Source organism: Monodelphis domestica, chromosome 1 (genome assembly GCF_027887165.1).
Source record: "Monodelphis domestica isolate mMonDom1 chromosome 1, mMonDom1.pri, whole genome shotgun sequence".
Lineage (NCBI taxonomy): Eukaryota > Metazoa > Chordata > Mammalia > Didelphimorphia > Didelphidae > Monodelphis > Monodelphis domestica.
The window spans coordinates 114,411,531-114,482,200 of record NC_077227.1 but is presented as its reverse complement, the minus strand read 5'-3'; the positions used below and the strand labels follow the sequence as shown (position 1 = coordinate 114,482,200).

At 44.1% G+C, this 70,670-nt stretch overlaps 2 protein-coding genes across 8 annotated transcripts; one reads left to right on the top strand and one right to left on the bottom strand.

Annotated features, from left to right (window-relative positions):
- Nucleotides 1–12,131: 12,131 nt before the first annotated feature.
- Nucleotides 12,132–25,661, bottom strand: LDB1 (LIM domain binding 1). 3 transcript variants are annotated; one of them, XM_007479125.3, is made up of 11 exons: nucleotides 25,238–25,661; nucleotides 17,144–17,246; nucleotides 16,917–16,961; nucleotides 16,739–16,814; nucleotides 16,375–16,477; nucleotides 16,084–16,256; nucleotides 15,659–15,781; nucleotides 15,482–15,565; nucleotides 15,230–15,353; nucleotides 14,514–14,656; nucleotides 12,132–13,879 (listed from the first exon to the last, which is right to left on the bottom strand). In XM_007479125.3, the coding sequence occupies exons 1-11, from the start codon at nucleotides 25,260–25,262 to the stop codon at nucleotides 13,649–13,651; spliced, it is 1,230 nt and encodes a 409-aa protein (XP_007479187.1). In that variant the 5' UTR covers nucleotides 25,263–25,661; the 3' UTR covers nucleotides 12,132–13,648. The 3 variants fall into 3 exon arrangements, with proteins under 3 accessions (XP_007479187.1, XP_001369415.2, XP_007479188.1); XM_001369378.5 differs by having other exon boundaries at nucleotides 14,508–14,656; nucleotides 25,238–25,660; XM_007479126.3 differs by lacking the exon at nucleotides 25,238–25,661 and adding an exon at nucleotides 19,776–20,569 and having other exon boundaries at nucleotides 14,508–14,656.
- A 14,493-nt stretch (nucleotides 25,662–40,154) lies between these two features.
- PPRC1 (PPARG related coactivator 1) lies at nucleotides 40,155–56,584 on the top strand. Of its 5 annotated transcripts, none has more exons than XM_056804986.1 (14): nucleotides 40,159–40,361; nucleotides 44,074–44,262; nucleotides 45,305–45,454; nucleotides 46,011–46,109; nucleotides 46,528–49,063; nucleotides 49,311–49,364; nucleotides 51,661–51,718; nucleotides 52,273–52,343; nucleotides 52,475–53,195; nucleotides 54,837–55,010; nucleotides 55,163–55,229; nucleotides 55,377–55,498; nucleotides 55,703–55,854; nucleotides 56,148–56,584. In XM_056804986.1, exons 1-14 carry the CDS (start codon nucleotides 40,203–40,205, stop codon nucleotides 56,249–56,251), a joined length of 4,656 nt encoding a protein of 1,551 aa, XP_056660964.1. In that variant the 5' UTR covers nucleotides 40,159–40,202; the 3' UTR covers nucleotides 56,252–56,584. The 5 variants fall into 5 exon arrangements, with proteins under 5 accessions (XP_056660975.1, XP_056660964.1, XP_056660969.1 ...); XM_056804991.1 differs by having other exon boundaries at nucleotides 40,160–40,361; nucleotides 52,276–52,343; XM_056804975.1 differs by having other exon boundaries at nucleotides 40,161–40,361; nucleotides 52,276–52,343; nucleotides 54,795–55,010.
- Nucleotides 56,585–70,670: the final 14,086 nt, after the last annotated feature.

Below are 70,670 nucleotides of genomic sequence, written 5' to 3'. Positions count from 1 at the left end.
GTCATCCAGTTAACTCCAGGACAATTCAATAAACTATAATTTCTGAGATTAAACAAACTACTCAGTTTGGTGATTTAAAAGTCCTCAGAGCTCCATCTCCCACACTCTTTGCAAAGAGTGAGAACTATGGGTGTGGAATCATGTATATTTGGGGGTTGGGGGGTTGGGCAGGGGTTATGTGTGGTTTAGTTTGAACATTTTTTTCCTCTTTAAAAATTGTTTTGTTATAAGAGATTGCTTTCTGGGAAAGAGAGGGAGAAAAAAATGTAGGAATGTAAAAGCAAAAGGTAGCAATAAACATGTTATTTTTTAAAAAGTCAGTCAAATTATAGACTCCAAACTCTCTAAAAAAGGAAGGAAGGAAAAGGAGGGGGCCCAGGAGAAAGAAAAGATAGAGAGCTGTTGAATTTCTGCAAAGACTAAATAGGTGTTGTCTGGTTACATTCAGTCTAGACTATGCTTATTTAATTAATGCCAGACTGGTTAGCCATGGGATAACCCCAATTCCCACCCCTTACCCAGGTCATGGAAGGCCTCTTAAACAGCCTCTTTTCTGATCTTACCAACCACAACTATCTGATCAGTTGCCTGAGCTGAGCTTTCCTCCTGGCTAGACCTCAGTTTCTTCCTAAGTTTTTTAACAACCCCAACTTCAGTTGATGAAGGGTGGGAGGAAGGGAGGGCAGGAGAAGGAAAAAAGAATATTTGAACAACAAGATCTGGCTTGTAAACAGTGTCAGCAAGGCAATACCACATTTGGGGGGGGGGCTCACCCTTGATCAGTTAAGAGGCATCTTCCAGATTGGCACACAAATGCACTGATGGTGGATCTATGACTGCCCAAACATTTTGGAAAATAGGAATTAATAATAATAACAATAATCAATCCATTGATATGGATATGGTTGGTTGGTTGTTGATCTTCATACTTAAAAACCAAAATGACATCAAGTGATCATTTTTTGATGCTTGCATGAATTGGATTTTTGTGAGGCAAAATTGCACAAAGTCATCAGCCTCCTTTGTTCCAGTCAAAAAAAATCAAGACCACTGGTGATGGTATGGGATGCAATTGATGACCTTGGCTTCTTTAATGTTTAGTCAACTCTAAGTAGTCCCTAACACATACTTCCACCACACCTCCCTAACTCACCTAAGGGTTTGAGGCCTGTAAGCCACTCTCAACTTGGGTTAACCCATCTGCTATGATGGTTTACCATCACAATAGCCTAAGCACAGGTTACAGTTTCTTAAGAGTCACAGGTGAGAGCTAGGTGGAAGCTAGCTCTTCCCCAAGAGGGGAAAGCAGTTCTAAAAAGGCTCAGTAAGCCTTCATGTCAGAAGTACTCATCTTCCCTGAGTATTATCTCCTCTCCCAACACCCTACCATTTATATAGCACATTTACCAAATGCTTTACAGGGGCAGCTAAGTAGCACAATGGATAGACCGCCAGGCCTAGAATCAGGAGGATTTGGGTTCACATTTGGTCTCAAATACTTCCTAACTGTGTGACCCTGGACAAGTCACTTAATTCCATTGCCTAGCTCTTGCTGTTTTTCTGTCTTAGAATTAAAAAAAAATTTTTTTAAGATTTAATTTAAAATTTTAAAAATATTTTTTCTCTAAAAGTGCTTTACAGTTATTTCATTTTTTATCCTCACAAAAACCCTGGAAGGTAGGTACTATTATTTTCCTCCTTTTACATATGAGGTAACTGAGGACAGCAGAGGTTAAGTGACTTGATCAGTCATACAGCTAGTAAGTATCTGAGGCACAACTTGAAGTCAGATCTTCCTGCCTCCAACACCAGTATTCTATCTACTGCACCATCTAGAAAATGTCCTTACCCTCTGACACAGAGATTCTACTATTGGGCATATACCCCAAGGAGATGTGTGGAGTGGAAATCGTGGGGACCTTGAAAATTTCAAAGTACACCCACTTTAACCATTATTAAATAAATGTGACCAGGGAAATCCACCACTTAAAATCTAATGCTTTATTGAAAGAGAGAAATGTGGGGGTACTGCCTCAAATCATTGACCCAAAACAGATGCCTCAAAGGTTTACAGAGAGAGAAAAATGATCATGCTTACCTCAGACTCACCAGAGACAGCCTCACAGAAAGATTTACAGAAAAAACTCTGACAATGTTCCATATTCCCCTAGTTTACAGAGACACTACCAACTTATAAGAAAATACAATAGAATTAAGATTTCTAGAGACTGGAGGCAGGACATTGAATAGCTTTACAATGACTTTACAATGGACACATTCAAGTAAATTAACATCTTCAGGAAATTGGAGGTATATTCAAGCAAATTAATATTTTAAAGAAATGATCAGGAAGTTGTAGATACAAAGAGGGGAGTAGTTCAGGACTAGATTATCTAGGAGGGGTTGATGTGAGGATCAGTCCTACCATTGGACTAGACTTCCTGGAACAAGGTTCTATAGATACAATACAATACAAAGCATGGGTATTTCAGGGTCAGAGAACAGTCCAGCCTGGGACTCCTGCCTCAGGCAAATTCCCAAACAAACTCAAAAGTCTCAATTCAACACACTGTCCTACAAGGAGAAGGGTGGAATAATCTTATCTTAAAGGGAGCTTAGACAGAAATGGATGGGTGGGAAAATGGTTTTTACTAACTTTTTGAAGATATTATTAACCATTGATAACTTAAGAATACTAATTTCTTACTCCACACAAAGGTTTGTCAAATGGGTTTTGGGGAGCCCCAAGTTTGCCTTTGCCCTTTGAGACCTTGCCTTTAGGGGAAGTCCCAAACTGACCTTATCTTGGACTAAACCAGGAATCAACAAGTCCATTAAGTGTACTGAATAGGAGTTTTAGAAATGCTCAAATACTAAAACTGTGGGGGTAGAAATACTGAAGAAAAACAACTGCTTGATTACATGGGTCAAGGGGATATGATTGGGAATGTAGACCCTAAATGAACATCCTAGTGCAAACATCAACAACATGGAAATGGGTTCTGATCAAGGTCACATGTAATACCCAGTGGAATTTTTGTAACCAAGAAATAATGTTTGAAATTGACCAAATTAAACAATTTTTAAAAAAATTCTGAAATGCTCAAATCCTCAATCACCCTTTTTGTCTTAGAAGTTTCCCCCATTGTATCAGAAATCTGGTCCCCAGAACACCTGCAACTGGCAGGAACCCTTCTTTTGTATCCACTGTAGTTTAGACCACTCCCTGATACCCCATCCTCTAGCTACAGTCTCTGTATATACTGAGGATGGTTCCAGCCAGGTGTTAGTCTTTTGGGGAATGGATCTTTGATACAATGGGGGAAACTTCTGAGACAAAAAGGATGATTGAGGATTTGAGCATTTCTATCTCTCCTATTCAGTACACTTAATGAACTCTTGGTGATCCCAGGTTCAGTCCAAGACTAGGTCAGTTTGGTACTTCCCCTAAAGGCAAGTTCCCAAGGGACAAAGGCAAACTTGAGGCTCCCCCAAACCCAGTAGACAGGTTATTGATATGAAGGCCCAAACATATACTAAAATATTTATAGCAGTGATTCTATTGGTATCAAAGAACTAGTTCTCAATTCTATTGGTATCAAAGAAATAGTTCTCAATTAGACTGTCAGCTCCTTGAGAGCAAGGGCATTGTATCTCCAGAGCTTAGCTGACTGCCTGGCATAGAGGAGTTTCATAAATGTTTATCGACTGCTCAAAACAAAGTAAACAAAGTAGAGGGCCAGAATGGCAAGCAAATTATGGTACATAAACATAATGGGATATTACTGTGTAGTAAGAACTGATAAATATGATGAATATAGAGAAGCATGGAAAGATATGTCATAAACAGCCAAGAAAAGAAATGCAATGACTAAAACAACATAAATAGAAAGAACAACCATGAAAAACAAAAAGTAACTGTTGCAAAATTACAAAGAGAAAGCATAGAAGATTAAGAATACACCTGATCCACTCCTTTGCAGAGATCAAATATGTATGAAGCTGAGGATTATGTTGTTTTCCTGGGTAAAGGGGAAGGTGTTGGGAAGCTCTGGAGAGAGAGGGTCATGGAGGAGGAGCAAAGGGAACCAGCTTGGTAATGCCCTGTAGGAGAAAACTCCCTGAAGAACCTGGGGTGGGAAAAGCTGCCATCTTGGCTCAGAGATCTCTAGGGTTTTACAAGTCTGAAGTCCCCAGGAAAGTCCCCTGTGGGCTAGAGTTGAAGAAGAGTAACAAACAAAGCATAGTGAAGATAAACAACTTTTGACAGATTTTAAAAGTCTAATTAGTCATGGTCAGCCATGAATCCAGAAAACTGATGATGAAATATGATACTCCTCTCCTGACAGGGGTGGTGAACTTGATACAGAAAGACACTTACTTAGAACAGGACCAATGTATAAATTTGATTTGCCTAACTACTGAATTTCTTACAAAGTTTTGTTTTACTCCCTCCCCTCCCCCAATAAGGAGGTAGGCAGAGGAAGGAGATCGGAAGAAGGAAAAAATAAATGCTTGTTAATTTTAAAATAAAGCATAATGTTTCTTTTCTAAAGAAGAACCACTGAAACTTTGATAGAACTAAGGTCATGAATCAAAGCATAGGACACGAGTCTATACCATGAATGGAGCCTGGGCAGAGGTGGGTAGCTATGTGGAGGGTGAGGTATAGGGAGATGCTTCTTGTGAAAAACAGGATGAGAAGCAGACTTCTGGGGCTAAGATGACTCCTAGGAGCAGGCCCTAGGTAGGTGTAGTTATACATTGTTAGCTTGGAAAAAAACTATTAAATAGTTAGAAAAAAACAGTCTTTAATTAAGGAAAGGGGTTCAGTGCTTTCCTCAAGGACTCCACACAGAGCTGCATGCTACACATTCATGCAGAGTCCCAAGACCCTGGTTGCTCTGGTCACTGACCCCTGGGTGAACCAACCTCTCTAGATTGACAACTCTGAGAAACAAAAGAATTTGGGAGACCTATATACCATTTGGGGGATCCAGGGGCAGGGAAAGATAGCTACCAGGAAATGGGAGTGTTGGAACTATATAATCAAGCTTGGGAAAGGAATCATAGCTAGAGGCTAGGGTGTAAGGGAAGGGGCTACTTACTAGGGATACTAAAAGGATGGTCCCTGCCCTGATGTGGGTCTTACTGGGAAAGGGTGTGGATTCTCTTGGGAACAGGGAATAAGTACAAGCTTTGGGGTCTCCAACTTACCAGCTAGTTCTAAAATTTGGGGTTCATCAGATCTTACTAGGCTACAAGTTGAGGGTTCTAGATTCCATGTTGACAACATATAAGGGAGAGGCACAATCACAAGCAGAAGCCCCATGGTATGAGGATGGAAGATAATATAGATGTTGAGCAGCCAGAATCAGGGTCTGAAGCCCAATTGGATCAGGCCTTCCTGGATTTGGGGGTTGCAGGGTCCATCTGACAGTTCCAGAAGTGACAAAAAGCAGGTTCAGTCATGCTTGCAGGAAGTATAACCAGGGCTGGGTTCTTATACATTCAACCCCCCAAATTCATCTGTTGAAACCAGCAGAAACCAAGTATCAGATTCAGTGTTATAATTAAAATGGTTGATGTTCTTAAACTGTAACAGTTAAAAGAGTGATGTTGTAAACTGTAGTGAGTTAAAATGGTGGAATATATAAATTGTGATAGATATAAGAGAGGGTGAGTAAATTTGACTGCAGAAAATATGTTTCACTACAGTGTCTTGGTTTTTAAATCAAATATAAGGTGGTCGCCAGGGAAATATTCCCAATTATTCAAATACCCAAGTCAACTGGGTTTTATAGAGATTTTAATTAATACAAATGTGGAATTAAAGAAAAGAGAGAAAGAGAGAAAAAGGAAATAAGTATGAAGGGCCTTAAGCCAACATGGCCTAGACCTGAGTCTTAAGAGAGAAAGATCAGTCAGTCATCCTTTTAACACTCACCACAAGGTCTGTCTAAGCAAGGATTCTAGTGACACCAGGCCAGCTCCATCTCAGCTGACTTCACCAGAGAGAGTTCCAGCCAGAGTCCTCCTTAAAGAGCCTTCCAGCCAGAGACTATTCCAAAGGGCCTCTCTCCAGAGCCTCCAGTGGGACAGAGTCCCCTCAGAGGAGCTCCAGCAAGACCTCCTTAGAGATTGTCCTCCAAGAGCTTCCCTTCTCCAGAGCCTCTCTCAAGAGATTCTTCCCAAGTGATCCTCATCAGAGATCCTCCAAAAGGATTTGTCAAGAGATTCTGCTTTTTCTTATATAGGGGTTTTTCTCCTATGTCACCTCCCCTAAGTCCTTACATCTACCAATCACTGTAGACGTTTTCCAAAGGGCTGCCCATCTGAATTCCTGCTAAGTCGACTAATCTCCTCAGAAAAAATGCTGCTGTGTTGACTAATCTCCTCAGTAAGTCTGAACCAGTGAAAATACAGCTGAGTCAACTAATCTCATTAAGAGAAAAATTACCCGACCCTTTTAGGTACCTAGCATCTCATTGTATCAATTCTAAAAAACAGGCATGGCTCAAAGAACTCCTTGCCTTATTATAAGCATGGGTCCGAGTACTTTCATTGTTTAGCAAGGAGTTTTCTCCCCTAAAGCAGTCTTAAGTACTGGTGGAGTAGAGGTCCTCCCATAGCAAGGAGTTTTCTCCCCTAAAGCAGTCTTAAGTACAGGTGGAGTCGAGGTCCTCCCATTTCTGATTCTGGTGAGTTCTCACATCAAAATGGGGAATGTTTCCCAGTAGGGAATTTGTTCCAATGGAGGATTCCTCAATGTAGAAATTTTTAACATTCACAAGTCTGAAAAGAATATCTACCCTTTGATCCAGCCATAGCACTGCTGGGTCTGTACCCCAAAGAGATAATGGACAAAAAGACTTGTACAAAAATATTCATAGCTGCGCTCTTTGTGGTGGCCAAAAACTGGAAAACGAGGGGATGCCCATCAATTGGGGAATGGCTGAGCAAATTGTGGTATATGTTGGTGATGGAATACTATTGTGCTAAAAGGAATAATAAAGTGGAGGAGTTCCATGGAGACTGGAACAACCTCCAGGAAGTGATGCAGAGCGAGAGGAGCAGAACCAGGAGAACATTGTACACAGAGACAAATACACTGTGGTATAATCGAACGTAATGGACGTCTCCATTAATGGCGGTGTAATGTCCCTGAACAATTTGCAGGGATCCAGGAGAAAAAAACACTATTCATAAGCAAAGGATAAACTATGGGAGTGGAAACACTGAGGAAAAGCAACTGCCTGAATACAGCAGTTGAGGGGACATGACAGAGGAGAGACTCTAAATGAACATTCTAATGCAAATATTATCAACAAAGCAATGGGTTCAAATCAAGAAAACATCTAATGCCCAGTGGATTTACGCATTGGCTATGGGGGGTGGGGGGGAGGAAAAGAAAATGATCTATGTCTTTAATGAATAATGCTTGGAAATGATCAAATAAAATATATTTAAAAAAAAAACACATTCACAAGTCTGAGAAATTTCAAGATTTACATCAGAGAGGCAAAAAGTTGGCTAATCAATGATATCATGGCATTAGGTAAAAGCCTAAAGCCCCCAGTTCACCCTATCTCTTTCCCACTTCCCTCCCTTCCTCTCCTGCCTGTGAAGAAGTCTTCCCATTCTATAGTGAGGGTAGAAGATGGGAGATGGGATGGGGCAGGGCATTTTCTTAAGACCTCTGGATCTGACAAATGGTCCCTCACCTTTTTAAATTACTCTCATTTAAAAAAAATTAAATTTCTCATATTATGCTCTTAACATTAACATGTTAATATATTAAGAAGAGAAAGAGGATTCTATTGTAATAGTGTTTTTTTCTAACCCTTACCTTCCATCTTAGCATCAATACTGTGTATTGGTTCCAAGACAGAAGAGCAGTAAGGGCTAGTCAATGGAGATTAAGGAACTTGCCCAGGGACACATAGCTAAGAAGTTTCTGAGGCCAAATTTGAACCTAGGACCTCCCATCTCTAGACCTGACTCTCTCAATCCACTGATCCACCCAGCTGCCCCCAATTCTATTGTTATTGTTTTTTTTAGTATAAATTTAACACAATAATTGCAAAAGGGCTTTACTTCTATTTCCTCTTCTGAACTCTTTTGCATATTTTAAAAATGTTTCACTTGATGCTTTGTTTCTTCTGTTCTGCATTACTGTCACTATCCACCAGCCCTCCCCTGACCACCAAAATAATGTTAAGACACATAAAAGATATTGTCCTGGAGGGGCCATAAAGTGAAGGAAGAGTCTCTTATTAGATCCCCTATACTCTCCCTCTCCAATCTGAAACATGAGGAACTGTGGACTATGCTCAGTTGTCATTCCAGGTTTCAGTTGACAGCATTGAAACCTCATTGTGACATTGGAGTGCTTCAGTGCCAAAAAACGTGTTTTTGGTATGACATGACAAACTCCAAATAGTCCCTTGGTTCTTCTCTGCCTCCTGATACCAGGCAAAGTTAATAGAAGAGATAGTTTCTCTTTTCTAGCTCACTCTCTCTCTTTCACTCTCTAGGTAGTATATAACTGAGACCCTCAGTGAAGAATAAGAAAGCTTAAGTCATCCCAGCATCATGGTGACCATGCCTTTGTGGCAGTTAGTACACAGAAACCCAACTTCCAGTTCTTTGCTTTTTAAGTTCCTCTTAAAAGTCTGTGTTTGCATTTCAGATTCCAGCCAGCTCTGGTCTTTTCAGCTTGTACCTGACCCCTGGTTGCCCTTTCTTTGGATTTGTTTCTTCCTGGTCTCAAGTGAATGGGTATCAATCCAGAGATGAACATGTCTACTTTTTATAAATTCAAGATGTCCAGTTAGGAATGGCTACAAGAAAGGAATCCTTGGCAACTACTCTGGCTCTTTTTGTAAAAAAAAAAAAAAAAACAGTAGCCAACAAGACAATTGACATAAGCCTCGCCATTTTACTGGTAGACATGTACTAGTTTTTTTGGATAGTGTAAAATTTAAAATGCCCAATTAAGTAGGCCTGCAAGATTCTTTATGTTTTGATGAGGTTTGATATTAGCCTTCTAGCACTGATATACTGTTACTGAATGCTGTTTTAAATTATTCTGCTTATTAGTACTGAGTCTTTTTTGCTTAGCATTTCCATTACCTGTCCCATATCTGATCTATACTGTATGTACCTCAAATACTTTTTTAAACCCCTTTATAAAAAATGTATTTATTTATTTTAAAAAAAAAACAAATCTTACCTTCCATCATAGAATCAATACAATAACTATGCCCAGAGCCCCAGAGTTTTGAATTAGTGTGGTATTTAGTGATGGGCTCTGTGTAGTAGCGGATTATTAAGGACCAGTCTTGTTCCCGATTAAAGATTTGGTTTTATGACTATTTTAGTGGTACTGCATTTTTCCAAGTTGACGTATTTTTCATGTTTCTCTTTTTCAGTTAGTTCTCTGGAGGTGACATTCAGAAGTCATTCTTCAAGTATTAAATCTATAGCGGTATGTAATGTTCTCTTGGTTCTACTCATTTTGCTGTTCATTATCCCTTGTAGTTCTAAGGGTTTGTGTTTTTTAAACTAGTCTGCTCATTCTCTTATAGCACAGTAGTATTCCATCATAATCATATGCCACAATTTATTTAACCATTCCCAAATGAAGGGCATCCCCTCAATTTCCAGTTTTTTGCCACCGCAAAGAGAGCTGTTATAAATTATTTGGAACATATAGGTTCTTTTCCTCTCTTCCTGATTTCCTTGGGAATACAGATTTATAGCTTTCTGGGTACACATCCAAATTGCTCTCCAAAATTATTGGATCTGTTCATAGCTCCACCAAGAATGTATATGTCCCCATTTTTTCATATCCTCTCCAACTTTACATTATCACATTGTTTAAATTGTTCTTCTAGCTATGTTCCCTTCATTCTTAAGTTCTTTAGCAGTTTATGTCTTCCCAGGTTTCTTTGAATATATACTTTTCAATTTTTTTTACAATGCAATCATATTCCATTACATGTATACATCTGAATTTATTCAATCATTCCCCAATTGATGGGCATCTCCTTCTAGTTCTTTGCTTCTTAATCCTCTTATTGTCTTTGTTTGTATTTCAGATTCTGCCTAGCTCTGGTCTTTTTTAGCAGCAACGTTTAAAAGTCCTCTATTTTATTTATTCTTTATTTTCCCCTCAAGATTGTATTCAAGTTATTCTTAATTGTAAGACTTTTTCTTTTCTTTCTTTTTTTTTGCCATTTGGTTTATCATATTCTAAGATGCCCATCCTTTAGAAGAGTTACAGTACATATAATCTTGCAAGAACCTGACTTGGTTCCTTGGCATTTCAATATATTTTTTTATTATCATTCAGTATTTTTTTCATAACTGGAAGCTCTGGACTTTGGCTATGATGCTCCTGAGTGTTTTCAATTTGGGGTTTCTATTGGGATATATTCAATAGATTATCTTTGTTTTGACTTTGTTCTCTGGTTCGAATAGATCTGGGCAGTTCTGTTTTGGCTTTTTGAGGTACAGTATTCAGATTTTTTTTGGTAATTGTTGTCAGGGACCCTCACCTTTTCAGTTATTTTCCTACTCAGCTAGGACACTCTTCAAGTCTGTGGTGCACAGCATTGAGGGTGTAGCCTCTCTCATCTATGCCTGAATCACACCAACATTTTTAGGTTAACACCCCACAATCCCATTTGTGAGACCCCAGAAGGAAGGAACCATAATATAAATATTGGAAAGGTCTGGGAGCTGCTATGGGTCCCTAGTTTGCTGCCAGACTCACATTTCTCTATTCTCCTGGGTTTTCTTCTTCCTTCACCTCCCAACCTCAGATCCTATTACTGTCCACTTAGTTCCTTCTCTATCTCATCTCACTCACTTCTCATAGATCAGTCTAGTAGGACTAGGTAGTCATCTGCTTAAACTCTCCTTGGCCTCCCTCTACTGTTTCTCTAATCCTTTTCAGTCATGAAATTCTCTGTAGTGGAAGTCCATGTCTTGGTAGAGATAGCTCTATCCCTCTATCTAAAGAAGTCCTTTTACAGACTTGTTGACTATTTGCTCCCAGGATTTTCTTTTGATTCGCCAAACTAAGTTTTAGCCTTACACATCACTTCTAGCCCTAAGACTCACTCCTGTCCTTCATCTTCCCCACCAAGCCTTAAACTATGCTGGATAAAGAGACACAATACAGTCCTTCTAAATTCAAGTCCCCTCCAGTAAATCCCCAAACGCCTTCTTTCCTGGTCATTTCAGGACAGTATTGAATAGCTTGTAGTTGTGTATGCTTTTGGGTTCCAGTGACCATATCTTTGTGTCCCTGTCTCCTCCCCTGGGTACAAAGGCTTGCTTAGACTTCCTACATCCAAGTTTTGCTGCTAGAGCTTGGGATGAAGAGATAATTTCTTTGGGGAAGGAAGAGTAATAATTACCTCTGGTCCACATTTATTCCTCCCCAGCCAACATAATCTTTCCTCAAACCTTACCACCATCTGCCCAGGAACAAAGCCTCACTACCTGCTCGCATAGTGAGGCTGACCCTAGTTGTAAGTCATGTCGCAGCCCTCTACCCCCATCAAATTTGGAATTTAACTCCTGTGACCACCTCCAGGTTTCCTAGGGCCTTAGTTATATTGAGAGGAGAAAAAGGCTTCCTTCTCTGCCGGCCCCCAAAAAGTTACAGTTGGGGGAAAAGTCTCAGGTGTGAATTCGAAGGTAAGGATCTAATTTCATAGGTCATGGGGCAGAATTAAAGGTCACAATGAATTGAAGTAAAGAGAAGGGCTTCAATCAGGCTAATAGATGGATTAGTGGGAAGACAGGGGAGGAGACAAAGAAGGGATGAGAGAGATGGAGAAATGGAATATGAGTACATGGGGGAAGAGGTCCTCCTTGTGGAAGAGGTCATGGTGATTTGGTAGGCTCCAAAGACGAGTGTAAGCTGGCAGGATGGGTTTCAAAGAGATGAAAGTTGAGAAAATGAGTGCATACAGCTGTGGAAGTCAGAATGGGTGAGACAGGACTAATAATTTGAAGAATCAGTGGGGCTTTTCTTGGAAGTTCTTGGGTCAAGGAGAGGTTAGAAAGGGATTGAGTGGTGCTGTTGGCAGTGTCAGTTACCAGTCAGGACAGAGTCAAACCGAAAAGTCTTTTTTATTGATCGGTACCATACAGGACTCAAATGGCCAAAACAAAAAAAGGTATTACAGCTGGGGAGCTAGGAATGGGGGTCCCTCTCTCCCACCCCTGCTCCCTCCAGCTCTGCTATATTTTGCTCTGAGCTGGCTGTGTGGGATGGGTAGGAATCACTGGAGATGGAAGGAGGTGGCTGAAGGCAGAAGGGACCCAGAGGTCTCCATTTGCCCATCTAGGAAACAGGGTTGAGAACCCCCATCTCTTCATCTTCCCTCCTGTAAAGTATGTGTTGTGTGTAGGTGTATGTGAGGGCAGTACAAGGTACTGGGGGATGGAGACCCTATTGCCAAATTGGGCTCAGTTGTACCCCCAAACTCAAGGAGATAATGGACACTATTTCTCCCTAAAAGTTGACTCAGGATGCCACCTAGTGGCTCCACCCCAGTTAATTATAGGCATCCCTTCCTTCCCCTCTCCTGGAAGGAGCTGGAGATGGTTGGATCAGGGTGGGTGGGTGTGGTGTCAAGATCTTCCCCCAATCCCATACTTCCCCTCCCCTCCCAACAGAGACAAAATGTAAAACACAGTGACAAACACATGCCCCTCATCCCCATCCCTTAGGAGGAACCCTTGTAGGCACCCTAGCCCCCAGGGTCCTTCCCACCACCACTGCTCTGGGATTTAAGTTAGAAGATGACACAGGGTGTGTAGGGGTAGGGGGAGTGGGGAGTGGGGAGAAGAGAGGATTTCTGGGCCATTCACAAGCACTAGGTACAAAGAAGGAAAGATGAAGGCCTAGGGAGTAGGCAGGACACAGTACTTGGTTTACTATTGAGGGGTTGGAAAAAGGCTAGAGAGGTCCACCCCTTCCCTTTCCAGCCATCTCCAGGAGGAGGGAAGAGATGATGGCCAGTGTCTCCTTGGTCTGAAGCTCAAAAGGTATAAAACGGCCCAGCCCAGGCTCCTGCCTGCCTGGAGGTGGAATAGGAGCAGAGGGACAGGGGTGCTGAACCTAACACGGGGAGGAGGGAAGAAGGGGGAGAGATTGGGAGAACTTTTTTTTAAACTTACATTTTTAATAATATTATTGTTTTTTAAAAAGTCGAGGATAGAAGGTGGTAGGAGGGAGCAGAGCTTAGCCCCTTGGCTGGAGGGGAAGGAGGCTGGGGTCTGAGGAGGGCAGGGAAAGAAGAGGGTGGAAAAAGGCCTTGTGGCCAGTCCCCTCTTCCACCCCAGAGTTGGGGATGGGCAGTTCATCCCGGCCACCAAATGAGTCCCTAAGGGCAGTGGGCATAGGAACATTGCCCCTGGGCTCTACAGGGGTGGAGGTTAGGGGAGCAGAAACCAAGCATCAGGGGTACCACAGCTCTGGGGGAACATCCAGACATTTCTTGGAGGCTGACCATTCCCCATTCCCCTGACTTTCCAGTCCCTCCTGCAGGTAGATGGACAGCTGTAGGCTCAGTCTCTGGGATGCTGGTCCTCCCTCTGCTCCCAGGGTGGGCAGGTGGAGCCCTTACTGGGAGGCCTGAGATGTGGGGTTCTCCGACTTGCTCTCCTGGCTTGAGGGGGGTTTGCTGTTCCAGGGACTGTTGGCACCCAGCGCTGGGGAGTTGTTGAAGCTGTCCTCGTCGTCGATGCCGTTGGCCGCATCAAATTGTGTGTTCTCCAGACGGGTGATGAGTCGCTCGTCCTCGTCCCCGAACTCCCCGCCCATCAGGGTGGGCTCCCCCACCACCATCACATCCTGAGAGCGGCGGAGGTCCCCAAACATAATCGGGGCAGCGGCATGCCTGGCCCCAGCAGGCCCTCACCCACAGGGATCCTGACCCACCCCCGGACCCCAACTTTCCCATAGACCCAAAAGATCCCAATAATCCACCCCCCAAATCTGTAGGGACCCCAACTAATCCCAAATTCCCCAGATTTCCCACATTTGCAAGAACCCTGATCTCCTTCCTCATATCCTTATCTCCATTCCCCAACATTCACCTCTAGTCCCTTCATTTTAACCCCAACACCTCTGACCTTCCTCAATATCCCTGATGCTTCTCTAACATATGTTCAGGTTCCCCAAGTCCCTGACATCTATACCCAGATATATCTCAATGGTAGGGGCCCCTCGAAACACAAGTCTGTATGTCCTAGGGAGAGGGAAGAGGCCACAGACCTAGGTGGGGTGGCCAAGTGAGTGTGCATCTGCTTCCATGTGTGTGACTAGGTGTCCTTGCATGTGTGTGTCCCCACATCCCATATTTCCATATGCCTGTGTGTCCCTAAGTCCACAACTGGAGTCACTGCACCCCAGGAGGGGAGGGTGGAGCTTCCTGAGGGGGCCAGAGAGAAGAGAAGAGAAGAGAAGCCGAGATGCTTACAGGTACCTGGCTGGAGAGCGCGAAGGTGCTGGCAGGGCTCTTCTTCTTGCTGTTGCTGTTGTTGGCGTTGCCGCCCCCTGAGCTCATGGTGCTGCCACCCGACATCTTCCGTTTCCGCCTCTTGCTTGGTTGCTGCCGTGCTGGTTCCGCTGCAGAAACAGAAAGAGAATGAGAAGTGGATGAGACCAGGCTGAAGCGTCACTGAATGAGCTAACCCTGGGAAACTTTTCAGCTCTGGGATTCTGTGCTTTAGTGGAATAAAAAACCTCAAGTCAAGGCCCAGCTATCACTGCTGGCACCTAAAGAGAGCCCTCTCTATCTCTGGCTGAGAAAGACCTGGGTTCTCCAAGGTGCAAGGAGGTAAGAGCTCAAGAGTCATCTACTTCTGAGGGAGTCAGTCTTGGGAGGAATCCCAAGTTCTATTTTGATACCAGAAGAGATGAACTTGGGTTCCTGAAGGCTATGCCAGGGGAGAGCTGGCTCCCAAGCTAGAAAGACTTTTGATTTAAACTGGAGGAGATTTAAAGTCTGGAGAAAATCATCACTAGGTTGAATACTAGGGAATGATTTTTTTTGGTCACAGGAACTCAGGAACCTGTGTCCAAAACAGGAAGGAATGGCCACCTGTTACCAGGGGAACAGAGAGCACCTACAATGATGAAATCACAAACTTTCTGAGGCATGGGAGCAAGAGCCACATATACTGAGGTGGAGGAACTTACCGGGGGGTGCAACCATGCGCTGCCACTTCTGGAAGAGGCAGGTCTTGAGGCAGTCACGAGGGCTGAGGCTGTAAGTCTTGTGGCGGGACATGAGCTCCTGCATGGGCTCAAGGATCACACAGAGCTGGAAGCACAAGAGTAGGAGGGGAAGTCAGAACTAGATAAGCCAGTTCTTAACCAGTTGAAAAGGCTGAGAAATGGGATGGGGTGGGGAAATGGTGTACAGCCTCAGCGCAGTGGATGCTAACTCACTCGGAGGTAGTTGAGAGTGGAATTAGACAATCCACACCGAGTGATGTTCTTGGATAACTGATCCAGCATCTGGGGGTCCTGAGCCTGGAGAAGGTGAAGATGGGGGAAAATAGTCAAATATCCCAAAGCATGGCACCAAGTTCTCCCATTCCAGGAGGCCTCCCTCCCAGGACTCACATGCATGGCCAGGATACTTCGAGGGATAAATTCACGATGCTGCCGGATGCTGAAGTGCCATGTCTTTATCCTCATCATGTCATCAAACATGAACTCCAGGTATAGCCGGCCTTCCACACATACCTGAGGACATACTTGTCACAAACCTGCCCTCCAACCTCCTCCCCTCCATACACACAAAGATATATCTGACTCCTTTCAAAGAACTAATCCTCTTTTAGATTCTCTCCAGATCACCTGGTGAGTTATCTGTGTAGGTGATCGTTAAAGCAGAAGGGGCACCAGATCATATACACACACTACCTGCCTAACAGGCTACAACATCATCTGCATCACTATACTGTCTTATGAATTCGTATTTATTTTCTTGTCCCTGTCTCCCATACCCCCACACCCACACCCCCACACCCCCACATTCCCCAGACCTGGGTGAACATGGGCTTGCCATGCTGAGTGATCATGCTGCCCTGGTCACAGTCAAGGGACACAAAGTTGCTGTGGAAGGCTTCCTTAGGGTGCTTTAGCACATAGTACAGCTCTGTGGCACCCCCCTCAAAGATGCTACGGAAGTAGCGTGGGATCAGGGTCCGTCCAATAGCTGCAGAGATAAAACAGACTCCTCAGGATGAAAGGAACCCACCATTGCACTGCCCCCACACCTAAGAGGAGCAAATCTAAGGGAAGATACAATTCCATACCAAGGTTCTGATACCCACTATATCTCTTTGGTCCATCCTCTAAACAGAAGGTGATGGTTAACATGGCATCGTCCTCAAAGAACTCAGTTGTGAAAGCATCCCACCAGAGATTGTCACACTCCTGCAGAGGATAGGAAAAGGTCACTAGGATCTAAGAGGTTTCCAGGTTTGCCATGGGTAGGGAAATCTTTGCCACCCCTAAGAACTGGGGAAGGGACTCTTAGAAGCTAGTAGGTTAACAGAGGTAAAAAAGCCTTCTGACACAAGTGGTTCCCATTTCTAATCACTCCCCTCCTTAAACTCGTGTCACCTCCCAGCTCCCCATCCTCAACCTTTTCTCTCATACACATAACCCCATCCTACCCACTACCCCTAGACATACCTCTGTCCAGTTCTGTAGCCGCTTGTTTAACTCGAATATTCTGTAGTCTGTCTGGTTGCCATATGGTGTGTGCCTCCTACAGGGTGGGAAGGTCAGGATTGTCCCCCCAGCTCCCCTACTCATTCGGTCTCCCCATCCCTTTCCCAAAATCAGATCATTCCCATCACCAGCCTCTTACCCAATCCCAGGCTCCAAGTATGTAGGCGGGTACATGGGAGTTGGGCTGTGGAAAAAAGAGGCCATAAGAAAATACAGAAGTGAGGAATGAAGTGTACCACACAGCCTCTACTACCCCCAACAAACCTTCAGCAAAAGAAGCTAAGAGGACTAGCCTAAAGAAAATGGGACCTGGGGGAAGACAGGGGATTTAGGGTCTGAAGGTAGCAGTGTGGCTAGGACACTCACCCCACATCCCGATCCAGCATGGTGCCCGGGTGGAAGGGAGGAAAGGCGTTGCCGTTCGGGGGCTCCTTCGGTGAGTACAGCTTGAATGACTTTGAGGAACAACCTGGGGAGAGGAGACTACACTCAGAGGGGGGATCTGAACAGTGAGTGAGAAGCTTAGGACTCCATCTGGCTCTCAGTTCCTCTTTACCGAACCCTCTCTGTGACCCCTACTCTGCAAATGAGAGACACCTGAGTTTAGAAAATAAGCAGTCACACATAGCAACCCTGACCTCCACACCCTGGGGAGAGGAGCTTCCAAGAACATGCCACTGCTCAGCACATTCATGCCTACACACCAACTCTGACATGAAGGCTATGCCCCCTCCCCACCATATTACAAAGCGGTTGTGGTGAAATAAAGAGAGCAACTTGTGCCTTCATGTTTATTTTGATGAATAGACGGGTAGGGGAAAGGGAGAGAATCTTATTCTTGTGCCACCAACCCCTTCATCAAGAGATAAGCCTGAGTTATCCCTAGTCTTACCCCACCACTATCTAAAGGAGGACACTTGGAGAGGGAGCCTAGAAAGTCCTGGCCCTTCCCATCCCTTCCCTGGGCAGCAAAGGGGAACCTCTTCTGTCTCCACCCACCAGATAAACAGTTGTGTCTCCCCCTCCCCCCTCAACTGCCTTTCTCTTATCAGTCCCAATCAGTCCACTACACCCAGGGCAGGTGCGACCCCAAGCCAGGGACTTAGCCTTAACCCCTTCTCTTCTAAAACTGTCTCCACTGAGAGCCTTCCCATCCTACAAATAGGAATACTTAGGCTTGAGTCATGGGGGAGGGGTACCTCAAAGTCTTAGCAATGGGTAGAACAGATCTAGGTGTAGATGTGTATGTAAATGGAGGGGATTTTCCCAAAGACCTGCATGATGCTGGTTAGCATCTTCCTTAGGTGAAAGGGAGGACTGGGAGAAGAGCAAGTATCCCCAGATAACTATACATTTTGGCCACAGGGTAAGAGGAGAAACACTGGTTCTCAGACCAACAGTCTGGTCACTTCTAAGACATCAACTGCCCCTGGGCTCACTTTCACAGCTGCAATGTTCATCTCCCAATGGTCCAGAGCTAAGGCTGCTTGGCCCAGGAGTTCTGAGTCTCTCTCTCAACTCCCTAAATCCTACTCTTCATCTGGCTGTGTCTGTGAGGAGTCTATCTGTTTCTAGAGAAGGAAGGGGGTGCCCCAAGATAATCCCAAGTTCCTTTCCACTATTTCGCAAAGCAAACCTTGTGTGTACTGGTGGGGAAAGGATTCTATTAGCCCCTATCCGAGCCCAGGGCAAGATCTTAGAAGGGAACGGCACATTCCATGGTCCCCCAGGCCTGTGCAGGTCCGATACTGTGTCTGCCTGTGTACATATGTTCACACACCTTGCCTCTGTACCCAGCTCGCCCCAACATGTCTAACGCCAGGTGGAACAGGGCAGCCTTGGGCAGGAGCAGGGTACGGGAGGCATGAGCACCATTCCCCTCCCCCCACGACATGCTCCTAACACAACCCAGAGTATGCACACGCTGCCATAAGCTAGTCTGGCCAAGGTAGGTTGCTCCAGAAGGGGATAGAGTACTAGACACCCAGATTCCACCATTTTACAACTCTTCCTGCCACCCTCCTTGAAGGCTGCTCTCTACTTCAGAAGAAACAGGTATGCAAAGGCTCTGATCCAGGTCCAGGATTCACAGAACATGAAGCACCAGAGCCAGGACTCGGATACAAACCAAGTAGTCAAGATCTCTAGCCCCAAGCCCTCGTGGAATATCCAGGCAAAATTCACCCCAACTACCTTCCTAGTTCCATTAGGACTTCAGGGGAGAAAGGATTCCCAGGACTCACTCTCTGAAAGAGTGCTCAAGGGACCAGTTTTTCTACTTGTGAACTGAGAAGAACATACACCTACTTACTTAGTAGGGGGGGGGGGGCTGGCAAGAGGAGAAAGGGCAAGATGAGATGCCCCCAAATACAAAATGGTGGGAAATGAATTAAAGGGAACCTTCAGGATGGACTTTTGTCCCCACCTTTGGATAATGGGCACAACCTCAGACTTGCTGACCCTACCAGGCTCACAGCAATTCCCAGCATCCCAGTCCAAGGGGGTGGGGGGAAGGGAGGGGAATCCCTGGTGGGGGTAAAGCACACAGACCATCTGTCCCTGTAACTCCCGACCCTCTCACTAGCCAGAATAGGAAAGAAAAGGGTGAACCAAGCTTTGAAGGCCTGGAGGGGGAGGAGGGAGTGGGAATGGAGGAATGGGTTTGGTCAGTCCAAAAGGTTGGGGACCCTCAATGTTGATCTTAGGCCTAAATTCCCTTTCACCTTTTCCTAGACCAGAGTAGGTACTAAGAAAGCAAAAGGCAGAACTAGAAAACTTTTCTGGGACCAAGATTCAGGGTATAGGGGTAGGGAAGAAGAGGGGGTGCAACTCTAGCTACAGTCAATTCTATAGGAATTAGCCTGACAGCCCTCTTCCCCCCCCCCCCACAGGCCAGAGGTCATGAGGCCTAGCCCTAGGAGGAAAGATCTTATGTCCCAGCAGGACCAGACCTCTTTCCCTCCCATATCCCCCCACAATTAGGCCTGCCGGGACTTACCTGGGAGAAGTGAGGGGACAGTGTGGGGTGGTGGGTGCTGCTCTCAGCAGGGAAAGGGCCAGCAGGGTGGGGGTGGGGGTACTCAGCTGCTCATCTCTCTGGCCAGCTCTGCTCTACTCTCCGAGGAGCAGAGGGACGGCAGGGCCCGGCTAGCCCAGCCACACAAAAGCTCCCACACCCCCAAGCACCAGGCACAATGGGTTCCAGCCCAGGGAAGAAAGTTCCTCGGGTCAAGGGGCCCTGGGCCAGGGGTCTGGGGAGCTGGCCCTGGGGGCAGGGGGCTACCAGGAGGCCGCGGGGAGCAGGGAGCTCTCTTTGTTTGCAAGATTTCCCTCAACAATGGCCACCGCTTCGCTCTGCTCTGCACTCCTCTCTCTCTCTCCCTCTCTCTCTCTCTCTCTCTCTCTCCTCCTCCTCCTCCTCTCCTCCTCCCTGCTGCCGCTGATCTCTGCCTCTGCCTCTGCCTCCAAGCAGCCCGCCGCCACCAGTGGCTCGGCTCGACCCACTTCCCCTCCCTGCTGACCAGGCCTGCAGGGCCCCTCTGTTAGGGGCTCCGGGGAGTCACAGCTCAGCTCCAACACTCACTCACACAGACACGGTCACACATAGATAGATACACACACACACACACACCTCCCGCCCCCCTCCAACCAGCCCGCCGCCCGCCTGCTCCCTCGTTCGCTCACTCACTCTCCCTATCCCTCTTCCTCCCTCCCTCCCTCCCTCTCTCTCCTCTCCTCTTCTCTCCCTCTCTCTCTCCCTCCCCCCCTCTCCTTCTCTCCTTCCCTCCCTCCTTCCCAGTGTCTCTCAGAAAAGAGGCCCCAGGGCCGGAGGAGGGTGGAGCTGGACCCTGCTGGCTCCACCCTCCCCCAGCTCCCTCTGCCTCCTCTCCTCTCCCATGAAAGAGGAAGAAGGAGGGAGGGAGGGACTGCTTGGGCTGAGAAAAACAAAAGAGAGAAAGACTAGGAGAGAAACAGAAAAGGAAAAAAAAAGACAAGACAAGAGGGAAGAAGAGATGAAAATGACTATGAAGAGGGCAGAGGAAGGGCTCAGAAGAGCAACAAACCTCACTGTCCAGCAAGGCTGAAGCAGTCAACAGGCCCCCCCCTCCCCCCGGAGGGACTGGCTCCCCTGGTCCCGGCCTTGTGGGAAGACGGAAGTTGAGTCTTAGGGCTGAGGAGGGGGTTCATCCTCTTCCCCCAAACTCAGAATGAGAGGAGGCCCCAAAGGGCTTATATTTTGTTGGTTTTGGGCCCCATACAAGTTCTAACTGGGCCCTAAAAACACTTTCCCCCTCAGGACTCCCAGTTTCCAGGACCCAACCCAAGGAGGCCCCTAGTTCCATCTTTCTAGACTCCATGTCATCTCTTTCCTGCCCCATGGGCTCACCCCTCCCAGCTCCCATAGGTTCCTCCTTTGGTTAGTGCAGCCGCCAAGGGACCTGCCCAAGCATGACCCCTCACACCAGGAGCTTGTGATGGTACTAGGATGCCAGAAGGGCAGGTCACTGGTTGGAGGGTGAGGCAGAACAGGAAAGAGAGTGTGCCTGTTTCGAGGCAGTCTGGGATGTGCTACCCCCCTACTTCAGAGCAAACCATCTCACTCACTCACACACACACACACACACACACACACACACACACACACCCCTTTAAGGAGGCACAAACTAAGGGTTTTAACTAGATCTCCAAAATGCCAAGAATCTGTGATTCTGTAATCCCTTGGGATTTGGGGGACAATATTCAGAACGGTGTCCTCTGCAATTCTCTCCCCACCCAGATCAAGTGAAGTACTCAATCCCACTCCCCCCCAACTCACAACATCCCTCAGAGTTACCAGGCAACCTGCCAGAGAGGGCTCTCCCTACCTACTGACCCAGTGATGCCCACAACCTGTCCTGCAATCTACATGCCTTAGCGCGGCATCCTCCTGATACCCACAGCTTTTAGCACTAGGGCCCCAGGCTGAAGGAATCATCAGTGACTCCTAACTTTTAGAGCCAAAGCAGGTTTGCCAATCCATTATCTGTATGGGCCTTTCACAGAACCATCAAGCAGGTACTATCACCCCCATCTTATAGGTGGGTGAAACAAAGACCAAAGAAGTGACTTGCCTAAGGTCACACACAGAGTTGTAGAGCTGGGAATAGATAGTTCCTTTGGCTCTTACTTCAGAGTACAGAGACCTCTCATTCCCCCCAAATCCTTGCATTCTATGCGGCCATAGCCAGCCAGCTACCTTATATGTCTGTGATAGCACCACACAAGGGGCAGCTTGTCCCACAGCCCACTCTTTCCCACCTAACCTCATCCCTCCAGAGCCTCTGTGCTGCAAGCCCAGCCCCCTCAGCTGCTACCACCCCCACCCCCACTCCCATGGGGCCCATTCAGGAGCTCAGAAATAACCAGGAAGGGGAAAAGAGAGGTACTTTTGGCACATTATCAAAAAACTTAGCCCCCCACTCAGCCTCCAGTTCCTCCACCCCAATCTAACATTGCATCAGGAGAGACAGGGGCAAAAATGAAAACAAAATTAGAGACAGAGGAAAGGAAAGAGGGATAGAGGGATTAAAGAACCTCAAGCGCCAAGGTAAAGGGCAGGAGGATGATCGACCTCCCCTCATCCCCCCTTAACCCCCAGCTATTAGGCAGGAGTCTGGTACCCACAGCTCCCGCCCCCTACCTGGGCCCCTAGGCTGCCCTGACCCCAGCCCCCTCTCTCCTTTGTCTTCACCCAGCCTCCCGCTGGCCTGGCACTCTGCCATCCCCTCTCCCTGGCGCCCAGCCTTGGCCTCAGCCTCCTCCTCCCTTACTCCCCATCTTAACCCTTATAGGGCAGATATCACCACCCCAGAGTACTGACTAGGGAACATGCTTCCCAGGGTTCCCCCCCTCCTGACCACTGCAGGGGGCTAAGCTGCAGGGAGGAAGGGGTCTCTAGTCAATGTTTTTAGTTCCTTCTTCATGTGCGTGCTTCTGTTTTTGCCTGTGCCTGTGTGCTCATGTCTGGGTGTCTATGCCTTGGTGTGTGCTCTGTGTGTGTGTGCTCGCTATGTAAGTCTCCCAGGCTCCTCTCAGTCACATGTGTGGGGCATGTGCTGTCTCTGCTGTGCTGGGGGAGGGAGGAGGAGTCGGAGACACAGACCTACGTATGCACACAAAGGAGGAGGAAGCTTCCGAAGGCGACCAAACCTGGTCTGCCCAGCCTGGGAACTTGGGTGCTGAAGGCCTCTCCAGGGCCCAGGTACTTCCAAGGCAGCAAAGAGCAAATATTTCTTTGTGTGTTTCCATGCATGAATTTCCCTGCATCCACTTCCACATGATGTATGTTTATACATGTCTCTGTACATTGTGTTTTTCAGCCAATATTTATTTGGGTATATATTTCCTGTCTGCTTATGCCCCAAACAGGTTAATCCCTTGTCTTCTGGTCTCTAGGTCTGAAGAGTCATAAAATGCAATACTCAGGTCCCACTTATTCCCCTGCTCCCAGATCATTCTTTCTGGCCACCTGTCAATTCAGGCCCTCTCTAAAGTCTAACCTATAACTCTCCTCTTTGATAGTTTTCAAGACACCAATGGAAAGGGCTTGACTCTTCTCTCTGGTCTTCTCTACCACATACTCACACTTAGGGAAAACACAAATGTGTCCTCTAATAACCTTTCTCAGCCACATGTGTCCAGTACAGTAGGATGCAGGCCCTACAGCCTTGGGACTGGCATACCCTACAAGACTCTATCCCCTCCTGGTGGCAAAGTGGCAATGATGGCTCTCAGCCATCTCACCCCTTCCCTAGGCTAGGTAGAAAGGGAGAGGAAGAGAGGGGAAAGGAAAGAGGAGAAAGATTCCAGCAACAAGACTCATGAGTTTATCCTTAGCCTCCCTCCTTTACTTTGAGCCCTGGGTTTCCCTGATAAAAAAGGAGTAAAGATACCAGTGGGGTCACCAGAATTAGGTAGAGAAAATGGTCAGAGGTTGGGGAAAGAGTCAGGAGGAGTCTCCAGTATAGAAAAGAAACTAATCTCCCCAACATGAGAGGGGATAACAGTCTCTTTCCTTCTACTACACAATCACCCAAATTCTGCTGGGGCAAGGACTCCCCCCCTCCCCCCCCCCGGAGAAATAAGTTTCTCGGCATTCACCATCCTTAAATATATGAAACTCCAACACTGACCCTAATCAACTCAATTAAGGTTTGTGGTGCCTTTTGCCTAGTCTCCCCTATAGAGATAGCAGGCACCTTAAATGTTTAAGTAGCCTAGAGGTCATATGACTCAAAGATTGCCTAGGGAGATGGGAATAGGCTGATGTGGGATACAGCACCCTCTGCTCCTTATAATAGGTGAGAGGGCTCCCTTGGTCTCCCTAAGACAAAGCCACTATCATTCTTCTAGGCAACACCTCCTACACCAGCAGGGAGGTCTATATTCAATTCTGATAAATAAGAAAAAAGGTCACTGGTTCTATGAAGGATAAAGGATGGCTCCATATCTCAGGTATGGCAGCCTGAGGGTATGAACCAGCCACAGAGGCCAGACATCTTGGGGTGGCAGCAGGGGGGACTTTCCTGGGGATCCTTCTTTGCCAGCCCTCCTCTATCCCCTTAAATCTTCTCTTCATCCTTTCTCCATTTCCTAAGACTATTCATAAAAGAACCCCTTGGTGCCTAGATCCAAAACTTTAACAGGCCACTCCTGGCAGGTGGAGAATATATTCAGGAGGAATATGGTAAATGGCATGGGTTCTGAGCAAACTCTATAGCCTCTAAGCCACCTTTATCCCAAGTGTTACTTGGTAGGGGAAAAGGTCAGAAATTACTTTTTGGGTTCTTCTCCCCAGTTATTTCAAGCCCCCCACTCTGAATCACAAGCAGAGGAACAAGGCCCAGAGGCCCAATTACTGGTGCCCCCAGTGGGGGTACTGGTGCCCCCTCTTGGGGGCAGTTGTGCCAGGCAACAGGCAATGAGGCACAGAGGGGAGGGGCTCCAGACGACACCCCCTTCTTTCAATGCAGCGGCAGCCCCCTCCCCAGGTACCCAAGGGAGGAAAGAGAGCAGGGTCAGGCAGAGGGGATAGTACATCAGTGAGAGCTGGAGTAGGGGGGGGGCAACCTGTGCTGGCCAATCACAACTCTCTGATGACCTGGGGGGGGGTCAAAAGTCCAAAGCCACTTCTGATTGGTCAATGTCCTGGAATTCTGGGAATTCCACCCCCTCCCCTCGTCGCACCCCTCCACCCCCCACCCCCAGGCGCCTCTGGGCTGCTGCGCATTTTCGGGGGGGGGGGGAGAAGAAGTCCTTTCCCAGGACAGCTAGGCTAAGCCCCCTCCCCCAACATTCATATACACACACATACATACACACATCCCCAAACCAAAAGCCCCCTCCTCCCCAGCCCTGCAAGTTTACACCAAATGGGGGAGGGGGGTTGCTGCGGCGGGTGGGGGCGAGGTGTCCACTCACCAGGGCAGGCGCAGCCCACTGACATCTTCACATCGCCCGCTGCGGGGGGCCCAGTCGAGTCACGGTGCCCGCCGCGCGCGGGGACAGGCTGGGCATGGGCCGCCGCCGCCGCCTCCTCCTCCTTCTCCGCCTCCTCCTTGGCTGCCGCCCGTAGCCCAAGTCCGAGCCCCGGCCTCCGCGCCGGCCTCCGCGCCGGCCCCAGGGTCCGCCAGCCCCTGGCGCGAGGGGCCTGCAGGCTGGGCAGGAGACAGGAAGGAGACCTGTCTGTACGCGCGTGTGTGCGTGTGTGCGAGTGTGCGCGCAAGGCTGTGCGTGTGTGCGCGTGTGCGGGTGCGTGTCTGGGGCGCTCCCTCGCCGCCGCCGCCGCCGCCGCCGCTCGCTGGCGGCCCCGCGCCGGCGCCCCGCTCCCCGCCTCGCTAGCTCGCGGCTCCCTGGCTCCCTCCCACCTCCCTCCCTCGCTCCCCCGCCTTCCCGGCGCCGCTGGGTTGGGCTTTATTAATATGCTAATTGAGGCGCGGGTGGGAGGGGAGAACTGAGCCGTGTGTATTCGTGTGTGCGTGTGTGCGTGTGTGTGTGTGTCAAAGTGACCCGAGCTGGGGAGGGGAGGCTTCAGGGAGCGGGCATGTGACGCAGCTTTTAAAGGAGAGACGGGGACCTAGACTAGGGGTGGGGGAGGGGGGAAACATGCTCTGAGAGCTCCACTAGATGAAGGTTCCTCCTGCGACCTGGAGTTTTGGGGGCTGAGGAGCCGGGGGAAGGTGGGGAGGAGGAGCGAACGGTGCCCAGTGCTGATCCCTCTCCACCCCACGACCACCAAGGTCAGCCTGGGTACCTGGCAGGAAGGGAAAGCCTCTACCCCCGATCTCCCCGGTATCCGTTATATCCTGGCTGGCCAGGGCTGAAAGAGTTAATAATGAACCCCTACCCTTTCTTCCCCAAAGCACCACGTCGTTTTAGTTGTTTTTTTTTTGGTGGGGGGGGGGGTGCTGGTTGGAATGGGAGATTCCATAGGCTAGAGCTGATGGAAAATCCTGGCCTGGATGCTACCTCTCACCTGATAGAAGTGTGTGTGTCTGTGTGTGATTTCACCAGGATCTGGCCTCAGGGACTAGCATGAGAGACAGGTCTGTCTTAGGATAGTACATCTTCGAGTACATCGATTCTGTGATGAGATGGCAGGTTCTGGGGTTGGAGGAGGGGGGCATGAAAAGTCACTACGGATCCCTCAGTGTGGGGTGCCTTGGCTTCCCTCAGAACCCCCCAAAGCCGCCACTTTTCCCCAGATAGATCAGGTCTGCACAGTCTGTGCCCTAGTGCCTGGGAATAGCTTGGGGATTCTGCATTTGGGAGGGGAGTGCTTTCAAGCCCCCCCCCCCCACCCGTCCCTAGTCCAGCTGCTGCCCCACTTTCATAAACAGGAAATGCCTATTAGAGAGAGGGGAGGGGCAGAGGTGTATATAGAGGGGAGTTGGCTTACCCTACCCCCTCCTTCCAGGGGGTGTCTTCAGCTGCTTGCCCTTTCCCTTGACTTCTGGGTGAGGTGGGGGAAGGCCTTTGCTTGCCCTCTGGGAAATAGTGGTTGCTTTCCCTTTTATGATCCCCCTCCCCGCCCCCTTTAAGGAGGGCATGGGCCCTGATGGGGGAAAGAGGTTCTTACTGATGTGTAACAGTTTACAGATGCACAGACTCACTCACCGCCAACTCAGTTATCTATGGGGCAAACAGATGAGCAGCACCAAGGTGAATTCTGGAGTTTGGCAGTGCCACAATAAGACCTATCTGGATGGCCCTTCCCTCTAGCCAAAGAGAGGGGTCAGAGCCTGTAAGGAGGCAAGGAAGACACATTGCTTCCAAAGCCAGTCCCTCCCCCACATCCTCTTTGGTTAAATCAGCCCTTCCACACCTTTCCTCAAACTAGACTCTTATCTCATAGGCCTAGAAGGCTGGATTAAAGTGAGCCCCATCCTCCATCCTCCACAGCCTCATCCCCCACCATGGACTTTCCCTTAGAATTTCTAATTTCTCCCTTCCCCAACCCACCTCAAATATTTTAGGGAATAACATTTTCCCCTCAGTTAAAAGAAAGAATTAGACCTTAGGCCTCCAGGGAGAATCTTTTCAGAGTTCGACTGCCCAGAGGGCAAATTCAATCTGTCTGTGAGCCCCACTTTATCAGAGAAAAGTGAGGGAGAAAGAGCTTGCTTTGGGTGGTTGGACCCAGGGGCGGAGCGTGCAAAAAATGTCCTTAGGCACTGGGAAGGGGGGTTGGGGGGAAACAGGGCAGCTTCCCCAGTGCAGGCTCTGCACTTGTGCCAATGCTGCTGATCTCCAAGATCTTTTTCCAATTCCAAATTCTGCATTTTTGAACATGGCGTCATAACTATATTAGAGAAGAACTATGCCATTAAAAAAAACAAAACCCTTACCCTCTGTCTTAGAATCAATATTGTGTATTGGTTCCAAGGCAGAAGAGTGGTAAGGGTGTCTGAGGTCAAATTTGAACCCAAGATCTCCCATCTCTAGGTCTGGCTCTCAATTCACTGAGCCACCTAGCTGCCCCTAGAACTATGCCATTTTGAAAAGCTCAGGCCTTAACTAGAAGTCTCTATTTGATTGTTGTGATCCCAAAGTGCTTTCTTGATTTCAGAGGCTCTTATAATGAAGTTGTTTCCTAAGGTTCTGCTTCTAGCTCTGATAGCCAACAATTCTCAAAATCTGATTCCAAGAGATTCCTGACCCCCCACCTTGTATAAAGAATTGAGGAGTGGTCAAGTTGTAGAAAGGCCCAGGGATGGTGGTAGAGAAATTGTCCCTAACGCCTCCACTCCCATAGTCACCTGATCACCTTCCCCTTTAGGCTATTCATTTCATCCAACTAGCCAGGTCAGATTCCTGGAGGGACAGAGAGCATCTCAAGGTGATTTCCCCCACCTGACAACTACCACTGCCCCCATCCCCTAAACCAGGTAAGAGGCTTCCAGTTGGTTACGAAGGCCAGATATTTCTGTGTCTGTGCCTGGAATCTGACAAAAGGGGGACAAGATGGTCTCATAGAGGAAAAAGCACTCACTAGCCTTGAGTCAGAAGATTTAGGTGCTAACCCTTGCTTTTCTGAGAAGAGCAGATGGGGCAGAACTACTTACTGTTCACCTTTTGGAGGCACATGGGCAATAGGAATTTCTGAGTGAGTGGACAATAAATTTTACCAGTGTAGGAAGCTCTCAAGTGAGGAAAACTCCTTTACCCAAGTAGTTGGAAAACTATTTAGCAATTCATAGTTCAGTTGCCTAAAACCTTAAGATTTGCCCAAGGTCACAGTTTGTATCAGCAACTGGATTTGAACTGACTCTGAGCTCCTCCTGGTTGGGTGGGAATACATTATGAAGATTAAAGCAATCTCTCCCCTCCAAGTACATTTTACCTAGACTGCAGCAGTAGCCTGTGTTCTCTCTGTCTCCAATCTTTTCTCTATTAAATTTATCATCCACAACAAAGAATTGGAGCTTGAGGGGGAACTCGAGTATTAGTTGGGAAATGGCTAAAAAAATTATGGTATATGAAGAATAAGAAATGATGAAGTGGTTAGTTTTAGAAAAACATAGGAAGTGATATCAAGTAAAGGGAGCAAAAGAACTAAGAGAATAATTTATTCAATAATGGTAAAATTGTCAAGATGAACAACTTTGAAAGACCTGAAAACTTGAATCAACAAAATGAGGAACCCCTATTTCAAAGGACTCCTGTTGAATTGTACTATCCACCTCCAGAGAGAGCTGATGAAATTAAAAGTACAGATCATGGCATATTTTCTTTTTCTTTTCTTTCTTTTTTGGATACAGTTAAGATGGGAATTTGTTTTGTTTGACTTAAACATATTTATAATGGTTTTGTTTTTCCTTGCCTTTTTAGTGGGAAGGGAGAGAATTCAGAACTGAAAATAAAATTTTATTTAAAAAAATAAACCAATTGGGAACAAAAAAATTACCATGGACAAATTGTGCAAAATCTGTGCCACAATCTAACCAAGTCACTCTCCTATTTAAAAAACAAAACAAAACTTCAGTGGCTCCCTATTGCCTTTAAGATGAAAGATAAATTCCTTAATCAGGCATTTAAAGACTTTAGAAATCAGATTCCAATCTACCTTTCCCGCCTTATTACTCCTATTAATGTGCCTTTTATTCCAGTCAAACTGGATTACAAACTATTAGCTGCATTGGAAAACCCAGCTGAATTTATATAATCTGGTCCCCATGCTTGGAAAGCACTTACTCCTTCAAAAAAAAAAAGTTTTATTGACATCACTGTCATTTTCTAATGACTCCTCCCAAACCCCCAAGAGAATGCTTCCTCATAATAAGTGAGTGCAATTGAGCAAAATAAATCAAAACATTGACTTTGTCTGAAAATGTACACCGTCTTCCACAGCTCTAATTCAACCCTTCTCTTTGGAGAAGTGGGCAGTATGCTTTATCCTGGAACTTAAAGAGAGGTCTCCCTCAATGGAATTTGAGCTACTTGAGTGCAGAGACTAGTTTTTCCTTTCTTTTTTCTTTTCTTTTTAAAAAACTCTTACCTTCTATCTTAAAATCAATTTTAAGTATCAAATCCAAGGCAGAAGAGTGGTAGGCAATTGGGATTAAGTGACTTGCCCAGGGTCTCACAGGCCTGGTACTCTATCCACTGAGGCACCTAGCTACCCTCAGACTAACTCTTCTCTATGTATCCCTAGAGCTTAGATCTGTGTTCTATACATAGTAATTGGTTAATAAATGCTTTTGCATTTATTTATCTTTAGAAGTCTTGATTGATCACTGCACTGATCAGAGTTCTGAAGACTCAATGACACTTAATATTTACTGATTACTTATTGTGGCCAGGACATAAACTGTTTTTTGTTTACTTCTCAATTTGGTGTATAAGTACAATGAATAGGTATAATGTATGTCTTTCTAAGTTCTCGGAATTCTCCTTATTCATGATTTCTTATGACTTAATATACCTTATAATTTAAACACATCACAATTTGTTCCCCTATTCCCTAATCAATGAGCAATCTTCAACTTGGTTTAGCCTGTCTGCCAAGACAGTTTATTATGGTGTGGTAGCTGCACATGCTACAGCTTCTTGGAGCCACAGGTGAGAGCTGGGCAGGTAAATGCCAAAGAAGGAAAGCAGCCCTGAAAAGAGATAGGCAAATCTTCCCACTAGAGATACTTGTCTTCCCTGAACACCCCATTCACCTGTACCAAACTAATTAACTGATAGGCTTCAAACCCTTTGATGAGTTAGGTGGGCATCTGCCCTATGTATGTGAAGACTTTCTCTAGTAGAATGGCCAGATGAGACCAATTTGTTTCAATAGTTATGAAGGCCTTGGAAGCAGGCATTGGGGAGTACTCAGGGACTGGTTACACATCATTAAGAAGCTAAGATCATCTATTGCCAACCTGAGCCATTGACATTTATCAGGACTTGTCTTGCTACTGGACTTCTGTTACTTTGGAAGAAAGAGTGAGACCAATGACTTTGCATAACTCAGCCCCACTTAAATCTATTTGATGCTAGCCCCAAAAGACATCCCCAATGATATCATTCTGGTCCTTTTGGTGTATAAAGGACAACAACTAATCAATGAGCATGTGCTTTAAATTCTTTGCTACTACAAAAAAATGCCACAATTAATACATTTTTATATTCTTCCCTTTGTGACATTCTTTGAGTGTATATACCCAGTTAAACTGTTGTTGGGACAAAGAATATATACAGTTTAGTGGAGAAATTTTTATGTATAATTCCAAATTGTTTTCTAGAATAGCTGAGTCAGTCTACAGCTCCAACAGCAGTGAATCAGTGTCCTTCCCTTCCCACACTCCATCAAAGTTACCAGTTTGTCAACTTTTGCCTCTCTTATGGGTATGAAGAGAAACTTAACTCTTTGATATTCATACTAAAGCATTTCTTCATCTACATCTTTAGGAACATTTATCTTTTCACTATCTAGCTTAAATACTTTTCCTGATTTTTCAGGTTACTCTCTTAACTTTATGTTTGTTTACATTTCTATATATATGACATAGTAAAATAGCAGATTACTGTATAAGTTAAGTGAGAATAGCCACTAAGTAATTGTGGTCTCTGTATCCCTAGTTCTTAGTCTAGTACCCTGCATGCAGTAGATTTTAATAAATACGTATTCAATAAGTGCACAGGAGAGGTCAAATAGAAAAGGTTGAGTTTTTTTTTAGAAAGAATCATTTTTTTCCTGGTAGTGTAAGGGAAAGCTTTCAACAGCTGAAAATGAGGAGACGGGAGATTATGTCAAGGCATGAAGAAAAATGTCCAATAAGAAAGGAGAAAGCTAGATGAGATTGGGAACTTGGAGTGGTCCTGTGTAGATGGAACACAGACACTTAAAAGAGACTAGTATAAGGTAATTCTGAAATGGTAGTTTGGAGCCATATCTGGAAGGGTCTTAAATGTTCCTTTAAATTTTTTAGTTCTTGAAATAATGGGGAGCCATTGAAGATTTCTTCTTTGGGACTTGATGGGCAATGGAAATCCTTTGAAGGCTTGATATGATTAGAGCAGTGTGTTAGGAAGATAAATATTGCTTTGAAAGACTTAATGGAATGTAATGACTGACTGGAAGTGGGGGCAAGTGAGAAGAATCCACAATTCTGCATGAGTGTCTCTCTATCTTGGGGGTTTCCTGTCTCTATCCCATCTAGCTTCCTTTGGGATACAACCAGGGTTGGTTAGAACTCTTCTAGATGGTGCAGTAGGTAAAGTGCTGGGCCCAGAGTCAGGAAAAGTTGAGTTCTTACCTGTATAATTCTGGGCAGGTCACAAACTCTCTGCCTCTGTTTCCTCATTTGTAAAATGGGGATAATAAGAGCACTGACCCCACAAGGGGGTTGTTAAAACCAAATGAGATAATATTTATAATGCACTTGGCACATAGTAGGTGTTTAATAAAGACTTATTTTCCAACTTCAGGTGATGGAGTCAGAAAGGGCCTATAGACAACTCTGCAGCCCTTTGGGGGAAGTATTTTGTCTTGGTGGCAATAGGTAAAATTATGAATTGACTATATATGAGCTTGAGATCTTTTTTTATTCTTTTTTCAAGCTAATTCCTCTCCAACTAGCTATCTTCTTGAGTCACTATCCCAGGGATGACTGGACAGAGTTGATATAATATAAATAAAAACTAGTCAGGGAAAAAAGGCCTGATGGAGAAGGGTTACAAGAGGGACTAGTGGCAGAATGAAAGAAACTAGTATTAAGCACCTACTATAGGCCAGGTACTATGCTAAGCCCTTTAAAAAAAACCTTGTTTTATCCTCACCTGGGAGGCAGGTACTACTATTCTCTTTATTGTGACTTGCCCAGAGTTCCGCTACAATTAGTTGAGGCCTCATTTGAACTTAGTTCCTCCTGACTCTAGGTAGCACTCATGACCCTATGCTACCTAGCAATATCTGTGGTCAACTAATTTTCCACTGTGGGAGTGTTCCAAGCAGGGAAAGGTGTCTCCCCTAAAATATATCTTATTCCAATGACTATTTCTATAGTCTCCTGAATGTAGATTTCTAGTTCCTCTCTCCCTGGGGCTCTTGCCCCATCTCTATCTCCAGAGCTGAGAACTTTGATTTGGTTGTATCCTCCCTTTCTGATTCTTCTCTTCATACTCCTGACTCCTGTGGCTTCCTCTAACACTTCCAGTCTCAGAATTCCTCAGAACAACTTAGCACTGGATCCAAAAGGGATGATTCTTGGCTCCAGTTGGATGTCTGACTAGTTTCCCAACAAGTCAAATCAACAAGTCTTTATCTAGAGCTTATTATGCGTTGTGTTGAAGCTATAAAGAAATGCAAATAGCAGTCCATACTCTCAAGGTCAAGTCTAATGGAACTAGAGCAATGGGTCAACTCCCCTAAGAGGGGGAAAGACAAATATCTAAGTCTTTGTACCTTGTTTCCTCTGTGGTTCCAAGGGACTTGCACTTTGCCTCCAAGTAGACTGAGTCCCTCAAGAGCAGGCATTGTGCTGTCTTTATATCCACAGCCCTCAGTTGGCTCAATGCTTTCCCTTACAGTCTACATGGTACAAAGCTGAAGTTCAGGGCATGTTTGATGAGAATAGCAATAATAATAGCTTACATTTATATGAGCTTTAGAATGAACTAAAACACAACATTCTCACGTGTGACTTCACAACATCCCCCTGAGTGTTCAAAGTTGGATATATGCTAATTCTAAGACTAGAAGCTTAATAAATGCTTGTTGATTGATGATTGATTTATCCCCCACCTCATTTTTAGGAAGCTCATTTATTGGGAAATCCTCATTCAGGAAGATGCCTTTAGTCTTGGTATTCAACTTCATCACCACCATTTAGTCCTTCTAAGTGGAGGGTGGAGTCATAAACCTCCATTTAAGGTGGGGAACTCAATTCCCTTTTCTCCTTATCCAATTATTACCATCATTAACACCATCTTCCTTCAAGGTTCTGGTCTTCTGAGAAGACAAAGAAACCAGGAATTGTGTGTATACATGCTGGGGGGTGGGGTTGGAGTAAGGGAATACTGTGGGAGGGTAACTGGTTTCTAAACTCATTTGTTTCTCCACATGCCTAATGGAATTTAAGTCCCAGCTCTATCTTTCAGAATAGTGTTTTACCTTCAAAGTTGGTCTGCCCAATTCAATTTGAGAAACATTAAGTACCTATGGTAAACAAACCAGTACTCAAGACCTAGAAAAGCAAAAACAAGTGAAATTTCTGCCCTCAAGGAGTTTATAATCTTGTACAGAAAAAGGAAAGTAGAAAAAAAAAGGAAAATAGTTCCTATATGATTACAGATGAGGAAGCTGAGGTAAGTGAATTGTTTATGGGCAAAATTTAGTATCAAGACCAGAATATGAATCTGTCTTTTGACTCTAAAAAGTCCAGTGCTCTTTCCATTATTCCACATTGACTCAAACATACACAAATTTTAAAATTAAATGTATTCATTCAGAAGTAAAAGATGTTGGCTACAGGAGAGGGGTGGGAGGAGGGGAGGAAAAGAACATGATTCATGTAACCATGGAAAAATATTCTAAATTAATTAATTAAATAAACTTAAATTCTTAAAAAAAAAGCAGTAAAAGAGGCTGTCTTGCACTTACTCTAAAAAACTGACGGAGGAGCTAGAGGATAAAGCATTTACAAAATCAGTGTTTTCTCAGGATTTAAATTGGGTGGCTAGGTGGTATAGTAAAGTGCTGAGCTTGGAGTAAGGAAGACCTGAGTTTGATTATAATATAAGATGCCCCTGAGCAAGTCACTTCACTTCAGTTTCCTCAAATGAAGATAATAATAGCACCTACATTTGTTGTGATTTTGTTTTTTCTTATTTAGGATTTTTTTCTTGTAACATTTGGAATTTTTGTGATTATTTTGGTATTTTTATTTGGCAATGATTCATATGCCTCATACCTCAGCCATGTATCCCTATGTGATTTCAATGTTTCTTTAAATCCTCAGCGGGGAATGTGTTATTATTTTGTAATGAAAAATTTAAGTTATTTTAAAGTAATTTTAAGGGTAAGAAATTTGCTGGCCCCCGGAATCCAGAGACTGAACTCTTTGAAGAGGATGCCATGGAGATGCCCACAGAGACTGCACGATGCTTCAGGAGGAGATCCTGAGCAAACCAGATATGCAAGACTGAACTTTGCAGGGTTGAATACATTTGTTTTATATGTACTTTGTTGTGCCAAAGGGAACTGTCTCCTAATTTTTTTTCTTTTTCTCTTTTGTTTCCTTTGGTCCCCAGATTATTGTAATTTCCCCTTGGAAACTGCAATATTGTATGTATCTTTAGTTGAAGTTATAAGTTTGGTTATGTTTGCAAGATCCATTGGGGCAACTAGTCTCCCAATGAATCCCAGGGGGAATGTATGGTTTAAAAATCTGTACCCTGGGGACTTCATTTCCCAGCATTCTTTATTCTTCCCAGGGTTCTCTTGTCTTCCATCCCTGTGTTGCACCCTGGCATGGGTTTGTATATAAATTTGCTGAACCCACACTGTAGGGCTTTTGCTTTGCCTCAAGCACAGCAGGTGTGGGTCTCTGGCTCTTTGCTCTGCTCACTGTGCTGAAGGAACCCCTTTCTCTCTCACTTTGTTGCTATTAAATCCTATAAATTTAAATATTTGGAGTATTCATTCATTTTTAGTCTTATACATCCAAGGGTGGTTGTGCAGATCAAATGAGAAAATATTTGTGAGGTGCTTAACATAGTGTCTGGCACATAGTAGGTGTTTTATAAATGCTAGCTGCAATTATCATAGGAGCCATATAGATTGTAAGTTTTACAGTACTCTCAGAGATTCTCACACCAGAAGCTGAGGAAACAAAATAGTCTCAACAAAGGGTAGAGGATTCAGCTAGCCATGGAAAGACTCAGTTTTTAACTTGGAGGAATAGGGGAAGTAAGAAGATGGTTTAGGTGAGAGAAAAAGAACAAAGGTTCTGGGACAAGAAGCCATTTGGGAAACCAGTGGGAGACTAGTCAGATGGGTGGTGGGGAGCAAGAAGGGTACTTTTATGTCACTTATCTAGAGCTTATTATCAATAGCTTATTAGGCACAGGGCTAAGTGCTAGGGATACTAAGAAAAAACAAAACATGATACCTGCCTTAAAGGAACTCACATTCTAATGGGGAAACAATATACAAAAAATGGTATCTGCAATATTTATATAGTCTAAATGGAAGATGATCTTGGAGGCTAGGCCTAGCAGTGGGGAAGATTGGGAAAGGATTCTTGCAAAAGATATTACTGAAACTGTCTAAAAGAAATTCAGGGACTAAGAAGGTGAAGATGAGAAGGAAGAGAATTTCCGTTTTAGGAGTAAAGTCATGGAGCAGAGAGATGTAGTATCATGGTGGAATGGGGAATCTGTGGGAGAGAATGTAGATTGGGACAAGACTGCAGAATGAGAGGATCATTCATTTTAAGCCAACTCAAAAAAGCATTTACAAGTAAGTGTCTCTGCATAATAGTTGAAACCTGGAGAAATAAAGTAAAAAATAGCCTGTCCTCAAGGAGCTCACAATATTTTTTATTTTTAACATTCATTTGTGTGGATAGAATTTTGCTCCCCAGGAACTCTCTCTCCCAGCATCCCCAGTTACGTATCTATGTAATGTAACTAATGTAGGGAAGATATAAGTTTTGTGTAGCTCTGCCCTTTTTTCTCCTGGAAACATGGCTGTGGTGGTTGGGTGAGAGTCAGACAGGAGAATTTTACTTAGGCTCTCTAATTTTGTTTCTTTTATTTCTCCTACTTCAAGTGATTAGTAATAAATCTTATAAGATATAACATTTGGAGTTATTGGATATTAATTTAAATCTTACACATTAAAAAAAATGAGTTCTGAATTCTCTTCCTCCCCCTGCTTCTTCCTTACCCATTGAGAAGGTTAGTATGTGATTTCAATTATTTATGTGAAATCATGCAAAATTTATTTCCATATTAACCATGTTGCAAAAACAAAAAAAAATGATGCCTCAGTCTGTACTTGGACTTCATCAGTTCTCTCTCTAGAGGTGGATAGCATTTATTAGAAGTCCTTCAGAACTGTCTTTCATCACTTCTATTGATCAGAATAACAAAGTTCACCTGGTTCTGCTTACTTCACTTTGCATCAGTTCATATAAGTCTTCCCAGGTTTTCCTCAAATTATTATGTTCATCATTTTTTCCCTTAAGGCCTTACCTTCTGTCTCAGTATTAATTCTAAAACAAAAGAGTGTCAAGAGCTGGATAAAATGGGTTAAGTATCTTGCTCAGGGTCACAGAGCTGGGAAGTATCCAAGGCTAGATTTGAATCCTGGTCCTTCTGACTGTGGGTTTGGCTCTCTCTTCACCAAGCCACCTAGCTGCCTAAGCTCATCATTTCTTAAAGCACAATAGTGTTCTATCACAATCCCACCACAACTTGTTTAGCCATTTCCTAGTTAATGGGCAACCTCTCAATTTCTAATTCTTTGCCACCATAAAAAGAGCTACTATAAATATTTTAGTATACACGGGTCATTTTCCTTTTCCTTTTATCTTTTTGGGATATAAGACCTAGTAGCAATATTGCTAGATCAAAGTCTCTGCACAGTGATTAGACCAGGTCATAACTATACCAACAGTGCATTATTGTCCCAATATTTTCACATTCCTTCCAATATTTGTCTTTTCTGTCATGTTAGTCAATCTGATAAGGTGAGGTGATACCTCAGTATTGTTTTAATGTACATTTTGTCTTTATCAGAGAACTTGCTATAACCCCCCCCAGTTTCCTGCTTTCCTTCTACACTTGGCTACATTGGCTCTGTTTATGCAAAAAAATTTTGTTCTTGTTATAGTTCAATAATATCTGACTCTTTGTGACCACATTTGGGGTTTTCTTGGAAAAGACACTGGAGTGGTTTGCCATTTTCTTCTTCAACTCATTTTAGAAATAAAGAACCAAGCAAAAAGGGTTAAATGACTTACCCAGAGTCACATAGCTAGGATTTGTCTCAGACCAGATTCATATCTGACAAGTCTTCCTGACTTCAGGTCCAACACTCTATATACTATGCTACCTAAATGTCCCAAAAACTTTTAAGTTTTAACGTAACTAAAATTATCTATTTTATTTCCTGTGGTACTCTCTATCTCTTGTTTGGTCATAAATTCTTACCTTATTCAATGATCTGACATAAAATTTTTCCATGCTCCCCTAATTTATTTATGATATCACATTTTAAGTTTAAATCATATACCCATTTTGACTTTATCTTGGTATATGTTGTGAGATACTGGTCATTACTTGGTTTCTGCCAAATTGCTTAAGTAGTTCATAATCTAATGTGGGAAACAGCATTATATAAAAATAAGATATGTACAAAATAAATTGAAGATAATCCCAGACAGAAGGTACTAGCATTAAGGTAGATCCAGAAAAGTTTCTTTCAGAAGGTAAGATTTGAGTTGATTCTTGAAGGGAAACCAGAAGGATGACATAAGTAGAGAAAGAATCCCAGGCAGGAGGACAGCCAGTGAAAAGGCATAGATTTTTTTTTTTTAATAAACTCTTACCTTCCATCTTGGAATCAATACTGCATATTGGTTCCAAGGCAGAAGAGTGGTAAGGGCTAGGCAGTGAGGAATTAAGTAACTTGCCCAGGGTCACACTGCTGGGAAGTTTCTGAGGTCAGATTTGAACCTTGGACCTCCAGGCTCTAGGCCTGACTCTCAATTCACTGAGCTACCCAGCTGTCCCCAAAAGGCATAGATTTGAGAGATAGAGTGTCCTATGCAAGGAGCAGCCAGGAATCAAATATCATTGAATTTTAGAAAACGTGGAGGGAATAAGATATAAGAAGACTAGAAAACTAAGAAGGAATCAGCTTATGAAGGGCTAGAAAACCAGAAGATTTTATATTTGATCCTAGAGGAAACAGGAAACCACTGGAGTTTACCGAGCCGGAGAATGGCTTGGTCAGAACTGTGCTTTAGGAAAATCACTTTCACATCTAAGCAGAGATAGGACTGAACGGTGAAGAGATTTAAATCAAGAAGACCAACCAGAAGGCTACTTCAATAGTCTAATCATGAGGACCTGGACCAGGGTGGTGCTACTTTAGAGAAGGGATGTAAAACTAGGAAGACTAATGAATGGATTGGATTTGGGAGGTAAGAGAAAAGAGTCAAAGCTGACATCAAGGTTTCAAGTCTGGTTGAATGGAAATAGGGTGGCTGGTCTCAACAGTAATAGAGATGTTAGGAAGAAGAGAGGATTGAGGGGGAAAGTTAGAGTTCAGTTTTAGGCATGTTTAAGATGTCTCCAAGACATACAGTTGTAGACTAAAGTAAGAACAGTTCTTTATCTTGTGCACAATGAGAAGCCACTAAAGGTTTCTGAGCAGTAGAGTGACCAGGAAGAAGTCCTGTTTTGGAAGATTAATGGGATTGTGTAAGGTAGGGGTCGGTGTTGAATTTGAGAAGGGTCTGAAGCTAGAGGCGGGGATGTATGAGATTAACAAGGAAGGTATTGGATTTAGAGCTTCACTGAGAGCCATAGTGTTCTGAAGGAGGAAAGCAATGATTCTATTGACTCTGTTCAGACACATTTTAGGAAGCGCTGTGATGAATCCTATGGATAGTGACCAGGTTGGTGGGAAGCCTAGACACTGTACCACATTGAGAAGATCTGAAGGAACTAGGGACGTTGAACTTGTAGAAAGTGGGGTCAAGAAGTGAGGGTTGATAGTTGTCTTTAAGTTTCTGAAAGGCTGTCAAGGGGAACAGTGATTAGATTTATTCTGTATGGCCCCAGAGGTCTGAACAAGGAGCACTGAGCAGAAATTGAGGAGAGGTAGTTTGCAGCTGCACATAAGAAACAACTTCCCATTCCTAACGACTGAGGGCTACCCAAAAGTGCCCCAGGATGCTTCAGGATAGTGAGTTCCCCTTCATTGGAAGTCTCCAAATAGAAGCTGGATGGCCACCTGTTAGAGGTGCTGTAGAAGTGATTCCTATTCCTATATGGCTAAATAAGTTGATTTTTCATGTCTCTTTGAACTCTGAGATTCCATGACTTTGGGGACCTAGTGATCCAGAAATCCAGAAAGGGGGGGATGGGGACGATCAGGAGCTAATGGGATGTCGAAGCTCACAGATCTTTCTTACAACAAAGAGAACGCGACACTCACTACAGCTCTCTGCCCAGACCCGCACGCATAATTTAGCCTGAGCCAAGAACTACAAATCCCAAAAGATACCGCGCGCGCCAGCTCCAGCGTGGAGGCGGACTCTCCGCCAGGTTCATTGGGAGTTGTAGTCTCGCGGAGTTTTCTGGGTATTGTAGTTCTTACCCTTCACAGCCGGTAGGGCGAGGCGGTGCTGGTGCTTCAGAGCCGCGCTCTGGGGCCAAGATGGCGGCGCGCCGGGGACTGGAAGACGGTGCCGCGCCGCCCCCAGGAGGGGGCCCCGGACCAGGCCCGGGCGGCGGGATGCACGGCGGCAAGCGTGGGTGCTGCAGCCGGAGCCCGGCGCCCCCAGGAGTCTCGGAGAGCCCTAGGGGCCGGCAGCAGGTGAGAGCCGGGCGGGCGGCCGGGAGGAGGCAGATCGGCACATGCCGGGCAGTGACACGTGGAAGCTCCCAGAGCTGGGGTGGGGAAAGGAGAGACGGTGGAGGCATCCGGCGAACGGCATTTGGGAGGAGGGAGCGACTAGGGTCCCAGCATTTGGGGGCTGCCTCCTGAATCTCGAAAAAGCCACTGTCTTAAAGGAGGGAGCTAGGGGAGGGAGATTGGAGGAGCTTCGGACGCCCCGTATCTGGTGCCTGAACAGGGGTCGTTGAGATTGGACTGGGGAGGGAGCAGGATGGGGGGGGCGTTGCGACAAGGTGGGGGAGCCCGGTAGATTCGGCCCCGTTTCTTCCCCCTTCCATCCTATGCAGCCCTCCCTCTTCATGGCTCGAATGTAGCTCTCCCTCCCCCGCAGCCTTTGGGGACCCCGAGTACTTGGGGGCTGGGGTACCCTTGAGGTGAGACCCCCCCTTCTTGCCCAGCCCCGGTTTCTTTCCTGGCCACGTGGGGGTCTGCGTGTGGAGGGAGGGGTGAACAGTTTTCCCGGGAGAACTTGATCCCCGCCCAGCCCTCCCCCTCCTTGTCCCCACTGCAGTCCCCGCATCCACGTGGATTGGGCCCGGCGCGGGGACATCGTCGGGGTGCCTGCAGTCCACGTGGGGCGGGGGAGAGGGGGTGTCCACGTGGCCCACTCCCCCACCCCCGCAGTCTAGGCGGCTTATCGGCTGCAGGGGCCAGCTCTGAGGCCATGCTGCCTGGAACTGGGTGTGTCTGGCCCGAAGGTCCTTCCCCTCCCCACCAGCCCTGCGGCCCTCCGGCCCTCCCTTCCCTGGTCTGGGGGGGCTGGGAGGGTGTACGGGTGAGCTTGTGTGTGTGTTGAAAAGCAGTGTAGTCCGATAGGCCTCCCCCATCCTTCCAAAATTTATCTTGCTGCATTCCTACAGCCAGCAGCTGTGAGAGGAAAGGGTTTTCCAGATGTGTCTGAGGATTCTGGGCTCCATCCTGCTGAAGGAGGGTTACTCCGGGCTGGAAGTGTTGGACACCCACTGCCTTTGGCCTAGAGGAGGGAGCAGGGTTTAGGCTTGAAGTCTTCTATTTGGGGGTGGTGCAAGGGTGAGTCATAGGCACCTGCGGTGTCTGCTCTGGGATGGGCATGATTCTAGTTGGAAGGGGAAAATGACCTCTCCCCCCAGTGGGTGTCTCTTTTAGGGGGTCACTGAGGGAACTTTAGGACCTCTCTTTCCCTCATTTTCTAGCACTACTGAGGCAACTATTTGGTCCTTGGGAGGTAGAGGTGTCTCTTTCCTAAAGGGGGAGGGGGGCTCATTACTGAGATGGCAGACTTCCCTTTGTACTATTTAAATTCACTGAGCTTGCTCTCTCCCTGTTCCCAAACTTCTGCAGCCCTATAGGAACTCTGTAGGACTCCTGGGGCCTTCTAGGTCAGGAGTCTTCCTGTCTTTCAAATCCTTTATCAGCAGGAGTAGCTCTTGCCTCTCCTTTCCCTTTTTCCTGGGAAGGGTGAGCTTGTAGTTTTGAGACCTTGAAGCAAACTGGAGAAGTGAGTGGGTTAAGCTCCTTAAGGGTGGGGACAACTTACCTTCTAATTACAAAGCCTTGCTGGTTGGGGCTTAATGTTTGTTAACTTGAACTCAAGCCTCACATACTTGGTACCTGACCTGTTTTTACTGTAACACTGGCCTTCATCTTTTCCTGGGGCAGCTGGCTTTTGAAATCTTGTGGATAGGTGCCTTTTTGCTATTATGGGAATAGAAGGGAAAATCGAATGAACAGCAGTTTACTAAATTGTAAGCTTCTGAAGAGCAAGGCTGATGTCTTATTACATCTTTGTATTCCTCCCTCAGCCTCAGGCACAGTTCTGCAGGTATTGTGTGCTTAATGGGGGGGGTGTCACAGGACAAATGTGTATGTATGTGTGTAGTGGCTTAGATTACCAACTCTTGTTTAGATGAATGGTTGTCAGAAAGGGGAGTGTCAGAAAACATGGTTTTGAGTTCTATTCTGATATTAGCCTTGGCATGGTGTACTAATCAATCAGTATGTGAGCCTCAGTTTCCTTTCCCCCTCCATGCTTATCTTACAGGGTTGTTTTGAGAAATCTGCTTTGCCTATTTTAAAGCACTTTGTGAGCTATTATTGGCATTGATGAGAATGGTTCCAGAAAGTAGTTGAGCTGGGTTGGGATAGGCTGTGACCCATAGGGGTGCCCAGGGTGACCTTAAGGTAAGTGAGTATTTGTGCTGGGAATGGAATCTGCAGCTGGGGGGCTGTGGCAAAAGTTTTCTGGGTGGTGGTAAGGTACAGATATCACTCACCCTGGGAGTGTTTGCTGAACCAGCTGAGATCCCAACCTGAGATTCTGCTAGCAGGTAGCCCTAATTACAGGTTTCTGGAATGCTGGGAGGAGTTTAATGCCAGATGCTCAATACTCTGAACACTAACCTTGTTACCTTCCTATAAGGCCCTATCCCTTGAGTTCATTCCTTTTTCCTTCCCACTTTTGAGTACTTTCTGGTCAAAGAAGGGGGACATAATACAACCTATGTGTGTGGGTGGTGGTGGAAGATAGAGTGAGTTGGTGAGGAGACACCAAACACCCCAGCAGGGAGAATCTGCTTTAGTTTTTCCCTGGTCTTGGCATCTATTCCTCAAGCAAAGTAGCAGAAGATGCCCATCTGTTTGGCCCCTCCTGGCTCCTTTAGGAGTGGCCTATCATGGTCCTCACCCACGCCCACTGCAGGCCCAGACTGGTGACTCCTACCTAATGAGGCTGACAGGGACTGTGTCTGCTCCTTCCCAGGGAAGTTTGGGGTGTGTCAAAGCCAAAGCCTCCCAACTACACACTGATCTTCCTGCCTTTCTCAGGCTCTTTTGTGACCCCTGGGATCCAGGGGTCATTTCATACATCAGCTCCTGCAAAGTTAAATTAGAGAGTAATGGCATTTTAAAGATGCCATTTCAGTTGACAGTAAAAGCCTCTCCCCCCCACCCCCCCCATTGTACAGATGACGAAATTAAGGTTTTGTGAGCTTACAAGGACAGTGTAGTTATAGTAGAATCCTCTTTAAAGTCTCATCTCATTGTACAACGGATGGCTGCTGTGTGTCCAGCCTTAGGCTGAGGGTAGGAGTGTGGTGGTGGTAGTGTTAGGAGACAGCATGAATGTGTGAAAAGTTAACACAGTGTTTAGAAATGATCCATGAACATATATTGATAAATGCTGGAGTTGTTTGAAAAAGGGACAGAACACAAGTTCTACCAGAAAGGTAGTGGGACTTGAATTAGTTCTGGAGGGAATAGCAGGCTTTGGTTCAAATCACAGGAAAGGGAGAGGCTAGATTATTACTAAAATGACCTCAAGTCACTGGGCTCCCTGCTTTCAGTCCCTCCTTCCAATCTCTCTTCCATAGGTTGTCAAACTAAATATTACTCTGATCTTCATTGTTGCTGAATTGCCTGCAGAATGAAGTTCTAACATCTGAAGCCATCTATGATCTGGGCCCACCTTTTCTTTAGCCTCTAACCCTCTCCTTTGTACTCCAGCTTACTGATCCCAGTGTTTATTCCATGAGATAGATGCATTTCTTTTCCTATATTGCTCCATTATTCCCTTCTCATGCGCAGAAGAACAAAAAGACAATGGGTACAGCAAAATCGAGGTGGGCTATGGCCAACTATCTGTCTTGTTTCCCAGGTTTTGCTGGCTGAGGAGGAAGAAGAAGAGACTGGCTTCTTTGGCTTGTCCCAGCATGATTTATTTGACCTGGATGGAGATGATGAAGAAGAGATGTTCCTACAGGATGAAGTCCTGTTGGAGACCATGCAAAACTATATGGATGCCTCTATTATTTCCATTATTGAAGACTTAAGTGGTGTTGGAGAGGTGGGCAATAAGGGGTAGTTCTAGGGAGACGAAGAGCTCCAGGTATCTAGGAGACCAGAGAAAGGAGAGAATTGGCTTATAGTAGAAAGGGCCCACTGGGAGGGAGCTTGCTAGGTTTCCAAGGATCTTTGACTCTGAGCTTGAAACTTCAAGCACTATCCTCCCAGCTCTTCTGTGCCTTGGCCACCTGGGTCCAAGAGCCCATGTGGAAGTATAGACTAGTAAAAGGCTTGAACAAAATGTCTGTTGATATGTGTACCTTGGATATACAGTACAGTACTATGGATATGAATCAATCAAGTTCATTTGGTTATTTCATATTTCTCTTTGGCAGGGATGGATCTTAGGGTTTAAGAAGTGACCCAAGGGGCAGTTGGGTGGCTCAGTGGATTGAGAGCCAGGCCCAGTGACAGGAGGTCCTGGGTTCAAATGTGACCTCAGACACTTCTAGCTGTGGGACCCTGGGCAAGTCACTTAACCCCCATTTCCTAACCCATACCACTCTTCTGCCTTGGAACCAATACCCAGTATTGATTCTAAGACAGAAGGTAAGGGTTTTAAAAAAAATGACTCAATTTATAAAAGGAGACTTCTAGAGTTCATGAACTTGTCAAAAATATTTTGTTAACTCTTTCCATATAATTGATTTCCTTTGTAAATCCTGTGTATTTTATTTTACTTATTTAAAAACATTATTCTGGGAAAGGTCTTTAAGCTTCCCCAGCTTGCCAAATGGTTCAGTGATACAAAATAGTTGAGAACCTCAAGTCTTGAGTCTATAGTGATTGGTTCCAAGTGATGGGGAGGGATGAGTGTGGTTATATAGGAGAAATGGCAGGAATAAAACTCAAAGAGTCCTGGTTCCCAAACCTCTCTACATCTGTTCCTATAACATTCATTTATTCATTCTTTGGTGGGTTGACTTGGGAAGTAAATTGCTCGGTTTCCATGAGTGACTTTGGGAACATGTAGTGTATTAGCATTCAACCTCTGTACCTAGCTGATTGTAACTAAGTCTGTCTTCTCTCTTCCTTGGGAGCAGAACAGCAGAGTGACCTTGGAGGACCAGAATGAAGTGTCTCTGCTCACAGCCCTCACTGAGATACTTGATAATGCTGATTCTGAGAACCCATCACCCTTTGACACCATTCCTGACTCAGAACTGCTCGCTTCTCCCCGAGAGAGTGCCTCGGTCAGTGCTGGGTTATTCAGGTTTTGTGTTCCTTATTCCATGATTAGAACAGATGTTGATGGTTGGGATTGTGTGTCTCATCTCATCGTAGACCATTTTGTCACAGACTTAGTTCTGTGTTCCCTGAAGGTCCTGGTTTTTGAATGAGTTCAGTAATATTAGTTGATCACTTCATTATCTGTCCTTGGCAGGGGTGGACTACAGAAGTGGGAGAGAGGGGGCTGGCTAGGTGACTCAGTGGATAAGAGTCAGGCCCAGAGACAGGAAATCCTGGGTTCACATCTGGCCTCAGACACTTCCTTGCTATGTGACCCAGGGCAGGTCACTTGACCCTCATGGCCTAGCCCTTACCACTCTTGTACCTTAGAATTGATACTTCCTTTGAAGTGAAATTTAGTATCATTTCTAAGACAGAAATAAGGAATTTCTAAAAAATGGGAGTGGTCATAGCTGTAGTGGCAGAAGAAAATGGGTCTAGAGGGATTTGTTCTCTAGTAACTGCTACCCTTAATTCGCCCCCACCAGGGCCTGATCTACTTTCTTTGTACCCCTTTAGTTGCACAAACTGCTGGGTTTTTCTCGTTCACCCCCGGAAAGTGATGTGGATGACCAGTGGGGACCCAAGACACACAGTGTGACCCCTGCTATTGGCAGAGTGAGTAAATGAGTTTGAGAAGCACCTAGAGCCCTAGGTGCTTTTGAGAATTTGAGAGCACTTAGATGGGGAATCATTCAGTCAAGTCTGGAATGGTTAGCATCTGACTTAGAATCAGTTAAAAAGAGTCCTTCAAAACTAGCTAACACCTTTATTGTTCTGAGAAAGAAATTAAGTCTCGGGAAGAGTGATTTCCCAATATCACAATCCTGTTATTAATTGACAGAGTTGGAATAGACCCTCAGGTGTTGTGGATCCCAGCTAGTATCCTCCATTATTATAAAAAAAAAAAAAAGCTATCCAAGAGTAGGTGACCTGAATCTTCTTAAAGAGCCCTTCCTACCAATCTGGGAAACTGCTCAGTTCTGGGGACCCCCTCCCCCCAGCTCACTCATTCACTTTTCCTCTCCCTGTGTAGGTTGAGATGTGTCTCTCTGATTCCTCCTGGGATCTTCCACCATCTCCCTTCTTGGAGGCATCTTCCCCAAAGATCCCAGGGTGGAGGACCCCAAGATCCTGGCCCCGATGGGGTCAGCTTTCTCCTCTGCAGCGCAGTGATGGAGAGGAGGAAGAAGATGCCAGACTCAGTAGAGACAGAGTCATAGCTGTGGACCCCTCCATAGACAACACTGAAGATTTCCCTATGCACTTGGCCTGCCCAGAGGAGGAAGAGGAAGAAGAGGCTGCCCCAGTGGGAGAGGAAAGCATCTCCTCTCTGAGTGAGCTGGTGAGGGCCATGCATCCATACTGTTTGCCTAGTCTCTCTGTTTGCTTGGACTCCCCTGGGGAAGAGCCTGAGGAACAGGCTGAAGAGTTAATGCTGGCTGAAGGGGGCATGGTTTTGGAGATCCTGGGCCAGGGCTCCATGGCAGGGGAGGCTCTGGAGATTCCAGTCGTCCTTCGCCATCTCCCTCCTTCCAGTCAGCCCATAGAAGATCTGGACTCTGACCTTACTCAACAATTGCTAGAATGTGACATGGAAGCTGAGGTCCCCACCCGTGTAGGACAGTCCTTTCAGAAAGAGCCAACAGCCCCAGGCAAGCTTGAAGATGGGAGAGAGAAGGAGCTGACATGCTCAGCCCTGCCCCAGGAGGAAGTGATCCCGGCATCTGTTAACAGTCCCAAAGGACCTTCTGCAGATGTGTCCTCAGATGCTCAGAAAGGCCAAAGGGGCCACAGGAATCGGAGAAAGAAGAGTGAAGTTCAGTTATTGCCAGACCGGGATAAGGACAGGACCTGTGTTCAAAAGCTCAGGAAGTCCCGAAGCCAATCCATACCTGATAGCCAGTCCTCAGAACAGCCCCTGGGGGTTTACAGGGTTGCCCAGTCTGCCGGTGGTAGGAGAAAGCTCCGGACCACTGTGGTTGAACCCAAAATAGTGTCAAGTCTAGGAAACCCAGACTTCACAGAGCCTGGATCTACCCCACAGTCTGCTCTGGTCAAAGAGGAGCCACTGACTCTATGCCCAAGCAATGGTAAGATGTCCTTGTCCTCGGCGAATGGTGACCATTCACAGACCCCAGAGCCAAGCTTTGAGGTCACCAGCTCCCAAAGTGAGAGAATTTCGAGCCCTTCAAAGACAGAACACAGTGCTAACACCGTGCCCCAGGAAGCCAAGCCCCGACCCCTGAGCCTGTCTGAGTACTGGCAACGAAGACAGCAGCGCCAAACTGGTGACCAAGTGCCAGAGCCCCAAACCCCAACCGGAAAGTGGCCCAGCATCCCAGTGACACCTACGGAGCTGGCAGAGATCCCATGCCTCATTGTTCCCTCCAAGACAGCGGAGCAGCCTACTGCCCCTGGAGTGGCCCGGCAGAGGACAGCCCAGCCACCAGGCCCCAAGCCCTGTAGTGTGGCTTCCCCTGAGACTGACCTCCCCTTGCCAGCTAAACATAAATCTCTAGTGAGGCAATCTGTGCCCCCCACCATGCCCATACCCCCAACTGTGCCTCCTGTAGTGCCCATGTCCCCGGCTGTGCCTCCTACAGTGACTCTTCCTCTCACAATGCCCAGGCCTCCAGCTCTGCCACCCACAATGCCACCCATGGTGCAGCTTCCCTCCAGTGGGCAGGTGATGCCTGATTTGCTTCGGCCACCCCTCCCCCCACCTCGTCTCCCAAGGCCTCCCGATTCCTATGCCCAGTTTGCCCCAGTGCCTTCCTGGCCCCGTTACCCCTCTGTGCCACCATCTGTTAATTATCCCTGCTTGCCACCCCCAGTGTCAGGCACACCCAATGCCTATCCAGGACCCAGTACTCCTGCTGTGCCTTGGGTTCTACCTCCTGCTCCAGTGACAGCTTATGGTTCTGATCATTCTTATGGGCCTATGGGCTGGGGTCCAGGTCCTCAGCCTCCTTACTGGCCAGCTGTACCTCCAACGCCATTGCCACCACCGCCGCCACCACCACCACCACCTCCTCCTCCCCCCCTAGTTAAGAGTATCCCACTCCCCTCCCAGGTTCCTGACAGTTTCTCTACTGGAATCCCCGAAAGTGTACCTGCCTCCAGTGCAGTGTCTGTGATTCCCCCACCTAGCCTTGTGCCAACTTCCCAGGAAGGCCCTCAGGCAGCACTCTCAAGAGCAGAGGGCAAGCAAGGGCCAGCACCTCAGCAGTCCTTGAGGACCTTGTCTCCTAGATCCAAACCCAAGCTGGCCACTCCTGGGAGTCCTGATGCCAGAAAGAAAGGGGCTCCTGTTGAGGACCCTGTGGTTCAAAAGGGCCAACCCCTGCCAGAAGGTCCTGCCCCCCAGAAGGCCCAGCCTGAAGCAAAGGAGAGTGAGCATAGTGAGTCACCATCAGTTCCTGCAGACAGTGCTGTATCTGTGCCAAAGCAGTGCCAAGTGACCAAGATGACTCCTGTCCATCCATCCCGACTTCGGAGACTCAGCTTCCTGACTCCCCCACACAGCCAGGGTTCTGAGGATGTGGTACAAGCTTTTATCAGTGAGATTGGTGAGTGCCCTTGAGACAGGTAGACTCCTGTTCTTGTTTGGGGGAGGCCTGCTTTACTGTTGCTCTGGATTAGGGGAGATCCAGCCAGTTTATGCTTTCCTTCCATACTAGTTTTTCATTTTTTGGTGGGTTTGCCATTAACTGGAAGGTGTTTATGTATGGCCTCTTGGATGAAGTGGTGCAATGGATGCTTGCCTTCCCCAGTGAGGCTCTAACTATACATTTTTTCTTTTCTTTCTTGCCATAGGAATTGAAGCATCTGATCTATCCAGTCTTCTGGAACAGTTTGAGAAGTCCGAAGGTGAACAGCAGTTCACTTGTCTTTTGGGGGAGGGTGGGTATTAGCATGGGGTAAATTTTTTGGTTTTCCTACATTCGTTTTCAGTTTAATTTCTTTAAAAGTTTTATTGTTAATCTTTTGTTTTTATATCACTGTATGTTTCCAAATATGGGGCCCTCTCTACTTAACCCAGAGAACCACCTCTTAAACAATCAGAAAAGCAGGGTGGGGAAATGCAGTTTAGCAAAATTGACCACATCATCCTAGACTAACCTTTTATTCAGTATTCCTATACCTATAATTCCTTACCTTTATAAAAATTAGGGACAGGTGCATTTCTTCTCCTTAGGGGCATACTTGTTCATTCTAATTATAAATCATTCTGAATTTTTTTTGTTGCTATATAACAATGTAAATTGTTACTATTATATATATATGTCATGAGGGTTCTACTTACCTTTGCTTTTTTTTTAACCCTTTCCTTTGTCTTAGAATTGATACTAAGTATCCCATTTCCAAGGTAGAAAAGTGATAAGGGCTGGGCAATTGGGGTCAAGTGACTTGCCCAGAGTCACATAGCTAGGAAGTATCTGAGATCAGATTTTAACCCCAGGACCTTCCATCTCCAGACCTGGCTCTCTACGATGAGCCACCTAGCTGCCCCTTACCTTACCTATTTTTATCAGTTCAAAGAAGCTTTTCTTTTTTTCGTTTAAAAATTGTGTGTGTGTGTATTTGTTTTTTTTATACAATACTTTATTTCCCTCCCTCCCCTCCACCCACTCTTCCTGCAGCCGATACCCAATTTCATTGGGTAGTACTTGTGTCCTTGATCAGAACCTGTTTCAATGATGTTGTTTGCACTAGGACGTTCATTTAGAGTCTACATCTCCAACCATATCCCTCGACCCATGTATTCAAACAGTTGTTTTTCTTCAGTGTTTTTACTCCCACAGTGTTTCCTCTGAATGTAGATAGTGGTTTTTCTCATAGCATAGAAGCTTTTCTGTGCTTCTGAGGATTCATTTTTCCCTTCAAATCTAATTCTGATGATTTTTCTTTTTTAAAAAAGGGTTCTTTTTGTCTTTACAGCATCTATATTTTTTTATTCTATCTCTTTTTTTCCCTTTAAGAAAGTCAAAAAATAAAGAGGAAAAACAGTTTCAAAGCTAGGTAACACATTACTCAATTTATTTTTTACTTTTTTAAACCCTTACTTTGTCTTACAATTGATACTAAGTATCATTTTCCAGGCAGAAGAGTAGTAAGGGCTAGCCAGTTGGGATTAAGTGACTTGCCCAGGATCACACAGCCTGGTTCTATCGGGTAGATTTTAACCTAGTGCATCTGCCTCCAGGATTGGCACTCTATCTACTTAACCATCTCGCTGCCCCCACATCATCCAATTTCATAATTTGCAGGGATCCCCACTCACAGTCTCCAGCCTCTGCAAATGAGGTGCATTCTCACATCTTTAATCAAGGTGGACAAATTTTCCTAGTTTTTATTTGCATTGGTTCCTATTAAACTTTCCTATGTTTATCTTGATCATTATTCATGGTTTCTTGCTGTCCAATAATTTTCTATTACCTTCAGGAACTACAATTTGTTCAACAATTCTCCAGTCAATGGATGTTCACTTTGTTTCTAATTGTTTTCCATTGCAAAAGTGCTCCTATGAATATTTTTATGTTGTGTGGTACCTTTTTAAAAAATTTGACCTCCTTGTGGTATATATCTCAGTTAAAGATAGGGTTAAACTGGAGCCAGCTCTGACTGACTAGTTGACTGATTTTCAGAATAAATATTTACCCTTTGGAAACCAGCAAACTCTAAATTCAAGATTTGATTTAATTGTTTTGTTGGTTGTGTGGATTTAAGAAAGTGATGGAGAGAAAATTCATACAGATAAAACTTAAAATGTGTACAGTCAGTTTTTTTCTTTATGAGAAAACAAGTAAAGTTATTTTTTTCTTTCTGAGAACTGGTTAAACATTTACCAGTATACCGCTGGTCAAAGGGAAAATTTTTTCACATAATTCTAAATTAATTTCCAGAATGGTTGTCTAAATTTACAGCTCTACCAACTGCACCCTTCTGAGGTGTTTATCCAGTGTTACCCAGTGCTCAGTAATGTGGTCCTGGAGGAAAACTAGTTCTTGTCCCTAAGAGAGAATATTCCAGAGAGGGATACAGTACAATATGGGAATGAATCAAGTGTGTTGATGGAAAGCCTAATCTTTGAGTATTTTCTGACCTGGAATTCCTGACATTCAGCACACATTTGTGCTATTAATACTGTTTGATTTCTTTGCAGTCAAAAAGGAGTGTATTCCCCTGGGACCTGCTGATACCTTAGCTCTAGGAAATTCAGGGTTAGTATGAAAAGCCTTTAGTTGCCTGGATGAGCACATCCCCCAATGTGACCCCTGCTTCTTAGAGAATCTCCTTCTGCTTGGGCTGGCTGAGAGAATAGTGTGGGAATGAGATAGAATGAAACCTGAACACCTCAAAGGCTCCACAGCAATTTTCCTTCTTTCTTCCTGGGTAGTTGAACCCTTGGGGGTACTTTTATTCTGAAGTCCTTGGTCACCCTATAGCTCCTCTGGCAGCTCTAGTTGGGGGAAGAAAGGTCCTTGACATAGACCCTTTGCCCCTTCTCCCAAAGTGGAACTTCCCTTCTATTTTCACCCAACTCTTCCAGCTTTCCCCACGAACATCTCTGCTTTACTCATCTTGACCTTGGGACATTTGTTTAAAGAGGGGGCTACTTTATTTCCCAAGGATCCCAGAAAAGTGACTCATTGCACAGAGTTGGGGACAGAGGGAACAGTAGATATGTTGTTTGCATCTTCCCCCAGTTTGTAACAAGGATAGCTCAAGGGGGACACTAATGTAATGAGGTTATAGCTGGGTTCTCATCTCCCAGCAGAGTTGACAATTCCCAGGAGAAGCGACCTCTTGACCGATTACAAGCCCCAGAGCTGGCCAATGTGGCAGGTATGATTATAGGGGAAGTGGAGGTGGGAGGGTCCAATCCCTGAGTTTGAGGGTATGGTAATCATGTTAAATATGTCATGCAGGTATTTGGGGAATGGGATAATCTATGTTTTGTTTCTTCTTTCCTGCAGGCCTGACCCCTCCTGCCACTCCACCTCATCAGCTTTGGAAACCTCTGGCTGCAGTCTCATTACTGGCCAAGCCAGGTTCCCCTGATTCCCCTACCCAAGACCGAGTACTGAAGCCAGTGGGAAACATAGATGCCCAACGTCCGGCTGCAGCTCGGCTCCGAGGTCGGGTCCCAGGACCTAGCCCAGTACATGTGGGCTCTGGGGACCATGACTATTGCATCTTGAGCCCTACAGTGACCACAGGGCCAGAGTTGGGATCCCGCTGGAACGTCAAACGACATCAAGATATTACCATTAAACCTATCCTTTCTCTGGGCCCTTCAGCTGCCTTGCCAGCGTGTCCAGCCATGTGTCAGAAACAGCAGCTGGACCATAGGACTAGTGAAGAACTAGAAGCAACCCCTCCAGCCCCAACCTCTGCCCCTGCCCAGCAATCTTCTGTGCTGCTGTCCCCTGAGGCTTCACCTGGCCGGAATGATGACACTAGGACTCACCCTGGGCCTTTGGCCAAGCAGCCGGTGCACTGCTACCAGAAGGCCTGTGCTCCATCCAGCCCCCCTGTCCGTGGTTGGGCAGGCCGCAGCAGCCGCTCATGCTCCAATGGGGCCAGTGAGGCATCTTCCTCTTCCTCCTCCTCCAGATCCAGGTCCCGTTCCCATTCTCACTCCCGGTCTCGGTCTCGGTCCCGGTCCATCTCCCCACCACCCAAGAGGTGGCGAAGGTGAGCTTGGCTAAGTTCTTCTGGAGGAACCTCGGGTGTAGGATCAGCATTGGTCAAGTCAATAGGCATTTCCTAAGTGCTTCCTATGTGTCAGCCCCTATACATAATGTAGAGGATTTGAAGAGAGGCAGAAATAGCCATGTCTTCAAAGAGCTCACATCCCAGTAGGGGAGATATATAAACAATTCTGCCTATACAAGATAGATAAAGGGTAAAATGGAGCTCATCTCAGGGAAGAAGGGCAGTAGTGTAGGAAGCTGGGGAGGCTAGGAAAGGCTTCTTGCAGAAGGTAGGATTTATGCTAACTCTGAAGGAAGGCAAGACTTGGAGACCAAGGGAGGACCAGTCTGGAGATGGAGTGTTCTATGCAAGGAAGAACAAAGAGGCTAGTGTCATTGGATTGTAAAGTATATGGAGGTGAGTAAAGTGTAAGGACTGGAAAAGTAGGAGCCAGGTTGTGAAGGGCTTTAGAAGCCAAGCAGATAAAGTTTAGAGTAAGGGATAGCTCCATGGCTCAGTGGATTGATAGCTAGGCCTGGAGACAGGAGGACCTGGGTTCAAGTGTGGATTCAGACACTCCTAGCTGTGTGGTCACAGGCAAGTCACTTAACTCCAATTGCCTAGCCTTTACTGCTTATCTGTCTTGGAACCAATACTTAATATCAATTCTATGTCAGAAGGTAAGGTTTAAAAAAAAAAAGACAAGTAGACATAAAATGGGATCCTAACTTGATTTTGGTTAGCCATATACTTTTTTTTAGAAAAATCATTTTGGTAGCTTCGTGGAGGATAGACTTGAATTGGGGTGATTCTTGAGGAAGACAGATGCCTGCCAGAAGATTATTTTAATATAATTTAGATGAGAGATAATTGATACATCAGGGTAGAAGAGAAAGGAATGTATAAAAGAGAAGCCACCTGTACATGTTTTGACCTGAGTGGGTTATAGGAAGTTAGGTTGTCCTGCCAGTCAGAGTTTAGGAAATGCCTTTTGGACCTTGAGGTATTGATTAGACTTTACTTAACTATATGCTGGATATTGTACTGATGGAAACTGTCTCTTTTTGTGGGACAGTCTGGTAAAAATGACTTCAAACTGCAACTGTTTTTCCAGTTTCCCTGTTTGCTTCTGGTTTATCTTGGGCATTAAAGGAAACAGAATTTCCTTTTAATTTGGAGTTTGAAGGTAAAACAAAAGTCTTTTATATCTGTTCTCATTTGGTCCTCAAGATAGCATGAGGGAGGAATAGTCTAGGTTTTATTATCCACACTTTATAGATGTGGGAATTGGAACCAAAACAGAAGGGAAGAGTATATCCCATGGTAGAATGGAATGAGAATAGAGACTTTCATTTTTGTTTTTCCTTTTTTTTTTCCCACAGCTTCTAGTTCAGTATTTGGTATGATGTACATTTAATGAATAATGAATAATTCACCAGGGAAAAGTAGAGGCAAGAGTCAAGCTTAGAATACAGGTCTCTAATGTTTAATTTAGGTTTTTAAAGCCCTTCCATCATGGAAAGTGGAGGGTTGGGGATATCTCAGGGATAGGACAGATTTGAAAGCTGAACTGAAGGTAGAGTCTTCCTATTCCCCCAGGTACAGGTCCCATTGTTCCCGTAGCACCCGATCCTCTTCTAGGTCCAGCTGTGATTCCTGGGGACACTCTCGACGGAGATCCTCCTCCTCGTCGTCTTCCTCTTCCTCCTCTTCTTCCTCTTCCTCCTCCTCTTCTTCCTCTTCTTCGTCCTCATCCAGTTCTCGGAGCCAGTCTCGTTCTCCATCCCCCCGGAGGAGGAGCAATAGGAGAAGGAGGTGAGTGAAAATAGATAGCCTGAAGAGGTAGTTATTCTTTGGTGCAGTAGAGCCAGAGTGATGAGATCTTCAGACTTGGGATGGAGAGAAAAGAACTTAGGCTTTATGGCTGTCCCTGGCCTGCCCTAGCCTGTGATTCCTTTCCTGCTCAGGTACGACTACTATGATTCCCAGGACCACTACCAAAGGCAGAAAATTCTTCAGAAGGAACGTGCAATAGTAAGTTAAGGATATTAGGTTGGGAAGAAAGATCTATATCTGACTGTAATTAAGCATGGAGTATTACTCTCCACTTAGGGGTATGGGGGGAACAGAAGTCCTGGCTCATACCTTTGCTTTCCCTTGTGCCCACTTAACTAAATCCAGGAGGAAAGGAGGGTGGTCTTCATTGGGAAGATTCCAGGCTGCATGACTCGATCAGAGTTGAAACACAGGTTCTCAGTCTTTGGGGAGATTGAAGAATGTACCATTCACTTCCGCTTTGAGGGGTAAGTATTGGTTCTAGAGAGGATGGTAATGACTCCCCACCCCCACATCTAGCCTCTTTCATGAAGAATAGAGGGCTGTTGCATTTCTACATCATTGTGTCTTTAGGGGTTGTGGCAACATGGGGATAATAATCCCTTCCATTCTCTATTTGAAGAGTTAGCAAGCAGCTCATTTTTTATCTTTCCCTCTTCCTCCATCCTAAGTGACAACTATGGCTTTGTCACCTACCGATATGCTGAAGAGGCATTTGCAGCCATTGAAAGTGGTCACAAGCTTCGGAGGGCAGGGGAGCAGCCCTTTGACCTTTGCTTTGGGGGCCGAAGGCAGTTCTGCAAGAGGAACTATGCAGATTTGGGTGAGTGTATTCTAGTGGTCTGGGGACTCAGGACCTAGGGTGGTTGGGGTCAGGACTTGAAGCCTCTGCCAAGCGTAACTCATTTGTAATTGAGGGCAACTGGAGCCTAAAGAATTGGGGGACACTCCTGTCAGATCTCCTGACCCATGGCCCAAGATTTTTTACTGCTATCTTTGGAGGGGGGAAGCTAAAAGTAGGGTGGATGTGGGTGTGTCTGGATCCTTAGATGCTTATGGGGGAGTCAGTCATTTCTGAAACTTGCCCAGGATCAGTTTTTCCTTCTGCATTTGTAGACTCCAACTGGGAGGAATTTGACCCTGCCCCTGTGAAGAGCAAATTTGATTCAGTCGACTTTGACACATTACTAAAACAGGCCCAGAAGAACCTTCGGAGGTAACCCTGGGCCTCCAGCCCCTATCCCTCCAGAGGTCCCTTCCTCTCGCCGCGTGCGTGCCCTTCCTCCCCACCCCCCAGCACCCTTTGCTTCTGGATGAGGAGGGAAGAGCTGCTAGTGAGATGGCTGTTTTATAAAGAAATGGAAAAATAAGTGGAATTTAAAAAAAAAGTAAAATGAGATTTTTCTAAAAAAAAAGAGAGAAAGTTTTGTTTTTATAAAAAGTATTTAACAAAATTTGCATTCCTTGTGAAGTGGGTGGTGCCTACTGCATGGGCTCCTCATTTGGGGAAAGTCTAAATCACTATGCAGATCAATAAAAGAAAGGAATATCTATTGTGTTGCTATATATTTCTATCTCCAAAGATCCTGGGTACTTCCTACCTTACCAGTGTGCCCATTCTTCTGACTCCTATGACCCTTCCTCCCGTGGGGCTCAAGTGATATCCCTGGCATACCTTTGGTCACATGTGTATGCCTGCTTTGTTGGGCCCATCAATTCCTCTGCTGCCTGCCCTTGTGGAAACAAATCACTAGGTATAGCTCTAAGTAGCAATTTTTGGTTGTTCATAAACTACTGAGGACAGACCTAGTGAATGAGAGGGAGAGGAGATGTTACTCTGAAAACTTTTTTGAACCTTGGAAGAGCCTGCCTGAAGATAACTTGGATTGATTCTTTTGGGATATGATCACATGATAGGAAGTGTATCACTAGTTGTTTTGGGGTAGTTTAATACTTCAAAGAGGAATGAGGTGGTGTCATTGAGTTTTTTCCCCTGAGCCCTATATTCTGTAAAGTCTTGCATTTGGAATAAAGGTCTGAATCCCATTTCAGACACTCTCATAGCAATGTGGTTTTTGGGCAAGGTAAATCACAACTTATTTTAGTTTATTTTCTCATTTGGAAAGCGAAAATTATATCTGTTAGCATGAGGGTGGTTGGATGGGAAGGGCAGGCAGTTCTGTGAGAAAACAATGGAAAATAATACTTTTTATAGATCTAGAAAAATGATACCTGAGGTGTTGCCATTACTTTTTCATTTTTTTTAATAACACGATCAGTTGTTACTTGACATTTTGCTATCTAGATTCTCTTCCCTCCTTCCTGAGATAGTAAATAATGGTCTAATATAGGTTATACTAGTACTTTCATGCAATATATGTTTCCACATTCCTCAGGCCATGAGCGAAATGTGTTACACGTCCATTATGAAAGAAATAAAGTAAAAAATAGACATCTTTGATCTGCATTCAAACTCCAACTGTTTCTTCTATGTGTGGGGATAGAATTTTTCATCATGCATCCCTTGGGGTTATCTTGGAATCTTGCATTGCTGATAATAGTTTAGTCCTTTAAAGTTGGTCTTTGTATAGTATTTTTTATCACTATACATGTTTTCTTGGCTCGGCTCACTTTGCATCAGTTCATGTAAGTCTTTTCATGTTTTTCTGAACTCATTCTGTTCATCATTTCTTATTGCACTATTTCAACCTTATATTACAACTTGTTTATCCATTCCCCAATTGATGGATATCCCCATAGTTTCAAATTCTTTGCCTCTTATGAAGAGAGCTGCTATAAATATTTTTGTACAAGTGGGTTCTTTTCTTTGATCCTTTTTTGTTTTTTATCTCTTTGTTATACAGACCAAGTAGTGGTATTGTTGGGTCAAAGGGTTTGTATGCCTAGTTCACTACTGTAAAGCCCAGTGAACTCAAAAGGATCTTTGAGGCAAAAATTAATTAGAAACTATATACTGTAGTTCTAAAGAAGAATGGGTCAAAAATAAAAATTATAGGAACCAATTTCATTAAAGATAAGGACAGCAATGAGATAAAATTGTAGGATGCAGCTAAAGCAGTATTTTGGGGAAAATTTATATATCTAAATGCTATCATCAATAAGAAAGAGCAGGTATAAGTTGAACATGCAACTTAAAAAAAAGAGAGCCAACAAGTTAAATAGAAAAACTTAAGAGATGAACAAAATTTGAAGTAATCCCAATGAACTAATACAATTAGATTAATTAAAACTCAGCAGATACGCCATTAGTTAATTTGATTAAAAAACTAAAATCAACTTCAAAAAATGAAATAAAAAGGCAAATTCACAACCAATTAAATAAAGGCAATTATTAGGGGCTGTTTTGCCCAACTATGTGTCAATAAAACTAGTAATCTAAATGAAATGGCTAAACATTTGCAAAAAATAAGTTGTTTAGATTTACAGAACAGGAAATTGAATATTTAAATAACCCTATTATAGAAAAAGAAATTTGGCAAGACCTAAATGAAGTGACAAAGGGAAAAAATTCCAGGAAGGACCTGATAGATTTAGGAATGAATTCCACAAAACATCATAATTCCAATACTACAAAAACTTGGGGGGGGGGGGAAGTACGTAAAGTTAGCAAGTTAATTCTATGGCACAACTGTCTTGATATATAAAACCAAGAACTAAAAACAGACCAATTTCCCTAATGAATGTTGATGGAAAATTTTAATTAAAATATGAGCAAGGATACCAGAGCAATGTATAATAAAGATCATATGCTTAGAGTCAGGCTGGTTTTCCTGGATGCCAGAAAGACAGGATTGGTTAAATATTAGGAAAACTATAATTATAATTGACCATATTAATAGCCAACAAAAATCATCCTGAATCTGGAAGAGGGGAGGGAAAGAAAATGAAGTGGGTAAACATGGAAAAATGTCTCAAAAATAAATAATCATCCTAAGATACAGAAAAAGCTTTTTATTTTTTAAACTCTTAACTTCTGTTTTGTATTGGTTCTAAGACACAAGAGTGGTAAGGGCTAGGCCAGTGGTTCTCAACCTTTCTAATGCTGTGACCCCACAATACAGTTACTCATGTTGGAGTGACCCCAAACCAAAAAATTATTTTGGTGGCAACTTCAAAACTGTAATTTTGCTAGTTATGATTTGGAATGTAAATACCTGATATGCATTATGTATTCTCATTGCTACAAATTGAGAGGTTGAGAACTGCTGGGCTAGGCAATGGGGTTTAAGTTATTTGGCCAGGATCAGATAGATAGGAAGTGTTTGAGGCCAGATTTGAATCCAAGACTTCCCATTTCTGGGCCTGGCTCTCAATCCATGGAGCTATCTAGCTTCCCCCTCAAAAATTTTTTGACAAAATATACCTATTCCTGTTAAAAAAAAAATAGAAAGTATAGGAATAAAGGAAGCCTTTTTTTCCTTTTTCCTCCCTTAACTTTTTTTCACTAATAGAAACTCCTGCAAACTTTATATTTTTTTCATGTGTATAAATATATTATCATGCAAAACATTTCCATATTCATTTTTGTAAGTAATCATTATTTAAAAATTTTTTTTAAACATTATTTTATTTGGTCATTTCCAAACATTATTCATTGGAAACAAAGATCATTTTCTTCCCCACCCCCCCACCCCCCCACCTCTCCCATAGCCAACGTGCGATTCCACTGGGTATGTGAGTAATCTTTTAAAACCCAAACTCCAATAAAGTAATAAACTCCATATTAACAAGTGAGAAATCATATGCTTTCATCTGTATTCTAATTCCAATAGTTCTCTCTCTCTCTCTCTGAAGACAGATAGCATTCTTTGTCATGAGTCTCTCAGAATTGTCTTGGATCATTGTATTGCTGAGAGTAGCTAAGTCTATCATATTTGATCATTCAACATTATTCCTGTTACTATGGACAATGTTTTCCTTGTTCTGCTTATTTCACTCTGCATCAGTTTGTGAAGATCTTAAATGGAGCCTTTCTTAAAATACAGCACTATCTGTAAAGAGGATAAGACAGAAACCTTTCCAGTAAGATCAGAGGTAAATGAAGGATGTCCATTATCACTTATTATTCAATATTATACTAGATATATTAGCTATGGCATTAAGAATATAATTAAATAGAAGGAATAAGCACAAGCAAAGATGATACAAAACTCACTTTTTCACTTGATTTGATGGGCTATAATCAACTGAATAACCAATGGAAATTACTGGCAAAGAAGCAGATTATAAAATAAACCTGCACAAATCACCAGCATTTCTGAATACAATCATCCTCCTTTATCCTCAGTTGCACCTTCTGTGCGTATCCAGGGGAAGGGGGCCAGCACATGGTGCACTGAGTGTGTACAGATAGAAAATAGATGTGGGGTGGCAGGGTGGGTGGAGTGGAGCAAAAGTATTTGCTGGTGGTCAACCCCACATTCAGTGTCCTATAAATTCGTTCTACTGCTTTGACTTGGAAGGATTCTTTTTGGGGGATGGGATTGGAAGCCAGGGAGCAAACAGTTAAGGGGTGGGATCAGGGAGAGAGAACACAGCACTATATAGTATAGTTGCCATTGATGTTTATAAAGTTAAAGCAAAAACTATGGTTCAGTATTTTCCCCGATTTCAATCATCCACAGTAAGTTTTGGAATGTATCCCTGGATGATACAGGGACCTTTCTGTATTACCAGCAAAATAGGACAGGAAGAGAGAGAAATTCATTTTGAAATAACTGAATAAAATATTTGGGAATCTACTTGCCAAGATACCTCATTAACACAAATAAAGGCATTTAATGAGAGAAATATTAATTGCTCCTGGTTAAGAACCTAAACAACTAATTCAGTACCAAACCAATCAAACTACCAAAGGATTACTTTACAGAATGGAAATAAAAACAATTCATCTAGAGGAACAAAAAGTTGATGATCTGAGGGGAATTAAAGAAAAGGGTGGGGGAGGGAGAAAGGGCCATCAGTACCAAATTTCAAAGTAATATCAAAGCTATAATTGTCAAAATAATTTGGTGGTACAATGGATAGAGTGTTGGGCCTAGAGTCAGGAAGACTTATTTTTCTGAGTTCAGATTTAGCCTCAGCCTCTTAATTGTGTGATCCTAGGCATGTCATTTAACCCTATTTGTCTCAGTTTCTCATATGTCAAATGTGAAGATTGGATTTGGCTCTCCCCTGATTGTAACAATGAAGGTACTTGGCTCTTCTTTGATTGTGAAGATTAAATTATAATCCCCTGTCTATTTGTTGACCTAATCCTAAAAAATGTAAGCACAGTACTTAGAGTTGAGTGGGAAGATCTGCCCATGTTAGATCTAATCACCAAAGGTGTAAATATCCCACTTATGAAGTGGTAGGTCTATGGGTAACGAATTAGAATCAACTAACTACCTCCTTGGCACTCCTAGAGCAGAGCGTCAGCTGTGATTGGTAGATGTGGAATTAGGGGAAGTGACACAAGAAAAAAGGTCTTTAAAAGAAAGAGACAAGGAGCTGAAGGAGGTTGGTTGGTTGGTTGGAGGTTGGTCTTCTGGGAGGTGTTGGCTGGTTCTTCTGGGAGTTTGAAAGAGACATACTTGGAGTGGAGCCTGCTGAAGTTGAGGCTGATAAAGAATCTGCTGATTGAACTGACATGTGGTGAGTGTAAAGGCTGACTTCCTTTCCTTGACCTCTCCTGGCTGGGGGTCTAGAAATTCCTACCTGGGTCAGAGGAGGTCAGAGCTCTCTCCTTTTTCTCTCTTTAATATTTTCCCTGTATTATAAAATAAACTACCATAAATTACATTTTGAGTTTAATAATTCATTTTTGGAATTTGGAAATTAAATCCCTGGCAACCAATTAAATATACTCAGCCCAACCATAAAATTAACACAAATGAGCTGGAGAAGGAATTGGCAAACCACTCCAGCAAGAAAATTCCAAAAGGGAGAGGACTTCTGGGTAAAAATGGCTGCAATCTAGATGCGAATCGCTTCCTTTCCCCAGTACGGAACAAAATAGACTACCTCAAAAGAGCATAAAAATCATCTTTGGAAGAAAGGAGGGACTCTCCAGTACCCCACATAAATGAAGGTATGTGGGGTTTGAACATTGCCACACTATAAGGAGGAGGAAAAGCTTGCACAAAAATGTGAACTGAGCCACCCTTCCCCACCCCTCCTCCCCCACAGCACCAGAGTAGGGGATCAGAACAGCTTACCAGGACAGTGAGTGAGTGAGGAACGTCTCTGTGTGGAGGGGGAACACCAGGGTCCTTGGGAGCTAAAGACTGCTAGGAAACGACCTCTCAGGGCGGTTTCACAAGATTATCCTGTGCACTGCAGAGCGGGAGCAGAAACTCGAGCGCCCAGACGGCGGGGCCCCTGCAAACTTCAAACAGTGAGGAGTCTCTAGAGTCTGTAAAAACTGCCTAAGGCCAAAGCGTTGCCCCTCGCTATAGTGAGGGAGTGGGGGGCGCACCAGCCTCCCTGGAAACTGGGATCACCAGAGATCCACAGATCCACCCCTCGGCGGTTTTACAGGAGATTCCTGTAAAAGGTCACAGAGCACTGGGGCGGGTGCGCTGAGCACAGGGTGGGGTGCGGTGGGGGTTGGGGGGAGGGGGCAGGTCTGTGAACAAACCACGGAGTCTGTGAAGAACTACTCTGAGGCAACCTAAATCCACAGAAAACCCGCCCATATCACCCAGACCTTAGACCAAAAAGGAAAGGGGAAAAAAAAACCACCAAAGGAATGGCTCACATGGCCTAAAATCAAGCCTCCAAGAAAAAAGGGGAAAAAGTGATCATTGAAAAATTATGGTGAGTACCCAAGGAAAAGAAGAGAAAGAGGATGAAATTCAAACAAAAGCAAAACATGCCCCCCCACCCCCCCCATGGAAATTATCCACAAGCTATGAAAGAACTCAAATTGGAGCTAATCCAAAAGATGGAAACCTTTTGGAAAGAAAAATGGGAAAAAAAACCCAGAAAGAGGTCAGCAGCCTGATACACAAGACCTCACAATTGGAGAAAGAGCTGGAAGACTTTAAAAGAAGGGCAGAACAAACTGAAAAACAAATCCAGTCCCTTAAGACCAGAAATAAGCAACTGAAAGACAGTGAGCTTGCAAAACAGCAAGAATTAATAAAGCAAAGCGAAAAAATTAATGAATTAGAAGAAAACATAAAATATCTCATTGACAAGGTGACAGACCAAGAAAACAGGATGAAGAGACAACTTGAGAATTATTGGTCTGCCCGAAAAACCAGAGATAAACAAAAATATCGATGCTATACTACAGGAGATTATAGGAGAAAATTGCCCACATGTTCTGGAGCAAGGAGGCAAAATAGAAATAGAAAGGGTTCATAGAACACCCTCTATACTAAATCCCCAAAAGACAACTCCTCGGAATGTGATCGCCAAATTCAAGAGCTTCCTAGCTAAGGAGAAAATTTTACAAGAAGCCAAGAAAAGGAGCTTCTGATATAGGGGGCCCCCCGTAAGGATCACACATGACTTAGCTGCTAACACTCTATGAGACCGCAAAGCATGGAACACGATATTTAGAAAAGCAAGAGAGCTGGGTCTCCAACCAGGAATCAATTACCCAGGAAAACTGACTATATACTTCCAGGGGAAAGTATGGGCATTCAACAAAATAGAAGATTTCCAAGTATTTGCTAAGAAAAGACCAGAACTTGGTGGAAAATTCGACATCCAATCAAAGAAAGCAAGAGAAACTTACAAAGGTAAATATGAAAGAAAGGGAAAAGGAGAAAAATCTTATCTTTTTTCTTTAAGTCAAACTCTCTTCTATAAGGACTACATTTATATCAAATTATATATATTAATATGTGGGGAAAATGTATTGCGTAACTCAAAAAGTGTATGCATCATAACAGTAGTTAGAAGAATCATGCATAGGGAAAGATTGGGGCATCAAGAAGATCTGGTGAAAGGGGGGGAAAGAAAGAAAAAGGGAGGGGGGAATCGATACCAAGATTTACTTCAAGAAATAGAGGGGGGGGAACTAAATAGAATAATCTTTCCCACACAAAGATACACAAGGGAAGGGGAGGGGAAGAATTCTCATATGAGGAGAGGAAGAGAGCGCAAAGTGGTATTACTTAAACCTTACTCTCAGTGAAATCAACTCTGAGAGGGAAGAACGTCTAGATCCATTGGGATCCTGAATTCTATCTTATCCAACAGGGTAAGAGAGAAAGTAAAATTAAGGAGGGGGAGGGAGGAGGGAGGATCAAAAAGCAGGGAAGGAAAGGGGGGAGGGGACGGGAACAAAAAAAGTGAGGGACCAGAAAGGGAAGCATATCAAGGCAGGGAACTAGGGGGACTGACCTAAAGTAAATTACTGGTATAAAAGGCTATAGCTAAAGAAGAAAGGTCAGAATTAGGGGAGGATATCAAAATGCCAGGGAATTCACAAGTGACAATCATAACTTTGAACGTGAATGGGATGAACTCACCTATAAAACGTAGACAAATAGCAGATTGGATTAGAACCCCAAACCCTACCATATGTTGTCTTCAAGAAACACATATGAGGTGGGTTGATACTCACAAGGTTAGAATTAAAGGATGGAGTAAGACCTTTTGGGCCTCAACTGGTAGAAAGAAAGCAGGAGTTGCAATCATGATATCTGACAAAGCCAAAGCACAAATAGACCTGATCAAAAGGGATAGGGAAGGTAAATATATTCTGTTAAAAGGGAGTATAGACAATGAGGAAATATCACTAATCAACATGTATGCACCAAATGGTATAGCATCCAAATTTCTAATGGAGAAACTAGGAGAACTGAAGGAGGAAATAGACAGTAAAACCATATTAGTGGGACACTTGAACCAACCACTATCAAATTTAGATAAATCAAACCAAAAAATAAATAAGAAAGAGGTAAAAGATGTGAATGAAATCTTAGAAAAATTAGAGCTAATAGACATATGGAGAAAAATAAATAGAGACAAAAAGGAATACACCTCAGCACCACATGGCACATTCACAAAGACAGATCATACACTAGGTCACAGAAACATGGCCAATATAATAAAAATGACGATCCTACCCAAACTTATTTATCTGTTTAGTGCCATTCCCAATGAACTCCCAAAACTTTTTTTTACTGATTTAGAAAAAAACATGACAAAGTTCATTTGGAAGAACAAATGATCAAGGATATCCAGGGAAATAATGAAAAAAAATACAAAGGAAGGGGGCCTTGCACTCCCAGATCTCAGACTATATTATAAAGCAGTGGTCATCAAAACAATTTGATACTGTCTAAGAGACAAAAAAGAAGATCAGTGGAATAGTCTCGGGGTAAGTGACCTCAGCAAGACAGTATATGACAAACCCAATGATCCCAGCTTTTGGGACAAAAATCCACTATTTCATAAAAACTGCTGGGAAAATTGGAAGACAGTTTGGGAAAAATTAGGTTTGGATCAACACCTCACACCCTACACCAAGATAAATTCAAAATGGATGAATGACTTGAACATAATGAAGGAAACTATAAGAAAATTTGGCGAACACAGAATAGTATACATGTCAGACCTTTGGGAAGGGAAAGATTTTAAAACCAAGCAAGAGTTAGAAAGACTCACAAAATGCAAAACAAATAATTTTGATTACATCAAATTAAAAAGGTTTTATACAAACAAAACCAATGTAACCAAAATCAGAAGGGAAGCAACAAATTGGGAAACAATCCTCATAAAAACCTCACACAAAGGTTTAATTACTTAAATTTACAAAGAGCTAAATCAATTGCACAAAAAATCAAGTCATTCTCCAATTGATAAATGGGCAAGGGATATGAATAGGCAGTTTTCAGATAAAGAAATCAAAACTATTAATAGGCACATGAGAAAGTGTTCTAAATCTCTTATAATCAGAGAGATGCAAATCAAAATAACTCTGAGGTATCACTTCACACCTAGCAGATTGGCTAACATGACAGCAAAGGAAAGTAATGAATGCTGGAGGGGTTGTGGCAAAATAGGGACACTAATTCACTGCTGGTGGGGTTGTGAACTGATCCAACCATTCTGGAGGGTGGTTTGGAACTATGCCCAAAGGGCAATAAAAGACTATCTACCCTTTGATCCAGCCATAGCACTGCTGGGTTTGTACCCCAAAGAGATAATAAGGAAAAAGACATGTACAAGAATATTCATAGTCGTACTCTTTGTGGTGGCCAAAAATTGGAAAATGAGGGGATGCCCTTCAATTGGGGAATGGCTGAACAAATTGTGGTATATGTTGGTGATGGAATACTATTGTGCTCAAAGGAATAATAAAGTGGAGGAATTCCATGGATACTGGAACAACCTCCAGGAAGTGATGCAGAGAGAAAGGAGCAGAACCAGGAGAACATTGTACACAGAGACTGACACACTGTTGTACAAAAAACGTAATGGACTTCTCCATTAGTGTCAATGCAATGTCCCTGAACAATCTGCAGGGATCTAGGAGAAAAAAAAAACACTATCCACAAGCAGAGGTTAAACTGTGGGAGTAAAAACACCAAGGAAAAGCAACTGCTTGACTACAGGGGTAGATGGGATATGACTGAGAAGCGACTCTAAATGAACACTCTAATGTAAATACCAACAACATGGAAATGGGTTTTAATCAAGATTACATATGATACCCAGTGGAATCGTGTGTCAGCTATGGGATGGGGCGTTGGGGGGGAGAAAATGATCTTTGTATCCAATAAATAATGCTAGGAAATGACCAAATAAAATGTCAATTAAAAAAAAAAGAAACACAAGAAAAATAGAACTTGTAAATTGAAGAACCCCCCCCCCAAAAAAAGAAAATTCCAAACGGGGTCACATTAGAATTGGACATAATTGAAATGACTGAAAAAGAAATAAAAAGGCTGATCAATGGAACATATTAGGTACATAACACGTAGAAAAAAAACGAGCACAGAAGTGTTTGATAAATCCAAAGATCTCAGCTATTAGAGCAATAACTGACAGTTTTCAAGGAATCAAATCATGATCAATAGTTATGAAAAAAATATCCAAATCACTAATAACTGGAGAAAGGCAAATTAAAAGAACTTTGAGGTTCCACTTCACATAGATCAGATTGTGTAGGCCAGTGATGGTGAACCTTTTCAACATCACATGCAGTGCCCCACCCCTGTAGATGGGTGCTGTGCCATGCCCCTCCCACAACTAAGATCACTATTCTTTGTGAAAACTGGAAAGTACTCTGGCAGAAACCAAGTACAGACTAGCATGTCACACTATTTACCACGATAAGCTCAAACTAGGTACATGATTTAGACATAAATGATGACATAAACAAATTAGTGGATCTTAGAAGAAGTTACCTATCATTTGTGAATAAATTTTCACCCTGCCTATCTGCTCCTTCCTCATCTCTTTTGCTGGATTCTCCAGATCATACCCTCTAAGAGCAGTTGTCTCTCAGGGTCCTGTCCCGGGGCCCTTTTCTCCCTTTTTGCAACCCAACTTGGTGATTTCATCAACTTCCATGGTCTTAATTACCATTCTATGTTGATGATTCTCAAATATACTTATCCAGCCCCAAACTTTCCATTGATCTCTAATCTCTCCTTTCCAACATCTCAAACTGGATGTCAGTAGACATCTTCAACTCAACATGTCCAAAGCAGAACTCATTATCTTTTCCCCTAAACCTCCCTTCCCAAATTCCCCTTTGGAATAGAGGGAAACACTATTCTCCCAGTCCCTCAAGCTTACAACCTAGGAGTCATCGTAAATTTCTCAGTATTTCATATCCCCTCATATCCAATCTGTTACCAAGGCCTGTTGACTTCACCTTTGCAGAGAATGTATTTTGCCTCTGTAACCTTAGAACTTGGCACAGTTCTTGGCATATTTTAGGTGCTTAATATTGATTGATTGACTGATTGATTGGAGAGTTCATTAACAAATGGGTTAGAACATGTCAGACCTTTGGGAGGGGAAAGGCTTTAAAACCAAGCAAGACATAGAAAGAATCACAAAATGTAAAATAAATAATTTTGACTACATCAAACTAAAAAGCTTTTGTACAAACAAAAACAATGTAACTAAAATCAGAAGGGAAACAACAAATTGGGAAAAAATCTTCATAGAAACCTCTGACAAAGGTTTAATTACTCATATTTATAAAGAGCTAAATCAATTGTACAAAAAATCAAGCCATTCTCCAATTGATAAATGGGCAAGGGACATGGATAGGCAGTTCTCAGATAAAGAAATCAAAACTATTAACAAGCACATGAAGAAGTGTTCTCAATCTCTTATAATCACAGAGATGCAAATCAAAACAACTCTGAGGTATCACCTCACACCTAGCAGATTGGCTAACATAACAGCAAAGGAAAGTAATGAATGCTGGAGGGGATGTGGCAAAGTAGGGACATTAATTCATTGCTGGTGGAGTTGTGAACTGATCCAACCATTCTGGAGGGCAATTTGGAACTATGCCCAAAGGGCGACAAAAGAATATCTACCCTTTGATCCAGCCATAGCACTGCTGGGTCTGTACCCCAAAGAGATAATGGACAAAAAGACTTGTACAAAAATATTCATAGCTGCGCTCTTTGTGGTGGCCCAAAACTGGAAAACGAGGGGATGCCCATCAATTGGGGAATGGCTGAGCAAATTGTGGTATATGTTGGTGATGGAATACTATTGTGCTAAAAGGAATAATAAAGTGGAGGAGTTCCATGGAGACTGGAACAACCTCCAGGAAGTGATGCAGAGCAAGAGGAGCAGAACCAGGAGAACATTGTACACAGACACTAATACACTGTGGTATAATCGAACGTAATGGACTTCTCCATTAATGGTGGTGTAATGTCCCTGAACAATCTGCAGGGATCCAGGAGAAAAAAAACACTATTCATAAGCAAAGGATAAACTATGGGAGTGGAAACACCGAGGAAAAGCAACTGCCTGAATACAGCAGTTGAGGGGACATGACAGAGGATAGACTCTAAATGAACACTCTAATGCAAATATTATCAACAAAGCAATGGGTTCAAATCAAGAAAACATCTAATGCCCAGTGGATTTACGCGTCGGCTATGGGGGGTGGGGGGGAGGAAAAGAAAATGATCTATGTCTTTAATGAATAATGCTTGGAAATGATCAAATAAAATATATTAAAAAAAAAAACAAATGGGTTAGAGTGGTTGAAAGGAGGCAAAATGTACCACTTTGATCATATAAAATTAGAAAGCTTTTGCAAAAATTAAACTAATGCAGCTAAAAAGAGAAGCCAGAAGCTGAGAAATTTTTGCCACATATTTCTCTGATAAAAGTCTTATTTCTAAAATATATAAGGAACTGATTCAAATTTATAAGAATAATGGCCATTCCCCAATTGGTAAAGGATACAAATAGGCAGTTTTCAAGGAATCAAATAATGATCAATAGTTATGAAAAAAAAATATCCAAATCACTAATAGAGAAAGGCAAATTAAAAGAACTCTGAGGTTCCACTTCACACAGATCAGATTGTGTAGGCCAGTGATGGTGAACCTTTTCAATATCACATGCAGTGCCCCACCCCCGTAGATGGGTGCTGTGCCATGCCCCTCCCACAACTAAGTACTGGGCACATCCTGCCCCAACCCTTATCCTACCCAGGGGAGGGAGAAAGTGCTCCCATTGGACTGCTGGGGGAGGGGTGGATGATGTGAAAACATGTTGTCAGGTATAGTGTAGAGTGGGAAAGAAGCTGCTCCACCAATGTTCCTCTGCCTTTGTTAATGAACTCTGGGGTGGGGCTTAAAGGTCCTGGGCTGGTGCATGCCCACAGAGTGCTTTCTGTTCCATCTTTGGCACATGTACCATAGGTTCACCATCACCGGTCTAGGCTGATGGGCCAACTATGAAATGGTCCAATCTTTCTGGAAAGCAATTTAGAACTATACTCTCAAAACAATTAAATTATTCATATCTTTTAACTTTTAGTTACCAATTACTAAGTCCAAAAGATCAAAGAAAGAGGAAAAGAATTCATATGTACTAACATTTATAGGAGTTCTTTTTGTGATGGAATATAATTGGAAAATGAGGGGATACATTTCAATTGACAGAATGGCCAAACAAATTATGGTATATGAATGTAATAAAATATTGTGCTATGATGAAATGATGAAGAGAATGGTTTCAAAGAAACCTCAGAAGAGCAGCATAAACTGATGCAAAGTGAAATGAGCAGAACCAGGGGAAAAATTTAAGCAAACATAACAATATTAAAATAATCTTTGAAAGACTTAGGAATTCTCAACACAATGAGCAACCCATAATTTCAAAGGTCCCTTGAAGAAACAGGCTATTTACCTCCAGGTTTTAAGGAAGTAAGTTTTTTAGTTGAATAGAGTGGTGGGCCTAAAACTGGGAAAACCTGAGTTCAAATCCTATCTCAGACACTCCCATGTGACTCCAGGAAAGTCACCTAATCTGTGCTATAGTTTCCTAATCTTTTAAATGGAGATAATAATAGTAACTACCTTCCAGTGTTGGATCAGTTGAGATAATACTTGAAAAGTATTTAGCAGAGTGCCTGGCATATGATATATAAATGTTAACTATTACTATTTCTTCTTTCACCTT

What these genes read in the sequence shown, in the direction of transcription:
- LDB1 (XM_001369378.5), bottom strand. Translation starts at nt 25,262, where the DNA reads ATGTCAGTGGGCTGCGCCTGCCCTG. An exon ending in TACTTGGAGCCTGGGATTGG is followed by an intron (nt 16,815 to 16,916) that starts GTAAGAGGCTGG and finishes CCCACCCTGTAG; the next exon opens with GAGGCACACACCATATGGCA. An exon ending in CGCTCTCCAGCCAGGTACCT is followed by an intron (nt 13,880 to 14,507) that starts GTAAGCATCTCG and finishes CGCCGCTCTCAG; the next exon opens with GATGTGATGGTGGTGGGGGA.
- PPRC1 (XM_056804972.1), top strand. Translation starts at nt 40,203, where the DNA reads ATGGCGGCGCGCCGGGGACTGGAAGACGGTGCCGCGCCGCCCCCAGGA. An exon ending in GCCCTAGGGGCCGGCAGCAG is followed by an intron (nt 40,362 to 44,073) that starts GTGAGAGCCGGG and finishes CTTGTTTCCCAG; the next exon opens with GTTTTGCTGGCTGAGGAGGA. An exon ending in AGAGCTGGCCAATGTGGCAG is followed by an intron (nt 52,344 to 52,474) that starts GTATGATTATAG and finishes TCTTTCCTGCAG; the next exon opens with GCCTGACCCCTCCTGCCACT.